This window comes from Schistocerca serialis, chromosome 7 (assembly GCF_023864345.2).
Source record: "Schistocerca serialis cubense isolate TAMUIC-IGC-003099 chromosome 7, iqSchSeri2.2, whole genome shotgun sequence".
Lineage (NCBI taxonomy): Eukaryota > Metazoa > Arthropoda > Insecta > Orthoptera > Acrididae > Schistocerca > Schistocerca serialis.
The window spans coordinates 184,475,280-184,547,368 of record NC_064644.1 but is presented as its reverse complement, the minus strand read 5'-3'; positions in this window follow the sequence as shown (position 1 = coordinate 184,547,368).

The window sequence follows — 72,089 nt, the reverse complement described above, 5'->3', positions numbered from 1 at the left end:
TTGCTCCACACCCAGTAGAGTCAATGACTTCCCTTTACCCTGTTCTGATGCATATCAAGGGGCATAAATTTAATTCCACATCTTGAGACAGAGTTTAATGATATCATTTACATCCTTGTTTCTTCCTTTTTTCTACCATGCTTTTAATTTAAATTATCTCCATTTGTCGTCTGAAAACTGTTAACATTAGATACTCCCTTCATACCACATAATTACGATACCCAGTGAAATCCAGTACGTAAATATGAATAATTTAAATGCATGATTAACAGATATATGTGTCTAGACAACAGACGAGTTTCAAGTTAAACAGCACTAAAACAAATTATCCTTGAGAGCATCCTTCATTCTTGCCGAGATCATAATCATCCGTTCCATTAGATAATCTAATTTTTTTCTTGGGTAGATGACTGTTCCTCCGTTCTTCATTCTCCCCCCCCCTCGCACCCTACCTTCCCCCTATGTCAGAAGAGCTTACCGACTTCGAACGTCGTCCCAAACAACAAAACTGAATCAGAAACATTTCAGCCACTGAACCATAACCAGGCAGACCTCATACACTGACTGATAGCAACCGTCGATCATTACAGAGCGTGGTTGAAAAAACATAAAATCAGCAATGGACCAACTCGTGTGCTCCAAAGCGCTACTTAAAAAGCATTAGTTACAATGGTGGAACAGCTATTTATAAGCCACACTTTTCTGTAGTAATTGCTAAGTGATGTTTCATGCGTTGTAAAGAGCAGCGTCATTCTACAGTAGTTAACTGGAAACATTTGATTTGGAGTGAGGAATCACGCTGTACGCTGTGCCAATTTGATGGAAGGGTTTGTGTTTGGCGAATGCCTGGAGAACGTTGCTTGCCATCATTTAAAGTGCCAGCAGGGAAATACGTACGGGGTGATCTTACGGAATCGCTGTGGTTGTGGTGTGATTACATTCTTGAGTTTAAGGAAACGCAAAATTCGGAAGGGTACGAATAGATTTTACAGCATTCCGTACTGCGTATATTAGAGGAACAGTTCCGAGACGATGATTCTATCAGCATGGCAATGCACCATGTCGCAAAGCAGCCTCTGTGAGAAAATGATTTGTGGTCCAGAATGAGAGCCGGCTGCTAGTGGCCGAGCGGCTCCAGGCGCTTCAGTCTGGAACCGCACGCCCGCTACGGTCTCAGATTCGAATCCTGCCTCGGGAATGGATGTGTGTGATGTCCTTAAGCTAGTTAGCTTTAAGTAGTTCTAAGTTCTAGGGGACTGATGACCTCAGATGTTAAGTCCCATAGTGCTCAGAGCCATTTGAACCACTTGAACCAGAATGAGATTTTCACTCTGCAGCGGCGTGTGCGCTGATGTGAAACTTCCTGGAAGATTAAAACTGTGTGCCGGATAGAGACTCGAAATCGGGACCTTTGCCTTTCGCGGGCAAGTGCTCTACCAACTGAGCTACCTAAGCACGACACACGCCCCCTCCTCACAACTTTACTTCTGCCAATTCCTCGTCTCCTACCTTCCAAACTTTACAGAAGCTCTCCTGCGAACCTTATAGAACTAGGACTCCTGAAAGAAAGGATAGTTTGGAAGGTAGGAGACGAGGTACTGGCAGAAATAACGCTGTGAGGACAGGGCGTGAGTCGTACTTGGGTAGCTCGGTTTGTAGAGCACTTGCCCGCGAAAGGCAAAGGTCCCGAGTTCGAGTCTCGGTCCAGCACACAGTTTTAATCGGCCAGGAAGTTTCATGATTTGTGGTCTTAAACATTACTGAAATGGATGGAACGATCCAGAGCCCCGAATTCAACCCTGTGAGACATCTATGAGTTAGAACGTCGTCTTCTCTCCAGACAACGTAACTACCTTCTCCGTTCTCGGTCTTGATGGTGAACAGGCCTCCATTCCTCCATACACATTCAGACAACTTCTAAACATTCTGCGTGGTTTCTGCGACTGTTTGTTCTATGTCGTGTCTCCCTGCCACTTACGCGCAAAGACGCTCTGAGCGTGTTTTTTAGGAAATTGACTAGTTTGAACCTGGGACCTGTTGCTGGTAAGGAGACACCAGACCACACATGAAATGTAGAATTCAGAAGAGTTCAGTGAGACTAGCGATGATATAAACAAATACTTAATTATTTCAGCGTCGGCTCCACTGCACTCCCTGTAAAAGAATCTTAATACTAACTAAATTTAGTGGAAGGGGTTCAAGGCTTTCCTATTTTTAGTTAGCTGGTAAAATAACGTCGAAAAAGCAGTTAAGTTTACCATTGGAAATGTTATTCTACTCACAAAACATCGTTTATAAATTGTACTATTGATAAAAGGAAATGTTTTAATACAAGATGGTAAAAACCAACTGCGTTCAACAAAAATGTGAACGAATATTCCCTGAATGGGTTTCCAAGTTCTACAATGGATCGAAGGATGACCTATGCCATATCACATTTATAATCTAGCTTTAAATTAAGTTTCACAAGAGAGAAAACTATGAAAATGGTCTACAGTGACCGTCAATTATCTTTAATTACTTATCTAACTTGTCCTAAATCACAGAGGCTGATGTGGCTTCTCAATAACTATATAACAGAAAAATCATCGCGTTTCAGATTTTTACTTCAAGTGGAAAATGTGAACACCATGAGCTTTAATTGACGATCGACACTAGTATTACGCAAAAAGGGGGTGTAACAGATGAGACTTCTGCAGTTCTGACTGAAGCTTTATGCGCTGTTATGCGGCATCGCGTGCGTTCATTACCTTATCGGTGTTCGTCAGGGGGCGGCAGCCGGCGCAGCTTCGTCCAGCTCGCCCTCTCGGAAGCAACTCTCTAGCAACTCTCTCCTAACTTCTCCGTACTGCAATTTACCGAAGTTGGTTTAAAAAAACTATCTGGCTGTGTTTTCATCTGACCAATCAGGGTCTCAATGTTAACCTTAAGCTCCGCCTACAGAAATTCTGTGTATCCAATGAGAAACATTATATTTTTCGTAGTGGGGCAATGTTTTTTAAGTGTGCAACGTAACAGAGAAGCAAAATAGTATCACGCTAAACTTGCAGCCGGTGTGGTCCTTTTAGCGTTATCGTAAGATCTATACTGTTCTTCTGGAGGGCTCTATCTTTTAACATGGACTAGGGGGTGGTCCTAACGTAACAGAACCGCGAAAAAGTCTCACGCTATAACTTGCGGGTGGTGAAGCCCTTTTTTTGTTATCGTAAGATCTATACTGTTCTTCTGGAGGGCTCTAGCTTTTAACATGGGCTGGGGGGTGGTCTTGACGTAACAGAGACGCGAAAAAGTCTCACGCTAAAAACTTGCGGGTGGTGTGGACGTAGCGCTTAGCTGGCGACGTGGGTGTCCGTCCCTTATCGTAGGGCCTTCTCGCTTAACACGGTTCTGCTCTCGGCTTCTGTTCTCGTTTCTCCCCTCGGAACTGCGTCTGTCTCACGGTGGGAAGGTATGACATGCATTTAGGCATTCTTGTGTTAGTCTGTGGTATTCCAGTTGCTCACTCGTTACTCGTATTACTTTGGTTAATTTAATGTCACGATTTATTCGGAGCTAAGTGACATACTACTGGATTTGCTTATCATGTCAGGGTTTTCATGGAAGGTGTTGGATTTTCCTGACACCTTACAAACTCATTGAAAGTGTCCGCAGTGGAGTTGAAACTGTCATAAAGACGATGGGGGATACATACCATTTTAATGTTTATTAGTAGTTGTCCGGATCCTCTTGATCAGATAACGTATATAACACATAGGATAACATCGGAACCTCCTTGAGGCTCTTCGTGAAATTTACTGTTTTGTTACAGAGAAATCGCAACGCAACGCAACAAAAATGTAGTGAATTCGAGGAACGCTTTCAGAGGATCGCTGCTTGGTCAAAGGACTGGCAGTTGACTGTAAATACTAAAAAAAATGGGAAGTGTTATGCATAAGCTGGAGGAAAGCCAAATAACTGAGGAGTTACACCAATTAAACATGCCTAAATATTCGTGCGGGACAGTTTAAAGTGTTAGTACCACATAAACTATTCGTAAGAAGGGCACATGCATGACTGTGATTCATTGGAAGAATTCACAGGCGCTGAAGTCCGTCCGCAAGAGAAGCAGTTCACGAACCCTCTTTCAATCGATATTTTAGTATATCTAGTCAGTCTGGGAGCTTCACCAGCCACGACTGATAGAGGAAATGGAATACACTCAAAAAAGAGTAATGTGTTGCGTCACTGATACGTTTCCTAAGCGCTAAAGCGTCACAGAGCGTGACAGACGCCGATCGTTGTGGCCGAGCGGTTCTAGGCGCTTCAGTCTGGAACCACGCGACCGCTACGGTCGCAGGTTCGAATCCTGCGTCGGGCATGGATATGTGTGATGTCTATAGGTTAGTTAGGTTTTAAGTAGTTCTAAGTTCTAGGGGAGTGATGACCTTATATGTTGAGTCCCATAGTGCTCAGAGCCATTTGAACCATTTGAACCAGTGACAGACTCTACAATTGATACGTTGCCGATCTGGATGGTGGTTTACTGTTAAAATCATGAGTACGTACGTTCCTAAAGAGTTAATCATTACAGCCCTCGTAAAATAATTGGAGATAGAGAGATTCTGTTTCACACGGAGACATACCTACATCTTCCATTTCGCGCACCATTCCTAACAGTGGTGCGCACAGTATCTCCACGAACCATAAAGTGGCTTGCTAAGTATAGATGCAGATGTATAAATACACGTAGATTCTCCTGAGAAGTATATACTTCGAAGAATACCAATTGGAGAGTATTCTCTTATCACTGTGATAAAAATGTGTGCAAGCTACCTGAGTAAACAATTTTGAACAAAGTATTCAATTTCGTTAATGTACTGTGTTGTACGTACTGAGACTGGCGGTCGTCACTTTGAACGGTAACAAAGACCATTAGTTGTTGCTATAATGCATAAGGGTTAAACTTGAATCTTTGGGCGTATGACATGAGCAACTAACCAGACAAAGTCTTTGACAACACACCGACGTTCCGACAAGTACACACCCTCCACTTTCAAGACACAAATTTAGCAAAGAAGCTCCGTGCAAGAGAATTTAAAACTTCAGTTTGCAGAGCATATCCGGAAGACAACACACACACCATAAACGCTAACATCGCTATACAACCAAAGATAACCGACGTCACAAGTTGTTGACAGTGATTACCAATAAGGAACGGGTGAGTAGAATTAACCCATCCCCTCTGGACAGAGGGAAAGAGTTAATGCCTTGCCACTCGTTGGTTGTTATTACTTGTTATCGATAACAAACTCTGTCCTTCCGCTCCTTTCACGAGTCGAAAACTCAGTCTCACCCGTTGGTTATTAACATTCATCATCGATAACTTTTGACGTCGGTCATCTTTAGTTGTGTGGTCGCGTTAATGTTAACATTGTGTGTACATACTGTCTTTTCGAATATGCTCTACAAACCGAGGTTTGAAATTGCCCTGCGCATCGCCTCCTTGCCGCACCTGTGCCTTGAAAACGGACAGGGTGTGCATCTATCGAAATATTGGCGTTCGTCAAAGACGTCCCCGACCGCATTCTCTGAAGTTGTCTAAATGTCTAAGTCGTTTATGCTAGTGAGAACACCATTCGTAGTAGAAATAGTAGTACTTTAATCACTTTATTGTGTGCCATCTAAGTCAAGCAGGCGTAGCTTTTCTGCTTCGCGTGTCAGTTTTATAGGTATTGCAGCCAATATTTCTAAGGTGTGCCAGTGTACGATCTTGGTGTTCTTTTGATGAATGCACGACGTGTTTATAAACAACTTACTTATCTCAAAGTCCCATAGTGCTTAGAGCTATTTGAACTTATCTCAAAGTACTTATTTACTTCTCTCAAAGTAAACCGTGCAAGATCCTCTACCAATTAAAATAATTAGCCTTAATGTTATCAGGTACCTCGTACAAGGGAATCTCAACTTTAGAACAAAAAAGGGATTGTTAGATGTGTTGCTTGTGGCCAGTGTAGTAAGACCAGGGATCTGCCGTTAGCATTACTCGCAGTACAATACAAGAAGGTTAACGACACTTTTTTCTGAGCATGTTCCAGCTATGGGATACCTGGTATCAGCACCATTTGTAGCCTACGGCACTAATTCCCGATCACTGCATATCGTCTTTAAAATAGCAACCTATTTGCAATTCCAACTGAATTCTAGTCCTTCGGAGCAAATGCCAGGCATCTGTTTAAGAGAATCTGCAGGCATTTTTTGCGTGTTAAAAAGGTATTTTCGGTGAAAATAGTAGTATTTTACAATCACTATATCGTGTGCCGTCTGAATCAAGCAGGTCGAGCTTCTTGACTTCATGTGTGTCAGTTTTATGGGTTTTGCAGCCAATATTTATAAGGTATGTCAGTGTTCTGTCGTAACGTCTTTAGAATGAACACAGAACATTTTGTAGTTTCCCACAGGCATATAAACCTAATATGCTGCGCTGCGTTCATCTTCAGGAGAGTGGAGGAAAGAAACTCCTAGTAGTGGGCGGGAGGTCTAGTTTCCCACATTTTACTGCAGGAGTGCCCGTACTAGGCGTATGTCATATTCTTAAAACAACATTTTCTTTAAAATAGTGTTCGTAGAGCAGTGGACGTTGTGACTTCCATTTTAATGGATGAATTAAGAGATGTAAGTTTCCTTGAGCAACGTTAACGTGGTTTCCCAGACGTAAAGAAGAATATAATTTACTAGTGCTCCTTCTGAAACGCAGGAATTTGCATCGTTTTAGCGAAGTACGGCCATCTCCCAGCCCACATTAAGCCTCGGAGGGCCCGTTGCGTCTAGGTATGGGTTAAATGGCGTGCATAATGAAATATTCACTGCAATTAATTCTTGCGGTCTTGGTCCGAGGATATACCGCTAGCCATTTACGACCGCGAGAGCTTTACTGGTGATAAACGGACGACCCCCACAATTATCAACGCCTCTCCCATGTCCTTCATTTTCCTTTCCTTACTCTTTTACCCAACACACACACACACACACACACACACACACACACACACACACACACACACACATTGCCTCCCTTAGGCTTCATAATGTACTTATAAAAGTGCATAGTTATTAAAATTAAGATTTCGCTACTTGAGAGGACTCCCTCCATGAAAAACTAGCAATAAATGGTTCAAATGGCTCTAAGCACTATGGGACTTAACATCTGAGATCATCTATACCCTAGACTGAGAACTACTTAAATCTAACTAACCTAACGTTGGTAGGTTTTGGGGTTTGATGGGGGCTAAACATCGAGGTCATCAGCCCCCTGTTTCAAACAGACATGCTTGTAAGAGTCCTATACAGAAAAGCGTAACCTCTGTACCCAGAGGGAGGGAACACCAAGGGGTACAGAGCTAAAATGAACACCGCAAAAACACAAAATGGAGGACACTTAAAAGGAGCAGAGCAAATAGTTGACTAGAGTAAAACAGACTACAGTGGTTGATGGGTCAGGTAAAAGGTCAACCACTCGACTACAAACGAAGAACCTCCAGCTCGAAAGCGTTGGTAGGGGTACCAACACAACTTGTTACCATAAAAGACACTATTTTGGTATCCAGGTCACAATTAAAAGTCGCTGGAGTGGGTGTAGCCTGAGAAATCATGCGAGAGCGCCCACACTAGAGCGAGTGATAAAACGCAGCTGCACGGATAAAACATAAAACGGAGTCAGCTATAGAGGCATCGTCACCTAGAATTAAAGGAAGTGCAGCTGGTAAATTAAAGGACTATCGCAAGGGGGCTAAAAGGTGGCAGTCCATCAGAAGATGGACCACTGTCAGCCCTGCATCACAGCGACACTTGGGCGGGTTCTCACGGCGAAGGAGATAGATGTGGGTCAACCACGTATGTCCAATTCGGAGACGGCAGAGAATAACTGAGTCCCTACGCGTGCTCCTCAAGGATGAGTTCCATATGGCCGTGGGCAACGTTATCATGCGGAGCTTATTTGGCGTGTTCAAGACAGACAATTCAGAGCTCCAGCCATCGCGGACCTTGCGATGTAGGGCTGACCGGAGGTTTCTTTCCACGAGACCAAGCTCCAGGGATTGCGAAGCAACTAACCTAAGGACATCACACACATCCATGCGCAAGGCAGGATACGAACCTGCGACCGTAGCAGCAGCGCGGCTCCGGACTGAAGCGCCTAGAAACGCTCGGTCACAGCGGCCGGCAAACTAGTAATAGCAGGACAGCAGAAAAAAAATGGTTCAAATGGCTCTGAGCTCTACGGAACTTAACTTCCGAGGTCATCAGTCCCCTAGAACTTAGAACTACTTAAACCTAACTAACCTAAGACATCACATACGTCCATGCCCGATGCAGGATACGAACCTGTGGCCGTGGCAGAAGCGCGACTCCGGGCTGAAGCACCTAGAACCGCTCGGTTACTCTGGCCGGCCAGGACAATAGAACTTCGTGTAAACATTTATAACCACATGCGAAGAGAAATATGGAATGAATTATTGAAAGAAACACTTATCAATTTCCACATGAGAGGGTAACATTTGTTCATTGCATACCTTGTTTACGTTGCAGGTTACTACCATATGCTTCCAGGACAGCCTAGAACTACACTAAATGTAGCATTTCTCAGTTGTTCTCAGCAATTTTTGAACGGTGGACCACGGAATGTTCAGCTGACTTAGCACAGTTCTTGCACTGCTTGAAGATCGCACATTGTGACCAGCAGTAATTTCTTCAACAATTTGTGGCGCTGTTGGCCGGCGGCCTCTTCCAGGAGCAATTCCAAAACCGCTAATTCATTCGAACATCCGAATCATGCTCTTCAAGACCGGTGTGGAAAGAGGACCTCTCTGTGTTCCCTTAATGCGTCGACACCCGCGAAGAGCAGCAGTACTGTTGCCGTTGTTCTAATAAAACAGCTTTACGAGTAAAGCACCGCTCACCTTGTGCAGAACCATGTTGACCGTCTGCAGCAGCAATGCACACTTTTGCTCGTGTTTCATGCCCACGTCACCGAACCAGTACCGGCACCTAACGGCAAATTCTGACACTAATACTACTAACAATGCAAATCCTGCAGTGCACAGCCTGATGGTCTTTCCTATCAAGTTGAGTACCCATACGGTAGATAGTATTCCGCTTACATTACCTCAAATAGCGAAAGTTTAATTATAAATAACCTGTAGTCTCATTCTGTACACAGAAGTGAAAGAAGATTAAGTTCTTCTTGGACTTTTGTTAGAATGCCATTTTACGAAAGGAATGAAATTGCCAGTTTATTTCCATATTTCCAGTTAGTGTGATGTGCTTTGTTTACTTGTATTATTGTTCTTCCCACTTCGTACATTAATGTCTAGACCTCATTTCATACTGTAAAAAATTAATGTCACTAGTAAGGTCAGAGATCTCATCGCTTTGAGGTTCTACCTAACTCATATCGATGCACTGAATCTATCTACGTTAGAATTTCGTTTATCTACTGTTATAAAGCAACGTAAGGAGTATAGCCTCCTTTTTGTCACTCTCTTGTCTTACGTGTTGCAGAATATAAACACGTCATTTTCTTGCGTTCTGTCAATAATTATAGAAGTAATTAATCTGAACTATGCTTTTATTTACTAGAAAGTCCCCACTAACGTTAGCTAACTATTTGCAAAGCCTCCTTCTTGTTTTTAATAAGGTTGGGAAGCGATTGGTTTGGGGACATGTCGATTGCACACCATTGCATGTAAATCTGCATTTTTCATAAGTCGAACATTGCAATCTAAATTTCTTATTACAAAGTCCGGTTATTGTTTTTATTTGTGTAATGCATATTATTCTATTGCGTTATACATCATATTATCACTGCCCGCCGTCCATAAGTTTTTCCGCCCATGACTACAAAGGAAAAATGATACCAGCAGGTAAGAGAGGCATATTGGCGCAGTAGACGTTTGGAAACTAATGAAACGTGATGACCTAATCATCAGATTCTTTGTTATACTCCTGCTCTGGTCACTGTGATGTATCCCTCTTTCGAAAATGCGCCTTCGGAATAATTAAGTATAAGCATTTCATTTCATCCATTCTTTTTAATGAGCTACATGAACATGCTCTGGACTCACTGTATGTATATGGAACTGGACGAAGTAACGCAAAAGAAAGCTGCGTCACAAAATTGTTAACGTCATTACCTCTAATTCTGCCTTTGGCGCAATCACAGGTAGTGTCAAATTCTGCTACGTTTTATGATTCGGTATGTTATTAAAATGTTACATTTTTACCTTAGAGAGCTGCAGTTCTAATATATTTAATTTTTACCTTCTTTGGGACTGATGATGTGTGGCTTATTATCTTTTCATACTTTTATGTTGACTATGCCACTGCCGCGGTAGTCTGCAAGTTGTCCACTACGTGTCCTGGACTGCCCACTAGTACACGTGGTCAGCCGCCAAAGACGCTAACACCCGCCTCTCGTGGTCGTGCGGTAGCGTTCTCGCTTCCCACGCCCGGGTTCCCGGGTTCGACTCCCGGCGGGGTCAGGGATTTTCTCTGCCTCGTGATGGCTGGGTGTTGTGTGCTGTCCTTAGGTTAGTTAGGTTTAAGTAGTTCTAAGTTCTAGGGGATTGATGACCATCGATGTTAAGTCCCATAGTGCTCAGAGCAATTTGATTTGAAAGACGCTAACAAAATGAGCTTGAGGAAGACCCTAAGAAAATGAGCTTCCAGTCGTACACCTGCTACTGTTTGGTTTCTTCAGAACTCCTGTTAATTTTTTTAAATATGGATGTTACAGTATTAATTAGAACGGTCAAGCAGATTGTAATATTGTCGAATATACACAGGGTGAACATTAATAATACCGACAAATTGCAGAGGAGGATTCCTGACTAGAAATGGAGGAAAAAGGTCCAATGGACGTGTCCGGAGCTGATCGTTGTCACGATAGGTGACGCTGACAAATAACAGTTCCTCCTACCAAGTGCCGTGTGTCCACTGTGTTTTACAGACTGTGTGGTTGTCGCAGGTACTGGTCCGATATTCATGTCGGAAAAAAGCCGAGATGGTGTATGTGCGCGACCAAGTAGATGGAAACGGTCGAAAGACAGCATGGTTATACCAAAACGATTTCCATCTCCGACACCAACTACGTTGCACAAAATTTTACGATCTTGGTATCACGAGGAAACCAAGGAGATGCCAGCACCAGACAATAAGGAGGGGGGGGGAGGCTTTAAGAAAAACCGAAACCGTTAAATAAACAAGTATTATTGCGATCTCGAATGTTGATTTTAACCTAAGTGTAGCACCAGATCGCTGCACTCCATAGACAAAGTTGTCGAAATTTATCAACATTTTAAGCCCTTTCTGGACGTTTGTGTGATCATGAGTACTTTCAGACAATCGTACGTGCAGGGAGGCAGCTGACTGTGCGTACACCAGATTTGCAGGACCGGGTTGTACAGGATATTGAGACGAACCTTAGTATACGTTCCAGGCAGGTGACCCACCAACACGGTGTGAGCCTAAGTACGATTATGCGTATCCTGCATGACAACCGCTACCATTCCTACCACCACCGTTCCCATGCAGGCCACTTCGAACATGCTATGCGATGTAGCGCTGTACTGTGTTCTGGGACAATTTTTTGACATTCCACACACACCGTCCATTGCCGGACGCATGTTCATAGGACCTTTTCTCCTCCATTTCCAGTTAGAAATCCGTAGCGGCATTTTGTAGGTTTTATTAATGTTTATCCTTTATTAGTATATTAGCAAAATATCAGCGATGACAAAAAGTGAAACTTCAACTGCCTTATATGAAAGTGCTCCGTAATCAGCAAATAAAAAAAAAAAATAATATATGGAAGTAAACACTACAACAGATGAACATGAAGTACCAGAAGAGAACTAGGACACATTTCTTAACAGAAAAAAGACGGAAAGTAAAACTTTAATACCGCGAAGGATGCTTCCAACCGAAATAAACTTTAATCTTCAGATCAGGTAGATGACAATAACCAATAAAGCCAAATAACGGCGAGGACTAAAGAACTGTAAAAAAATGGTTCAAATGGCTCTGAGCACTATGGGACTTAACATCTGTGGTCATCAGTCCCCTTGAACTTAGAACTACTTAAACCTAACTAACCTAAGGACATCACACACATCCATGCCCGAGGCAGGATTCGAACCTGCGACCGTAGCGGTCACGCGGTTCTAGACTGAAGCGCCTAGAACCGCAAGGCCACACCGGCCGGCTAAAGAACTGTAAATGTGTTTGAGGGTCCCCTAGATAAAGCAGCTATACGATTTCAGGAGGCAACTGCAGTTGATCCTAAAGGAGCTACATCGATCGCTATCTAGTATTTTTCCGTTTTTAGTGAGGTGGATACGAATTCATATGGGAAACATTGGTCCATTTCTTCACCCACTTTGCTCAGCTTCCACACGATTTGAAATTGTGACACACCAGTTACATGTAACAAATACTGTACTATACAGTTCTCAAGCGAAATTCAAGGATTTACCAGATTTCTGAATATATTTCGAGAGCACCAGCCTTCTGGCCAGGGCTTAAGCGTAATTGTTAAGGTGGCAGACTAGAAATCTGACTGTACTGAGATTAAGTCACGCTATTTTTCTTTATCTAATCGTCATACAAATTTGTGCTTCTGCAACGAATTTCGTTTCTTCGCATAGAAGTTATAATAATAGTAATAGTAATACCAACAGTAATAATAAAATAGTAATAATCAAAATAATACTAACAGCAGAATAATATCTTACCAAAAGTGGTGTTCGGCAGGACGAAGATCTGTCGCATATCCACTTTAATCTGCTTTTGCACAAAGTCATCTGAAAGTGGGAAAAGGAATTCAAAAGCCGAAACTACTGGAAATCCATACGACTTGGAAGTCCTAACTTATTTGTTACGTAGCTTTCACGGACGCTCTGACCATCCCAGCTTACGACGAAGCGACAGCTATCAGATAGCAACTTTCAAGCAATGCGCTGAAAGAGTTGGTCTTCAAATATCCTTCCCAGAAAACCAAGTACATCTGCTCTAAAGATCATACTCAAGAACTGATCAAAAAACATGGACAAATCGAGAGAGTTCTACATCTCTAATATTTAGGAACAATCTTTGAACCTTCAGGGTGAGAGAAAACAGCACAGACAATTCGTATGCAAAAACAGAGGAGCTTGCGGTAATACATGAAACTTTTATAACACACGAAAGTCAGGCACCATACCGTGTTAGGTGATCTGAAGCTTCGCACGCGGGGGAAACGCTAACACTCCACAGAAAAGAGCCGGCCGGTGTGGCCGTGCGGTTCTAGGCGCTTCAGTCTGGAACTGCGTGACCGCTACGGTCGCAGGTTCGAATCCTGCCTCGGGCATGGATGTGTGTGATGTCCTTAGGTTAGTTAGGTTTAAGTAGCTCTAAGTTCTAGGGGACTGATGACCGCAGCAGTTAAGTCCCATAGTGCTCAGAGCCATTTCAATCATAGAAAAGATCATCTGGAAGATATCATAAAAAAAGCAAAATACTCCATCCCACTGTCGAATCTGGTGGCAGACATCAGTAAAAGAAAATTGAAATTTTATGAGAATACCCACAGACCCTCAACAACGAGACTCGCTTATAAATTTGTGAAACATATAGAGAAAATTGAAACCATTCCCTCGATCTAGCAGCTGAAATGGAATTTCAGAAAGGCTGATTTAACTCCACAAGACATTTTCAGCAAAAACGCGTACGGATAAGAAATTATAAAATGAGAAATACTGCCAGGGAACGAAGTGACCACTAGACGGGGGACAAAATGGACTGAACAGAGAAAGAGAATCCAGGGTAAAAAAATCAGTGCTGCTTGGAAACTCCTAAGACTGAAACTTAGTTGCTTCACGTGATGAGACAGGCTCCAATCGCACCTGATACTAATAATAATAATAATAATAACAGTAATAAATTTCGTCTAAGGAGACTGATGAAACTGATGATAATCGTAACGATCGAAACCGGTTATTGAGCCGCATGAAATAATTTTGTGATCAAAAATTCATTTCACCACGATCTTCTACTGTTATAATGTGCACTCTATGTTAGCACTGTATCCCAGCTTGAAAAATCTACAATACATCTGCGATACACTCATGAATGTATTATAACGAAAGATTGGTTTTATCATGATTCCTTATAATTATAGTGTTGACTTTACATGAAATTATAACAGAGAAGGGATCCTGGTCTACATTTATTTTTAATGATGAACATAATTTGTGATACATACATAAATAAATGTTCAGTTCACCATGATTCCTTGTTACGTTTATACTATATCTAACCACGAATGCGTCACTATATTTATCCTATTTGTTATTCTCGCTTCCACAATAGAATATAAGTGATGACATGTACATTAGTATGTTCTATAGAAGTGATTAGCGTTTGAATCATTTCGGCTCGCGGCTCCATACACTGAATATGGAAGGATTTGTTCTTTCATTGTTCCCATTTTCACGGGGTACTGTGCAGATATTTTCTTCAAGATCAAGATCGATATCGCGGCGCAACACCATCTACCGGTAAAATGTGCCTCTATAAGCTTAAGTAATGGATCGCAGTGGCTTGAGCAGATCTGCAGGATGTCTCGCAGACGCACGCGCGAACCAAACCATCAAGTACGTTAGTTTGAAAGAGGGCGCTTTGTTGGCATGAAAGAATGTGTTGCATCCATCTGGCAAATTGCTACTCTTGTGGGACGAAGTGTTTCGGCAGTGCAACGGGTGTGTGCCGAATGGTTCACAGAGGCTGTAGAACGAGACTAGTTGCGTCAGGTCGCACCATCCATAACAGCCTCGAGAAGGTGGATACCTCATCCAAATGGCATTGCAGTATGGATCTGCGTCCTCCTCGGCTCTGGCACAACGGTGGACCAATGTAACACATCATACATTATCAGGGGTAATAGTCCGTCGCCGTTTATTATGGCATGCGTTCCGCTCGCCTTATACAATTCTCCGTCTACCTTTGACGAATTGCAGAAACATGTTAGACGACAATGGTATGCGACGACATCCCTGGGGACAGGAATGGCACCAGATACGTTCGGACAAATCCAGGTTCTGTGTGTTAAATGATGGCTGCAATTTAGTTCGCCGCAGACAGAAGAAGCGGCATTGCACTGCACTATCGTAACGAGCGATCCAGAGCTCGTGCAGAGGCACGGTAAGCGGTTGTCGCTATTCCTGCAACGCCTAGGGGGTGGGAGTAGAGGAACTCACGGTAGGAATCGCTTGGGAGACGGACTGCGTCCAATGGAATGTCCGGCTGTTGTGTGAGGAATGTGGCCATCGCCTCGGAGAAAGGGCAAGACTCATCTGGGGGCGGATCGCTCGGAGGTGACTCACACTGACCGATCGGGACTCACCCGTCGACATTCACCTGGCTGAGACCACAAAAATATGTTCCCAGTCAGAGGGCGTGAAGATTGATTAGTTTGAAGTCCTTCCTCGAAACAAGGGCACAGAGAACAGTATGTTGCCTGACCGGTACGTAAGGCTTGTGAGGAAGGGGAAATTTGGACCTGTCGGGAGGAATGAATGGGTAGGGATTATCTAGATGCGGGTAGGACCCGCCACGAAAAGACGCGGCGATCTTCTGCAGCACGGGTTACACGCTGCGCTCCTTAGAGAGCGGCAAGCGTGCATGCACCGCCGCAGCAAGTCGAAGTGTGTCGGTATGCGTCCCCACGTCTTGTGTCAGCAGCTCGTCCTCTCCTTCAGGAGGGAGATCTGACGTCTCCACTAGAGGTCTGCATTATCTCCTATTTTTACCGGCAAGTCCCGCTCGCCCCTCTGGCTCTCGGGAGTATGCGGCCGAGCGTCCTCTTCCGCCGGCTGTGGGCAGCCAATCGCCAGCGCTCGGCCGAGTGCGCCAAACGCTCGGCCGGTCGCCAGTAACCGGTGGACTCAGTGCCAGCGAGCGGCGCTTCGTCACACTCCTTGAGATCAGTGGCCACCGCTTCATATTAACCACTCACTTATTTCTTTTACAAATGTCTTTCGTTGTTTACTACCAGTTCTATGAACTAAATAATACAATTGTTTATGTTACATTTGATGTTTGTTAATATGTTGCAGACTACTGGAGTTTCGCCTTTGAGGTTATCATGTATTCCAGTAATTGTAACGTTAAAAACTGTAATGTCTGTTTTTAGCATTTTGTTCCGCTCGGTAGACAAACGGGACCACAATAGTCTAATCATGGACTATGTGTAGCCTATCTCCAAACTCGGCCACGTATACGTTGTACTAATATTGAATGCAGGTTCGGGAAGGGATGACGGAGTTAAAAGTAATACTCACGAAATTTTGTTGCATAAACGCTAATTTCTGAACAAATTATGACCTGTAAATAACGTTACAAGCGAATCATGACTATACAATTCGTTTTTCGTCATTGGTGCTCCCTGACACACAGGTGTCATTTGTGTTCCTGGAGCTATTACTACAGCTGGCGATTTGAACTTCTTCCTGTGAAGTCAATGAAAGTGGAATCATACATTTATAGTGTTGGAGGAATTTTTCCTTCCTTGTGATTACGTGGTATGTTGTGAATACTTACGTAATTGTGATGGATCAATAAGAGATCATACACCTTGTCTGATTCCAGGCACGATCTTTTGCTGGACAGCAGGTGACCGGCCTGGCTAAAATTTCTCTCGCTGGCAGCACTAGTGGCAGGAATACAGAGAACTCTTCTGGCTACTACCGACAGCCTTGGAAATAACCCCGCGTGCGTTTTCCACCACTGCAAAATTTGTCCTTCGGCACAGCTACAGTCGGATTTGGAGAGCTAAAGGTACCTGTCGAGTTCATTGGTAGTAACTGTGTGTCCATCTTCGTCGTCCTCATCCGAACTCCAGTCCATCCTGGACTTTTTCATGAAGAACTTGGTCCCTGTTTGCTTGAATGGACTGTAAACATGAATGAAAACATCCGTAAGATATTCCTGTCACCTTCAAATATGAATACACCGTAGTTAGAGTTACTGGTTAGTAAACGACTATATTTACAGTGACATTTTATATATATCACAAAAATTACATCAAAACGCATTGTGGAATGTTTAAGCTGCGAAACCTTTCTCAAATATCACATTGTAGACGTAATAAATGTTGATCTAACGAAAGATGGCAGATTAGACAAACAAACATTCGTTTACTAATTGGTTTCAGTGAATGAACCTTACCATTTACGGGCAGTTCCGAGTACAATCGTCGAACTTCAGCATACGCGGCTTGCTTTTCGTCTGCTGTGAGTTTCTTCAAATGAAGCCGTGATGGCCATTGAACCGTGGCAACGTAATGGATAGCCTCAATTTTGCACTTCTCTGTGATGAAGTATGCTGCTCTCCTTTTTATTTTCTCCATGAGCTGAAAAGGAAACCCAATACACATAACTGCACTCAGATAATTCAACAGTTGTATAAAGGATCGTAACCTATAGAAAGTTTCCTTACCTCGTTGTCACTGTCTATTGGTTCACAATGATGTAAAAGACTCTTGTACCACGGCAGCACACGTTGCAGCGTTATCTCTGCAGTTTCCAAATCCAAACTCGCTTCTTTAAAGGGGATTAGAAAAGCGACAACGTCTCGTACGCACCCTTCTTGGAAGGTTTCTAAGCGTGTCGATTGCCCCCGGGATTCTAGTAGATCTCGAAAATCGTCGATTTCACTTATGACGGAATTAACAGTATACTGTTCCACCGAGTTAAGCTTCCTGCTTCACAGAGTGCCGCAGACGCCCAGAGTGACCCGATCTCTTCAAATAGCATACTATAGCTCTTGCTGATAGTAGACACGACAGGATTTCAGGGGCTTCGTCTTCTAAAAACGTCTCTTGAAATGTGTGACGAAGCGCAGTCATCAAGCAGTAATCAAAGCAAGGCAAACGGTCGTAAGATTCAAGTGCCTTCTTCATATTAGCTCCTTGGTCGGTGACAAAGTAACATTTCGTTAGATCGTTCTTGTTAATTCCTAACTCAAGCATCCACTCTTCGATTTCGTGCCGTATGTTCTCTCCTGTCTTAGGTACATCCGGAAACTCGGTTGTTATCAAAACAAGCGTTTCTAGCTGCCACTCATCCTTCACATAATGCAACGTCACAGTCAAAAAATGTCTCTTCTTGTAGTTATCAGACCACAGATCAGCGTCTGAAGCGCACATTTTGTTCTTTAAGGTACATATTAGCTTGGGCACCATTGTCACCCGTATTTTGTCTGCCTTTTCTCTAATATGCCGCGATACAGTGGTAGGGTGCGGAAAAACATCTTCTATACTGACTTTTCCGTAAGTGGCGCCAACATTGATGAGCTCCTGCGAATAATTCTTGAAGCCAATCTTACTACAACTATTTAATGGTAGCAAATCTATTCCACTCATATCGACCAACCTATCAACAACTACTTTCTTTATGCTACATGGCACTGCAAGTGGCCGGTGGACTTCTGCTCCGCATTTACTTTTGCAGTGCCGAATCATATCTGTTGTGCTTGACTAGTATGAAAGTATAGTATCACATGTGGTACATTGCAAAAAACCAGCAGAAGCCTGCGTGACAGGATCCACTACAAGTGCAAACGATTTCCAAGCTTCACTTTTCGCCTCCTATTCCGACTTGTCTTTCTTCTTCAGGACTAATGAGCCGCTCCTAATTCTCTCCATAATACTTCTCTTCGTTTTATGAATGGAACGTTTACGACCTATACTTGGTTTATCCATAACGCTGTCTGCGCTGCTCAAAGTCAGGTCGTCAACTGCGTTTACACACGGTTTCTAATGCGATTCGGCACTGTAGAGCGCGGGGCGGTTGTACTGTCACCGGCCGAGATTGTGAGTACGCTCGAGCGCCCGGCAGTGCTCGACAGTCCAACCGATAACCGAGAGGTGGAGGACAACCGGCCCCATGGTGCATTAGACGGCCACAGCCGTATCGTAGCGTGGGCCTTTCCCAGCCGTCGAGCAGCGGCACGAAATGGGAAATGCTCGAGCGGTTGTTTTCATCGGAATGCAGAGCTCTAATCTCCACATCCATCATCGGGGACGAACCGCTCCCCCGCGCGTAGGCAGGGGGGCGTGGTTGGCCCCGTCTGGGTGGAGGCTTCCCACCAACCGGCTGCCTGGTAATGGAGACGGCGGGAAGGGCAGGCGTCTTCTTGACTGCCCGCAGCTCCCCGCGCAGCTGTTGCAGCTATCGGTGGACAGTTTCCTTGATGGCGGCCCTCTCGGCCGCAAGGGCAGCGTGGAAGGCAGCCAATGCGTCATCCGTGGCGGTTTCGCGGTTTCATGGCGGCGCGGCTTACCATCCACCCATCCACGCAAGACCATGGGGAGGGGGGGGGGGGGGTTCGGAGGGGCGGCCGTCTTGTTGCCAGGAACCGCTGCAGGGCGTGGGTCGGCCCTCTTACTTCTGTAGCCTTTTACGTAGCTCCAGATGCGCGATTTGTGGCGTGAGCACCGCCGCGATTCGCGCACTTGGCAACCACACCACGAGGCTTGGGGCATGTGCGAGTGTCGTGCGCCTCGTCACACTTCAAGAGCCCTTGCACGCTTTCGCAATGAGCCCCATCTTCCGCCTTCGTACAAGGCACACAATGCCATCACATGGCCTTATGGTGCGGGCTGCTATTGGGTTCAAACACAAACCACAGCTGGTGAGTGTTCAGGATTATGTGACCAGTGTGACATACGTGTACGACATCCTGCGACCCGTAACGATACCCTTTCTGCACAACAACCAAGACTCCATTTTTCAACAAGACAACGCACGACGGCATGTTGATGCACGAATACGTGCCTCCTTAGTGTCACAGGTTGCCAACCTATAGCCCTGGCTCGCCAGATCACCAGACTTGTCGCCAATCGAAAATGTGTGGGACATTCTTAAACGATGGGTACAGATCTGTGGCCCAGTGGAATCCACCACAGATGAACTTTGGAACCAGGTGAATGGAGAATGGTTTGTTATAACACAGAACACCATTCGCGCCTTATACACGCTGATGCCATCACGAATGGAATAAGTTATCAGGACCCATAGTGGACCCTGTGTCTGTTAGGCAATAGGACACATGCTGAAACGAGGTGACTGAAATGCTAATCATTTCTGCGGAACATACAAATGTACATGTCAAGCGAATATGAACTTCCTATCTCTAGTCGTTCAAGGTGTTCTGTACTTTCTCCTGAACAATACTGTATTTACTAAGGCCTCGCATACAGTTCCTATTTACGCTTCCAAACTTTAAATTATTCGGCTTCGGTTTCTTCTACCGTGAAAATTAATTACTTCTTATTTCTGTCCCACAAGTAAGTACATTCTTGCATTTGGTCGGCCGTTTCTGTTATTGACGTAATGCTATAATTTAAAATTGTGTGAAAAATAGAGATCTTGAACATGTAAAAGAAACTGAATTGTTTCTTATTATTGTTTGTTGTTATGGACTTCAGTCCAAAGAGTGGTTCATGCTGTATTCCACTCTATCCTGTGCAAGTCTCGTCGAGTAAATGCTGCAACCAGCATCCTTCTCAATTTGCTTTATTCATCTCTCCGTCTCCCTTTACGATTTTTATTCCCCCTCCCCCAAACTTCCTTCCAATACTAAACTCATGATTCCTTGATGTCTCTGAATGTATGAAATCTGAAGATCGGTCCTTTTAGTCATGTTGTTCCATATATTTCTTTTCTTCCCAATTCTTTTCAGTACTCCCTCATTTAATACATGAACCATCTAACATTCAGAATTATTACGTAGCAACACACTTGAATGGCTTCTGTTCCCTTCTTGTCTCAACTGCTTATCGTCCACTTCCAGACAAACATATTCAGAAAATACTTCCTAATACTGACACTTTTATTCGATGTTTCATAATTTTCAGAAACTCTTTCCTTGCCATTGAGAGTCCACATCTTAAATCTTCTCTACTTCGGCCATCATAAATTATCTTACTGTCCAAAAAGCAAAACGCGTTTACTACTTTTACCTACTCATTTCTTAAACTAATTCCCTCAGCATCATCTGATTTTAATCAACTACATTGCAATGTCCTTGTTTTTGCTTTTGTTGCTATTTATCTTATATCCTCTTTTCAAGACAGTGTCCATACCATCTTTTCAAGTTCTTTTCTGTCTCTGAAAGAATTCCTGTATCATCGGCAAATCCCAAGCTTTTCTTCTTCCTCCTAAATGTCAATTACCACTCAAAATTTTTCATTGATTTCTTTTAATGTTTGCTCCCTGTTAGGATTGAATAACATCGGAGATAGGCTACAATCCTGTCACACTCCCCTCTCAACCGATGCGTCCCTTTCTTCGATTCTTATAACTGCCGTGTGGTTTCTACACAAGTTGTTCATAATCTTTCGCTACCTGTGTTTTATCCTTGCTGTCTCCAGAATTTCAAACAATATCTTTCAGCCTGCATTGTCAAAAGATTTCCCGAAGTCTATTAATACTGTAAACTTAGGTATGTCAATCCTTATCCTATCTGCTAAGCTACGTAGCAGAGTCAGTACTTTCTCTCGTGTTCCTACATTTCTCCGGAATCCAAAACGATCTCTGAGATCACGTTCCTTCAGTTTTACCATTCAAATCTCAATAACTTGTGTCAGTATTTTGCAACAGCCATTTATTAACCAGATGCTAAAATAATATTCACACCTTACGGCTTCTGGCTTATTTCGAACTGGAATTATTACGTTCTTCTTGAGGTCTGAGGGTATTTCTTTTGTCTCACACATCTTGCACACCATATGGAATAGAATGTCTTGGCTGACTCCCCCGAGGACGTCAGCGGTTCTAAGAAAATGTCGTCTACTCTAGGAGCCTTGCTCGGCTTAGCTCTTCTCGCAGTAATGTATCCCCCAACTCATCTTCAACTAATTCGTGTTTCTCTAATACTGCCTGAATTTCCATTCTACGGTGGGTACATATGTTCATTCCACCTTTCAGCTTCTATGTTTTGCACAATTTTCCCATCTGGGCCCTTGATATTCAGGCAGATGCTTCTGTTTCATCCAAAGATCTGGTTCATTTTCCTATAGGCGGTATCTGTCTGTCCCCTAGTTATAAAAGGTTCTATAGACTTGCATTTCTCCTCCAGCCATTCCTGCTTAGCCATTTTGAATTTATTGTCAACAAAATTTTTAGACGACTGTATTTATTTTCACTTCATTTGGTACATTTTCAAGTTTTCTCTCTTCGTCGATAACAGTCAGTTATTTCTATCACATCCAAGGGTTTCTTCTAGGCCTTGTCATTTTACCTATTTAATACCTGGCTGCATACACCATTTCATCTGTCAAAGCTACCCATTCGTGTTCTGCTGTATTTTTCCCCATATTTCAGTAAATTCTTACGTAATTGAAGAAACTCTAGTTATTTCAACTTATCCACATCCCATCTCCTTAATTTCCTACTTTTCTGCAATTTCTCCAGTTTTAATCTATAGTTCACAATCAATAACTAATGGTCAGAGTCCACAGTTTAAAGTATGGTTCCGAAACCTCTGTCTTAGCATTATGTAATCAGTCTGAAACTTTGCAGTGTATCTCTTCTATGTGTATAATATTTTTTCATGTTTCTTAAGCCAAGATTAGCGATGATTAAATTATCATCTGTTCAAAATTTCATCAGATGCCTTCCTCTCTCATTCCTTTCTCCCAGTCCAAAATCTTCTACTATTTTTTATTTTCTTCTTTTCCGTGCTATTGAATTCTATTCCCACATGGCAATGAAATATTCTCCTCCCTTAATTATATGAATAATTTCTTTCATCTAATCATACATTCTTTTAATCTGTGGCGTCGTTAGATACGATGCCACAACGCAGGTGCACGCTCTCGTAAGTTGTCACTACGAGAAAAGACTAACTACACCGATAACAGCGCCCTCTGGCCGATGCTGTGGAGGTCAGCGAGTGCCGTCTTGATTTCCCCCCATTTCCTCAAGAGCAGACGGCCTGGAAACATCGCTTCGACTATCGAGTGGGTTAGCTTGCTATTGAGACTTTGATCCGACATGGACCATAGCTTCACACCTGCGTGCTCATCGTAGCCAAAGTTATGTAAGCCTTTATTTACTTGTGTTTTTGACTCTATTAAGAGTATTAAAGTTACATGCAGTACCGAAGCGCTTCACCTCTCCTCCTCCTATTCGCTTCCTTCACTTTCGGCCTATATTACAGAAGCAGTTCACAGGAGCCAGAGTACATTGCTCAGCTCGAGGCCCACCTCGCCCACACAACATTCCAGGTACAGAGCGTCTTGCCGTTTTTATTGCCAACGCCAGCGTTGTGTTGTACAGTGTGCTCCTAAAATTGTTTCCCACCACCCGCCCAGAAACTAAAACTTACGCCGAAGTGATAGAAGCTTTAAAATCCCACTTCCGTGACAGTGTGAATGTGGCAGCTGCACGCTACAAAAGTTTTCCTCTCCAGTGTGGTTCTCCTCAGTCAAATAAATCATGATTAGCTGACCTTCAGTGACTAACATCTGATTGTGACTTTAATTGCTCCTGTGGACTCTCCTATGCGGATATCATGATTCGGGAAGCTATAGCGCAGAATATGGCGGATCACCTCATCCACAAGCAAATCCTAAGATTTAAAAACCCGTCTTTGCAATTTTCCAACCAGGCACCCACTAAGAAACTGCAATCTTGTCCAATATGCTTTCGTGTCCACCCAAGGGTCAGTTGCCCCTCACATCATGCAAAATGCTATTTTTGCAACAAGAAAGGACATGTGCAAGCTGTGTGTAGTAAGAGACACCTTAATTCTCAGGCCGTTTCACATTCACGTAAATCGCGTGGGCTTCACCACAGCGGAAACCGCTGTGATCATCGTTCCAATCGATCATCAGCCAATGGACATTAATGGCATTTTTTCAAATCCATCTGCTTCACGTGCTTCTGCAGCTCATAGTGTGCATAAACAAGTTCTGTCAGGCGCTTCCTCTCGCATTCAGCTTGATGCGAATAAACTTTTTGTGACTTTGAACATTTGTGGACGTTCTGTTCGCATGCAGCTGGACACTGGCGCGTCTGTTTTTTTTTACTCAACAGATTGAGGTATGACTTGTTTGGTTCGCCCCCACTTAATCGTTCACATTCCACGCTGACAGCATTTACTGGACAGGAAATCTCAGTGCTAGTCGTGTGTAGTTTGCAAGCCACATATGGTGCCGTGGCGAAAACTGTGTCTTTTCATGTGCTCCACTCTAGTAGTGCTCCGAACATTTTTGTCATGGACGCATTTGAACTTTATGGCCTCGCAATTCAGGACAATGTACTTTGTGTCAACGCTTGTGACCATGCATACAGTGTGGCCACACTGTGCGATAATTTTGCTGAACTCTTTCCTGATGGCCTTGGTTGTGCCACAGGCTTTGCAGTGTATGTTTTAGTTAGACAATGCCATGCCTATTTTCTGGCGCGCAAGTCCGGTACTGCATGCACAAAGCGATGCCGTAGCTGCTGAACTTCCGAATTTGCAAGACAGTGGTGTCATTGAACCTGTTTCTGCTTCGCAATGGGCTTTGTCTATAGTGTTGTAAAAAAAACTAAATGGTCGTCTCTGTATTTGTGCTGACTTTAAGTCTACCGTCAATCCCCAGATGGCGGTATCTACGTTTCCCTTACCGCACCCTGAAGACATTTTTGATAAGCTTGGTGCGTGAAAATCCTTTTCCGCGATTGACTTGAAGGATGGATACTTTCAAACTCACCTCGATGAACAGTCGCGGCGTTATTTCGTGATAAATACCCACCTTGGACTGTTCAAGTTTCGCCGCCTTCCGTTCGGTTGTGCTTCGGCTCCTGCTATTTTTCAGTCTTATTTCCAGCAAATGTGTGTGAAATGTTATTGGACTTAACTGCTAAGGTCATCAGTCCCTAAGCTTACACACTACTTAACCCAAATTATCCTCAGGGCAAACACACACACCCATGCCCGAGGGAGGACTCGAACGTCCGCCGGGACCAGCCGCACAGTCCACGACTGCAGCGCCTTAGACTGTTATTTCCAGCAGTTGTGTGCCACTGTCCCTGGTTGTTTCAATTATCTGGACGGTATTGTGGTATCAGGTGCACCCCTGATGAACATCTGCAGAGTTTGCATCCCTTTTTTACCGTACTTTTACAGACAGGACTCGAGTCTAACAGACAAGTGCAAATTTTTTCAAACTGAGATTCAGTATTTAGGACATACGGTTAACGGACAGGATATCCACCCCTCACCATGACATCTCCATGAATTATGGACTTGCCAGCACCTAGGAACTTGAAGGAACTACAGTCTGTGTTAAGCAAAATTACAAATTATCTTCGGTTTATACCAAATGCAGCGCACATTGTAGCGAATTTCCATTGCCTTCGGCGTATGAGCGTTCCTTTTGTTTGGTCATCGGAATGTGACACTGCTTTCCACAAGCTCAAATCAGCTTTGTTGACTGATCGCTGTTTGATTCCTTCCGATCCCTCCACACCCGTCGTTTTGGCTGTCGATGCGTCTTCTCACAGTATTGGAACGGTTCTCTCGCACCGCATTACTTCTGTCGATCGCCCGATCACTTTTGCGTCTAAATTGCTCACATCTGCCCAGTAAAATATTCTAAAATCGAGAAAGAGGCTTGAGCTATTGTAAATTGAGTGACCAAGTTTCATGATTTTCTGTACGGTCGCAAGTTCTATTTGGTCACCGACCATAAGCCTTTGACATCGTTGTTTCACCCGTCAAAGCCAGTTCCAACCCGTACTGCACAAATGTTGCAACGTTGGTCTTTGTTTTTGTCTAACTGCAGTTACGAAATTTTGTTCTGCCTATGGCCCAGCATGGCAATGCCGATGCTTTGTCTTGCCTACCTATCGGTTTTGACAAAGTGTTTGATTCTACTGAATTGTCATGCGTGTTCATTGATTCGCAAGATAAGGATTTCACTGATGGTTTTTCGGTGGATTTTCGTTGCATTCCTTCCGTGACAGCCGTCGATGCTTCTTTGCAGATTATTTTGCAGTAAACTTGAACTCAATGGCCTCAATCTGCTACGCAGATGAGTGATCCCCTTGTTCGACGTTACTTTGCACAGCGTCACAACTTGTCTATACACCACGGTTTTATTTTGTTTCGAACTGCCAATGATCAGTTTCGTGTGGTTGTACTTCGTTCTTTGCAGTCGGAAATCCTCCACGTACTGCATGCTGGTCATTGGGGTATAGTTCGAACGAAGCAATTAGTGCGTTGTCACTGCAATTGGGTCGGTATTGATAACCAAATTGAGAGTTTACTTGCTAATTGTCGCTCTTGCGCGTAACACCAATGTGCTCCCCGCCAGCACTTTTTTACGTGGCCAAAACCTGCTGCGTCTTGGCAGTGCGTTCATATTGATTTTGCGGGTCCTTTCTGGGACACCCGCTGGTTGATAGTCATTGATGCTTACAGAGAGTTTACTTTGCTATACCTATTCTTCTACCACATCTGGCAGTACTATTCAGACCTTGAAGTCTATTTATTGCATTGGGGGCCTTCATGAAGTCAGTCTCCGACAATCGCCCCAAATTTGTGTCCTCAGGGTTTGAAAGGTTCTGTACTGCTAATGGCATTCGCCATCTGATCTCATCCCCGTTCAATCCCCATTCGAAAGCTTTCTCCATACGTTTAAGTTGCAGATGAACAAGTCGCACACCACGCACTCTCGCGAGGACGCGCTATCGACTTTCCTTGCTTCATATTGCTCCTAACCGCGGGGCGCCTGTTCCCCAGCGGAACTTCTACATGGCCGCGCACATCGGACGCTATTGCAGCTTTGCCGGCCGGAGTGGCCGTGCGGTTCTAGGCGCTACAGTCTGGAGCCGAGCGACCGCTCCGGTCGCAGGTTCGAATCCTGCCTCGGGCATGGATGTGTGTGATGTCTTTAGGTTAGTTAGGTTTAATTAATTCTAAGTTCTAGGCGACTGATGACCTCAGAAGTTAAGTCGCATACTGCTCAGAGCCATTTGAACCATTTTTTATTGCAGCTTTCTAACATTCTGCGTGGTGTCTGTTTGTTCTATATCGTGTCTCCCTACCACTTTCGCGCAACGATGCTCTGAGCGTGTCTTTTAGGGAATTGACTAGTTGGAACCTGGAACCTGTTGCTGGTAAGGAGACGCCAGACCACACATGACATGTAGAATTCAGAAGAGTTCAGTGAGACTAGCGATGATACAACCAAATACTTAATGATTTCAGCGTCGGCTCCACTGCACTCCGTGTAAAAGAATCTTAATACTAACTAAATTTAGTGGAAGGGGTTCAAGGCTTTCCTATTTTTAGTTAGCTGGTAAAATAACGTCGAAAAAGCAGTTAAGTTTACCATTGGAAATTTTACTCTACGCACAAAACATTGTTTATAAATTGCACAATTGATAAAAGGAAATGTTTTAATACAGGATAATAAAAACCAACTGCGTTCAACAAAAATGTGAACGAATATTCCCTGAATGGGTTTCCAAGTTCTACAATGGATCGAAGGATGACCTATGCCATATCACATCTATAATCTAGGTTTAAATTAAGTTTCACAAAAGAGAAAACTATCAAAATAGTCTACAGTCACCCTCAATTATCTTTAATTACTTATCTAACTTGTCGTAAATTACAGTGGCTGATGTGGCTTCTCAGTAATTATGTAACAAAAAAATCATCGCAATTTCAGATATTAACTTACGTAGCAAATGTGAATACCATGAGCTTTAATTGACGATCGACACTAGTATTACGCAAAAAGGGGTTGTAACAGATGAGACTTCTGCGGTTCTGAGTAAAGCCTTATGTGCTGTTATGCGGCATCGCGTGCGTTCATTACCTTGTCGGTGTTCGTCAGGGGGCGGCGGACACCACAGCTCCGCTCACCTCGCCGTCTCGGAAGCAACTCCTTAACTTCTCCTTACTACAATTTACCGAAGTTGGTTTAAAAAAACTATCTGGCTGTGTTTTCATCTGACCAATCAGGGTCTCAATGTTAACCTTAAGCTCCACCTACAAAAATTCTGTCTATCCAATGAGAAACGTTATACTTTTCGTGGTGGGGCAATGTTTTTAAAGTTTGCAACGTAACAGAGACGCGAAAAAAGTCTCACACTAAAACCTGCAGCTGGTGTGGTCCTTTAGTGTTATCGTAAGATCTATACTGTTCTTCTGGAGGGCTCTAGCTTTTAACACGGGCTGGGGGGGTCGTTCTGACGTAACAGAGACGCAAAGAAGTCTCATGCTAAAACTTGCGGCTGGGTTGTGGTCCTAGCGGTTAGCTGGCGACGTGAGTGTCCGTCCCTTATCGTAGGGCCTTCCAGATTAACACGGTTCTGCTCTCGAATTCTGTTCTCGTTTCTCCCCTCGGAACTGCGTGTGCCTCACGGTGGGAAGGTATGACATGCATTTAGGCATTCTTCTGTTAGTCTGTGGTATTCCATTTGCTCACTCGTTACTCGTATTACTTTGGTTAATTTAATGTCACGATTTATTCGGAGCTAAGTGACATACTACTGGATTTGCTTATCATGTCACGGTTTTAATGGAAGGTGTTGGATTTGCCTGACACCTTACAGATTTTGCAACCACCACTGCGGGCTCCCGCTGCTTCACCTCGTTCTCGCTTGGCGCGGCATGATTTGGTTTTCTATCGTGTTTTCTCTGGCAGGAAGCGCTGGGAGCTGGAGCACATTCTTCGTCAGCTTGGCGGTGTCTTGCTTATAATTTCTGGTCCTGTGGCACTGTCAAGCAACACCAGGAACAGATCCATTTGTGGCGTCCTCGGTTTTCTGCCACAGGTTCTTTTCTGGCAGAATTGGATACCTCGTGGCTTCCGCCTTCACCGACGGCGCCTCCGCCGCTCGTGCCTACGGCGCAGTCGCCCCTGCCTGCGCCGCCAGTCTGGTCTGCTGCGCCGGGTGGGCGCCTCTCGTCGCCGCCACGGCCCCACGCCTACCTGACATCGCCGTCGTGTTTCTCCGCTGTGTTTTAGCCGCAGGACGTTGAGGCTGACGTTACGTCGCCGCCGCCTTCGCCCATGGAGGTTGTTACTCCGCCTCTTCGTCTGGTCATACCCAGTGGCGGTGCGCGTCCCTGGCAGGTTTTGCAAGGTGCGTTTTCCTCGCCCCCTCGCGAGCACTTCGGGGATGCTGGTGGGCAGCATGTCCCAGCAGTTCAGCTGTACGCCCCCTCAATTGCGCCGCCCCTGGGCCCTCTCCCCACTGTCGGAAGCCTTATTCCACGACGGTGCGCCGTTTCAGTGGCCTAGCTTGCTATTGACACTTTGATCGGAAATGGACTACGGCTTCACACCAACGTGCTCATCCTAGCCAAAGTTATTTAAAGGGGGTAGGACGTCAACGGGCTGACTTGGGGCAGGAGAGGCACCACAGGCCATTTTAATTTCCACTGTCTATGCTTTTTCAAAAAATTCATAAAACTTTGTCAGCATGACCAGGAAGGATTCAGAATTCACACTCATTGCAGTGGAAGTTGGAAAACATAACGAAATAATCTTTTTACACGTGAAATTTCATCATTTTTTCACTTACTAATGGCAGTATTTGTTGGTATAGGTACTTTTCTTCGTAAGTAAGAGATTCTTCGATGAATTGTGCACAGCATACAAACCATACTTAAAGGTGTATGAAACTCCAGAATTTTCCAAATCTATTATAAACTGTGGTAAAAACTGAGGTAATTAACTATAAAATTTGTGTTTTTCCTAAAGATGAAGTTTAAAATATAACAGTTCATTCGTTTTTCATTAATTAAAAAACCACTCGTATTAATGTGTCAAAAAAAATGTTCAGATGTGTGTGAAATCTTACGGGACTTAACTGCTAAGGTCGTCAATCCCTAAGCTTACACACTACTTAACCTAAATTATCCTAAGGACAAACACACACACCGATGCCCGAGGGAGGACTCGATCCTCCGCCAGGACCAGCCGCACTGTTTGATTGCAGCGCCCCAGACCGCTCGGCTAATCCCGCGCGGCAATGTGTCAAAAAGAAGTCCAGATTTTTTACGGCCTGAATCTAATTTCTCTATTCGCAAACGGAATATCCTCTCCGTGTTACATATGTCCTGACGATACTGAAATAAGATTCGTAGTACGTTACTTTGATTTCCTCTGTACGAACTTCTCGTAATAGTGGTACGTCACCTGCCAAGGATCCGTATTTGTGAATGTTACTTATCTGTCCCATGTCGCAACACTGTTTCTCGTGCACAACATTGACTGATGTCTACTTCATCTTTAAAAGTCACTGGTAGGTTCAAATTGTGTGCTGAACCGGCACCCGAAATTGGGATCTTTGCTTTTCGTGGGCAAGTGCTCTACCAACTGAGCTACCCGCGCGCGATTGGCGACCCGCCCTCATAGCTTTACTTTCGCTAGAACCTGATCTCCTAACATCCGAAGTGGCGGAAGCAAGGCCCAGAGGGCAGGTTCTGAGTCATGCTTCGGTAGCTCAGTGGGTAGAGCACTTGCCAACGAAAGACAAAGGTTCGTCGGCTTCTGGCTCTTGTAGCGAGTAGTGAGTCTGGTTTTTCGGGCTGTATCACGACGTTCTTCCACGGGGAAGTCCCTATTGTCACAGCCCACAGACTAATTTACAGCCACACCAGTGTTTCCTCAAATCCCTTCGATACTAATTCGTCTTTAAACATCTGTTCCTCGCTCGTAGTTTCCATAATTTCCTACTTCTTTCCCACAGTTGTTGACGACTTATAAGACGCTATCAAAAAGTTTCCATTCGAAGGATGTACAGTCTAGTATCGGCATGTAAATCGGGTAAAATCGCCGGGAGCATTTAGGAACCATCCCACCGGTGCACCACCGTGTCCTGCTGCTTGAAGAAGTCCCTAACTGTATATCCTCGTCCGACAGAAATTGTCGATGGTTGAATGCCTTTTTTAAGGGGCCGAAGACGGGATAATCGCATCGGGAGAGGACTACAGGTCGAGTGCTCGAGCGTCTTACATTTGTCCGTTGTGGATGAGACTGGCATCTCAGGTTGAGGAGCGTCTTGTGTCGAACCGCGACCAGAGCAGAACTTGGCACCCCATTGCACACGGTGGTTTGTGACAGACATACTGGCCCATGGACATTCTTCGTTCTCCAATAGGTATCCATCCATGTTTGTTCTTCACAGTCAAAAAAGAATAACAAGACATTGATCTTGTTTGGACGCATTTGGTAATGACGTCGCCATATTGCGTTTTTGTGTTTACAGCATGCGCGTCAGCAAGACACGAATGCCACACCAACCCCCTACCCACACGTTGGCTCCTTATATGACCTCATCGGAGTCGCGCTGCGCTTTGGCCCTAAAACGGTAAACATTTTGATCGCCCATTACTGCCATGTCCTCTTCATGGATGTCTTGATGACTTCCTTCAGCTTGTTCCGTTATACTCGATTTCATTTTTGTTTCTGCATGTTCGTTAGAATTATCTTGACATCGTTTCTTCTAGAAACTCCAGTTGATCTCTTGATTACATGTCATACGCACATAATTATCCATAAGTTACGTACTTAATGGCTTGTAACCAATGTCACTAGGCAATTGTACAGGCCATCTGTCATCACAAGAAACTCTCAAATATTCCGTTGAGTTGCAGAATGGACGACTACTGGGCTGACTTTCATGTTACATACGCTCTATAGCTACAAATTTTTAGACGGGATATCTATCTGGAAACGCTCTCCTGCTACCCTGATTTTGTTCACTTTACAATTCATACATTTATGTCGCCATGTATCCATCCTAACGTAGAAAAAAGCGATATAAACCTTCAGGCTATGTCGTATGTAATCAGATGAAACGTCAAAGGTCAAAATGTAAATTCTGAGATTTCATAAACCAAAACCAGAATTGCAACTATGCTCACTGAACTATAGTGGTGCTTAAATTCCGAAGTAACGTTCGTGCTTTGCTCTATTCTTTCTCAAACTTCAGCACAGACACACTCCAACAATACGCTTTTTCCAACGTTATCCACTTGAACACAGAAAAATTCCTCTCAATTAAATTTTACTTCATGTACCAGGCAGTTCCAAAAGGAGACCGGACGTGGGCGTACACTATTCCTCACAAATCTAAACTTCAACCTCACTTTTCGACAAGAACGGATTTTTAATGACAAAGCTACAGCACGGAAGGAACCAGCAAGTACGCTCGCTGCAATCACAGCCGCTCCGTGAGACAGAATGCAACCCACCACAGCACACCACCGCGGCCATGGAGAAGAAATAAAAACGTTGAGGTTCGCCGATGACATTGTAATTCGGTCAGAGACAGCAAAGGACTTGGAAGAGCAGTTGAACGGAATGGACAGTGCCTTGAAAGGAGGGTATAAGATGAGCATCAACAAAATCAAAACGAGGATAATGGAATGTAGTCGAATTAGTTCGGTTGATGGTGAGGGAATTAGATTAGGAAATGATACACTTAAAATAGTAAGAGTTTTGCTATTTGGGGAGCAAAATAACTGAAGATGGTCGAAGTAGAGAGGATATAAAATGTAGACTGGCAATGGCAAGGAAAGTGTTTCTGAAGAAGAGAAATTTGTTAACATCGAATATAGATTTAAGTGTCAGGTAGTCGTTTCTGAGAGTATTTGTATGGAGTGTAGCCATGTATGGAAGTGAAACATGGACGTTAAATAGTTCGGACAAGAAGAGAATAGAAGCTTTCTAAATGTGGTGCTACAGAAGAATGCTGAAGATTAGGTGGGTAGATCACGTAACTAATGAGGAGTTATTGAATAGAATGGGGAGAAGAAGAGTTTGTGGCACAACTTGACTAGAAGAAGGGATCGGTTGGTAGGACATGTTCTGAGGCATCAAGGGATCTCCAATTTAGTATTGGAGGGCCGCGTGGAGGGCACAAATCGTAGAGGGAGACCAAGAAATGAATACAGTAAGCAGATTCAGATGGGTGTAGGTTGCAGTAGGTACTGGGAGATGAAGCTTGCACAGGATAGAGTAGCATGGAGAGCTGCATCTAACCAGGCTCAGGACTGAAGACAACAACAATAATCTATTTGGTAGATTCGTGGCGAGGAATAACTGAGATATGATAAATAATCGTAATGAAGTGACTTTTATTTTCGAATTCATTCATGCGTATATCGCAGTAGTGTCTTATCGAGCTACATCTGCTTTGAATAACGTGCGCTAATGGTGATATCCACCAGAACGTGTTGACAAAAGAGGGTTGATTTTATCACGATTTGTTATACTTATAATTTAAACTTTATATGCGGTATCAATAAGCATTTATACTGTTGTATAAATGCTATGGCGGTATGTGCATGAATCCATACATATAAATTTATATCTGTATTTGTGTGTGCGTGTATGTTCCACATCTCCTCCTAAACCACTGAAGGGATCTCAACCAAACTAGGTAAACACATCTCTTACTGTCAGATGACAAACGATGTCGGGGTGAAGACCACCTGCCTTACATAATTCAGGAGGTATGACATCATAATCAGTGAGATGTTTTAACACTGACGCGTCATGTATAACGTTTAAATGCTTTAATTCTGCCCTGTAACTGCATTCGCAATAAATTTCGCAGACAGTATCCACATATGCCGCAAAGCTCGCTTACGAAAGTAGATCATGTTACCAAACATAGTTCGAGGGATTTGACGCGATTAACACAGACAAGCGTGAAAAACTGCCGCATTGTGCATGATATTAAAATTTATTACTTCTCTCCTAGTAACTGAATTCTCAAAACATTATTCAGACAGTACTCACTCGTGCCGCGAAATGTACCCACGCTAGTACGTTGTCGTACGATACATAGCTCAAGAGATATGACGTCATAAACACTGAGATGCGTGAAAAATTGACGCACCATGCACAAAGTTGTAGTACACTTATACTTTATTAGTCAGACGCTCGTACAGTTGAGTCAAATTAAAGAAATCTGACGACTGGCATTTGTTTTGACAGCTTTCAACAGCGAAGCGCAAACGGCTGTAGGCGAGAACTGTAGCTGTCTACAGAGCTATGAAGAGGCGTTGCCATAGAGACTTTTACAAAATCGGTTTGTAGACACGCGAAGTAGCTGCTCCTTGCGTACACCAACCGTCTTGGATCATGTTTCTTAAATTGGATGCTGTAAATTTACATTTGTACATTATGCATATTTATTTGTATGAGTGTTTCATAATTTCCTGGAAGTCTTGACGAATAGATGGGAATGAATTTTTTCGATACTTCCCTACAATCAAAATTCGTTTTTTGTTTTCGTTGCCCATAGAAAATTGTCAGAATAATTACCCGAACAATGTCCGGCTTATCTGCTAGCTTACTGATAAAGAAATGTTTATTTCACGATTATCCCTCGTTGCACTTAGTGCACATCGCCTCGAATGTGTCACAATGATGTGGCTGATAATTATTGTTGTTGTCCCTTTCAGAAAAACACATGATTCGTGGTCGTAATACAAGTGTGTGGTGTCACGAACCCTGTACAGGCAGAGATCTAGTCGTCCGCCCTAAGGTGCGTTTACATTTGTGCCATTCCCCGTGCGCACTTGGCGTAAGTAGCCGTTGCACGAAGAGTCAAGGAGGCGTGTGCACAGGTGCAAAGTCGCAAATGCCTCTGAAGAAAGGAAGGAAGATTGGGTTTAACCTCCCACTGCAATTGAGATCATTAGAGACGGAGCACAAACTGGGATTTTGTCAAGAACGGGGAAGGAAATCAACCGTGCCTTTTCAAAGGAATCATCCCGGCATTTGTCTGGAGCGAATCAGGGAAATCACGGAAAGCCTAAGTCTGGATGGCCGGACGCGGGTTTGAACCGTCGTCCTCCCGAATGGGAGTCCAGTGTGCTAACCACTGCGTCACCTCGCTGGGTACATGCCTCTGAATTGCGCACATCGGGGATTCTCCCCATACCACAGGGGGAGACACGTGCATGTGGAGCGAGCGCAGCCGCACGGAACTAACAGCAAGCCCCCCAGGGGGTCCACAAATCTTTTGTGGATACGTGTGTGGCGAGCACGGAGCCACGAGCTATTGCAGCCTTCCTTCTTTCCAGGGATGCGTTTCCTTCCCCTTCCGCTCCTTTCCTCTTCTTGCTCCTTCCCCCTCGCCCTCTCCTCTCCCTCTCTTGGTGTCCTTGCTTATGTTGGCCCCCGCTATCCTCCTGGTTATGTTGATTTTGCAATTTAGTTTTGTTGCGTAATCACCTTTTGGCACTACCTGGTCCCCCTCTGGCGTATGGCCTCCATTACTAAATTTCTCTTCCGTAGTGTGAGCCATTTGGGGAAGAGCATCTTACCTAGTGTCTCCGACGTGTGCCCTCCTAGTTCATTCCACCTTTTCTTTCACGTCGTTGTCTGATGCTATGGTGCATAGCCAGCACGGTAGCCGACCCGTGTGGTGGGGTCGCTATGTACCCTTTTGATTGAGCCCCCTGAACTCACAGGGATCACACTTCTGATACCTGAGCAGTGACCTCCTCATGCAAGCCTTGGAGTGGTTGTTCGTCATCCTGGAGCATCGGAACTCCCAGCGATGGCCACCGTGTGAGACGGCCCTTGCTGTGGCTGGGTGGCGCCCGTGAGGAGAGCCCCTGATCGGAGTGGGTGGTATTAGGTCGGACGCTATGCAAATGAAACGCATACGGGTCCAGAACTCTGGCCGTTCTTCTGCGGCTGTCTCTCTGCGTGGAACTGATTCTTCTAGTGCTGCTTCTCCTGCGCATTCGGCCTTCCCTTCCATGGCTATCCCCTGGGAAGATGGTCAGACTTGTCAGCTAGAGGCAAAGACTTTGCCCTGGCTATCTGGTTTGCACCAGGACTAATGGGGATACTTTCACCAGTACCAAACCTTTATTCCTTGTGGAACACACTGAAGACAAGTCTTGTGAAGTGGACTCCCCGAGCAAGATGCGGTCGGGTTCGTTGTTGATCAAAACTGCTTCAGCTGCCCAGTCTGCGGCCTTTCGTGCCTGTACCCATCTTGGCACAATTCCTGTGTCCATTACCCCCCACCAGTCTCTAAATATGGTTCAAGTTGTGATTTCTCACAGGGACCTCATCCTTCAAACTGATGATGAACTTCGCGACAATCTCGGACCGCGGGGTGTTCACTTTGTTCGGCGTGTTCAGAAGGGTCATAAGGACAATCGCATTGATACTGGTGCCTTTACCCTGGCCTTTGAAGGGGATACCCTCCCTGAGAGAGTAAAGATTTTGGTTCATCGATGTGATGTGCAGCCGTACATCCCACCTCCTATGAGGTGTTTTGAGTGCTTGCGTTTTGGACACGTCTTCCCACTGTTCGCAGGCCCCTCTCTGTGGTGACTGTGGACGTCCACTCCATGAGGGAAGTCCCTGTGTTCCCCCTCCTGTGTGTGTTAATTGTCCTGGCAATCATTCTCCACGTGCACCACATTTCCCAGTATATAAGAAGGAAAAGAAGATACAGGAGTATAAGTCCCTTGATCGTTACCCTACACAGAGGCTCGTAAGAAGTATACACGTCTTCACCCTATGGCCATGACGTCTAGTTATGCTTTACTTACATCTTCACCCCTTCCTCCCAGTTCCTTACCCCAGTCCCGGACCCTTCACCCCCCCCCCCCTCCCTCCCCTGCAGCTCCCACACCTTCTCCTCTTGGCGCTACTCCCCCTCCCCAGCCGGAGAAGTGTCCCACTCCTTTGGCGTCTGCTGGTCAAAGGCGCCCTTCCCACGACGCCCCTTCCCGGCAGCTTCCAGGCCAAAGGTCTGCTGCCACGCGACGACCGCGAGATCCGCGGTCTGTCGGCCCCCAGATCGCCCGATCTCTTTCTGTTCCCAATCTTGCTGCAGCTGGCTCCTTTATGTTACACAGCCCTCCTCGATCTCAAACAGAAAAGAAGAAGAAACATATGTCCCGGGACAAAGAGCCTCTGGTGTCGCCAGAGGTCCCATCCCCGGCTTCACAACCAGATTCTGACCTGTCGTTCATGGATATCGCCCCCTCCTTGCCGGTGACGGGTGGTGACCCGGCGGTATGACTGGCTTTAGCCTGTTCAAACCCCATTTAAATCATCGTTCTGTGGTCATCCAATGAAATTGTAGTGGATACTACCGTCACCTTCCGGAATTGAATTCCCTTATTTCGTCTCACTCTGCAGCTTGTGTGGTTCTACAGGAATCTCATTTTACTGATGATCACTCGCCGACCCTCTGTGGGTTCCGTGTTTTCTGTCGAAATCGGGTCGGACCCCTGCGGGATTCTGGTGGCATTTGTACATTGGCCCGTACAGACATTGCTCGCACGTGGATTCCTCTTCAAACTACATTGGAAGCGGTTGCTGTTACGGTCCACCTGGACTCTGAGGTCACGGTTTTCAATCTTTATCTCCCTCCTGACAAAACTCTTACACCTGCTGCCTTAACTGCCCTTCTTCAGCAACTTCCTCCTCCCTTCCTCCTTCTCGGGGATTTTAATGCTCATCATCTCTTGTGGAGCAGTGCATTTCCATCTAGACGAGGTCTTGTCTTAGATCAGTGTATTACAGACCACGACTTGTGCCTTCTCAATGATGGCTCCCCTACTCATTTCAGTGCCGGTCATGGCACCTTTTCTGCTATTGATCTTTCTCTTTCTTCTCCCTCTCTCCTCCCTTCATCACACTGGTCGCCACACGACGACCTTCGTAATAGTGACCATTTCCCGTTGATTCTCTCTCTCCCTTCCCGCTCCCCGATGGACAGGTTACCCGTTGGTCTTTCCAAGGCGCCGATTGGCCTCCACACACTGCACTGGTCGTGTTTTCTCCCTCTTTGTCGGGTTGTATTGATGACGTCCTATGTGACGTGTCTGACGCCATTGTTCGCGCTGCTAGCCTTGCTGTCCCGCCCTCATCTGGATCATTTCGTCGCCGGCAAGTCCCGTGGCGGAGTACTGCCATTGCCATTGCCATCCGTGATCGCCGTCAAACTTTGCAACACCTTAAGAGGTACCCTTGCGTTGCCAGCCTTATTACCTTCAAACGCCTTCGCGCTAAAGCCCGTTATTTAATCAAACAGAGCAAACGGATATGTTGGGAACGATTTGTTTCTTTCCTCGGTTCTACTGTCCCTATGTCATGGGTATGGGCTGCACTTCGCTCTCTCCAAGTTTGCCATCGGCATTCCACCCGCCCAGGCCTTCACCTCCCAGATGGCCTTTGTACAGACCCATTGATTCTTGCGGAACATCTTGTGACCCATTTTGCAACGGCATCAGCATGAGCCTCCTATCTGGCTGCTTTCCTTCACCGGAAACAGTGGGCCGAAGCTTCCACCTTATGTTTTACCTCTTGTCAGTCAGAATCTTACAACGAACCTTTTACTGAATGGGAATTTCTTTCCGCACTTTTTATGACACGGCCCCTGGCCCAGACTCCATTCATAACCAACTGCTTCAACATCTCAGTGTTCCACAACGGCAACATCTTCTCCGGGTGTTTAACCGTATCTGGCTCCAGGGTGACTTCCCTTCTCAGTGGGGGGTAGCATCGTGGTTCCTGTCCTTAAGCCTGGTCAGAACCCCCTATTTGTTGACCGCTATCGGCCAATTAGTCTGACCAATGTTGTTTGCAAGTTACTTGAACGGATAGCAGCCCGTCGGCTCAATTGGGTGCTCGAATCTCGGGATCTATTGTCCCCTTACCAGTCTGGCTTCCGAGAGGGACGGTCTCCGATCGATCATTTACTTCGCTTGGAATCCGCAGTTCAGCAGGCTTTTTCCCAGCGCCGCATTTTCGTTGCAGTATTTTTTGACCTTCGCAAGGCCTATGACACGGCCTGGTGCCATCACATCTTACTTACACTTCATCAGTGGGGTCTTCGGGCCCGCTCCCGATTCTTATACCCCATTTCCTGTTCCATTGGTCATTCAGTGTTCGGGTTGGTACTGTTTTTAGACCTCCACAGACCCAGGAGACGGGCATCCCACAGGGTTCTGTCTTGAGTGTATTTCTATTCCTCATTGCTATCGATGGACTTGCGCCTCTGTCGGTCCTTTGGTTGCCCCTACCCTGTATGTGGATGATTTCTGCATTTGGGCTAGTTTCTCTTCGATGGCCTCTGCAGAGCGGCAGCTCCAGGGAGTTATATGGCGTGCCTGTGCATGGACCCACTCACACGGGTTTCAATTCCCTCCTTTAAAATCGTGGGTGGTCCACTTCAGTCGCTGTACTACGATCCACCCTGATCCAGAGCTCTATATCGATGCACAACGATTGCCTGTGGTCCCACAGTTTCGTTTCCTGGGTCTTCTTTTCGACAACAAGCTCACTTGGCTGCCCCATATCAGACTTCTGCAGGTAGGATGTTTCCGTAAACTTAATGTCCTTCGCTTCCTTGCCCACTACTCTTGGAGTGCGGACCGCTCCCTCCTTCTCCGTCTTTATCGTGCTTTAGTTCTGTCTCGCTTGGACTATGGTTGTCAAGTTTATGGTTCAGCTGCTCCTTCCACACTGCACGTGCTGGATCCAGTCCACCATCGTGGTATCCGTTTGGCCACCGGTGCGTTCCCTACTAGCCCTGTTGATAGTCTCCAGGTTGAAGCTGGGATTTCCCCCCCCCCCCCCCCCCCCCCCCCCCACTGTTGGGCTCCACCTTGCGTCTCTTTGCCATGATTTTCAGCTTCCTTCTTTGTCCTGTCTTCCTCGCTCCCTCCCCTCCGCCCCCCCTCCCCCTTGGTTAGTTCCTCGGCCTCGAATTCGGATGGACCACCACCGAGGTCCGAAAGATTCCATCCCACCGATGGTGTACCGTTCCTTTCTCCGCCGAATTTTATGGGAGTTTCGGGATGCTGTTGTTTTTTACACTGATGGCTCTAAATCTGCTGATCATGTGGGATATGCCTTCACGTCCTCTGTTGGAATGGAAAATCATCTGCTGCCACCTACATATGGGGTGTTTACTGCGGATTTGATGGCAATTTCCCAAGCCCTTTCCTTTATTAAACAGTCCCAACACAACCGCGTTTTGTTATGTACGGACTCAATGAGTGGCCTTCTGGCTATTGACCGGTGTTTTTCGCACCATCCCTTGGTCTCTGCCATCCATGACCATCTCGCTGATATTCACCATGCTGCTTGTTCCGTTGACTTCCTTTGGGTCCCTGGCCATGTGGGTATCCTGGGTAACGAGCTTGCTGGTCGTTTGGCTTGGGGAGCAGTCACTTACCCCCCCCCCCCCCCGTTTTCTGTAACCCCTCCACCAGCGGATTTACGGCTTCCCATCAAATCCCACTTCGCACAATCATGGGCCAACTCTTGGGAGGCTACTTCCCTGTCTAATAAACTTCATGCGATTAAGGTGACAGCAGGCCCGTGGCGTTCTTCCTTTCGCCTCTCCCGAAAGGACTCGACCACACTGTGCCGTCTCCGAATTGGCCATACCAGGCTGACCCATGGTTTTTTTTTTGCGTGATGAGCCACCCCCACCTTGTGGTTTTGGAGCCTTCCAGTCAGTAGCCCACATTTTGGTTGAATGCCCCCTTCTTTTGGCTCTGCGTGCTAAGTACAGACTCCCCCACACTTTACCTTTGATGTTGGCTGACGATTCCCGGATGGTCAACCTGGTTGTCGGTTTCGTCCGGGAAAGTGGTTTTTATTCTCAGTTTTAAGGTCTTTCATCTCTCTCTGGTGTTGGGGCAGGGCGGTGAGTGTTGGGGTATCTCCCACTGTGTTTGGAGATTCCCGACTCCCCTCCCTGGCCGAGATATCCTCTTTTCTTCCCCCTTTTTTTTTCCAAGGATTGGTTAGTCTCCTTTTCCCATACGCACTTCTACAGTCTAGCTGTTGCAACTTTTAAGTCACGGGTGGTGGGAAATTTTCTGCCTCTAGCATAGCGTTTGATTCGCTCTCTTACTGACTTAACTCATTTTGTTTTTACAGTTTGCTCAAGTTGTTTCAGTTCACTTAACTGTTCTGGCTTCACGATTTCATTAATGCTAACAAGGCAAACTCCCCATCGTACCCCCTCAGATTTAGTGGTAAGTGGTCCAGCGAATCGACTGTCAAAAACTGAACACTGACCAATCATGTGATAAGAATATATTATCATCGGAAGTAAATCAGATGAACAGTGAAACCAGGCGAGATGCCGCATAGACCTCTCACAGAAATGAAAACAACCATTATACGGGTGTGAACTACGTTACAACAGAGGAATTCAAGAACCAATGGAACCCAAGAGTCATAACATGTAGTAATTGTGTGGAGCAAATAGGAGGTACGTACGTCTGGAGGTGCCTTCCTTACACCTCGCTGTTGAAAACGGACGTTACACCACGACACAGACACAGATTTGAATACAGTGAACAGACACGTCGTTAGCACACTGGACTCGCATTCGAGAGGCCGGCGGTTCAAACCTTCGGCCGGCCATCCTGATTTAGGTTTTCCGCGTCTTTCCTAAATCGCTTCAGGCAAATTCCGAGATGGTTCTTTTGAAAGGGCACGGTTGACTTCCTCTCCCACCCTTCCCTAATACGATGGTAACGATGACTTCGCTGTTTGATAGCCTCCCCCCCCCCCCTCCCCAAAATCAACTCACCAACCAACAGACACGTCAATACAAAGTTGTTAAGGCTTTCGTGGCCACTTGTTGACAAACTGCATATTGGTTTCTTTCTAGGGTTCCTCGGCCGACGTTCGCCTGATGATTTTACCGTTTTCTGGGAAGTTTTTCATGTTAATAAAGGTAAGCATATTCTCGCGTGTGTAAGGTTGAAGGAACCAGAATATATAAATTCAATTCAAGCTAAATTTATTCGTGCTTATGGCAGTGGTACAGTGTTTGATGTTCAAAGTATTAAACGTCCTGAGCAGTGGATTCGCTACGTAACTAAAGATGGCTATGCCTTAACAAACATTTTACCGTAAAATCGTCAGACGAACGTCGGTCGAAGTACCCGAGACAGAAGCCAATAGCCAGTTTGTGAGACACGTCAACGACCCGACGGAGAGTTCATAATTTTGTGAGAAAAAAATACGGGGCACGAGAGAGTTTCGAAGACACATCGCCTCCTTCGCAGTCCAACACCGTGACCACATAACCACTAAGCCATGTCTCCCCAAAGTAGCTCCACGTTGCACGTCTCAAGCTTGGACCGTTCTTTTTCTTCGCAGTTCAGTATATCTTCTTTCTGTTTTCACGCTTGATCTATGTTCAGTTTTTAACGGCCTGTCCACTGGGGCCATCGTACCACTAAATCTGAGAGGGGTGCGGTGGGGAATTTCCCTTGTAAGACACTCTCAACGACCGCTACACTACATCCGTCAATATGTTTCTCTTTCTCACTTACCCATTTTGAAAAATTACTATTAAATGTGTTCATCTGCTCGTCAAATTGTAGTTTAAAACCGTGGATTTAGTCGGTAGTAAAATGTTCAACTTTTGACTGTAGCGCTTGAACTGTATCACTAAGGGTGGAATTTTCTGTAGTAAGCTGATCTACATTATTTGACAAAGCCTCGCAAACATCAGACAAATTTGGTACATTATTAGCCAATGCCTGCTGTTGTTTCTTTAGACTGTCATTTTCCTCTATTAACTGACTTACATTCTTCGTGAGAACATCCTAGTGTATATGACGGTTTTTCATTTCATCTAAAAGCTTTTTAAGCATATATGGCAAACTAAATTCATCGGAATAATGTGTTTCCGTGTTCACCTGCTGAACGTCGCACACTTGCACTCCCTATTTCATGATCACTAGTATTTAGTTGAGGTTCCATGCGTATATCATATGAAATTGCAATGCATTCAGGTTGTGTAATATTTGCTGATATGGCAGCATTCACATGTTCCATATCAGTATCTGTTACGTGTTCATCATCTTCTCCACTCAGAACTATGTTGTTCCGATTTGCACTAGCCATGTTTGCCTTTTTACCAATTTTACCATTATATTAGTAATTGAATATTTTGCAACAAAATGTTTCTTTGAAACGAATGCTGATAGACAAGAGCGGAAGACGTTAACGCCCTCGTACGCTGTTCATAACATATATATCTTCCATGTTAATAATTACGACGTGCCAATATGAGCGAAAAGCAGATGGATCGGCCAAGTCCAGCTAAACTGCGCCTTCTTTGATTCGCTACTGTGAATTGTACTGTATTGTAAGGAAAAATATGTAATTATCTATAAAAGGAAAGTAAAGTACTTCCGGTTCAAATAAATAAACAAGCATAGGAAAGCAGCCTAGCACTCATTATCGTCAAGCATTTTCTTTTACAAACTTTTCTTGCTATTTCATTTATCCTTTCCTTGATAACTTCCATTTAATATGGTTATATCCTTCATATTTGTGTTGGTCACTTGATCATGCAACAAACACAATCATGAGTTTGTACAATACAAATTTCATAGTAAATGTACGGGCACTGCCACCAGTGTACGTTACCTGTTAATAAAATAAAGGAATTATCTTTTTCCGATCAACCTGCATCTGGAAGTTTTACCTTTTCGGTAGTGGTTGTTTCCAGATAGCTACTCTTAAACAACGCATGCTCTTGATGTGGTCAGTCGTAATTTAAAATGTGGTTGACGAACATAACAAATCGTGACATGATAAACGTTCATTGCTCTAATAATCGTAATATGTGTTCGAACTTCGTCACTAAAGTTTCAGGTTTACAACGAAAATAGAATTTTAAAGATATTAACACATCTCGCCAATGGCGGATCGGAAGCAACATCAGCCCTAATCTGAAAAACATTCTGAAAGTGACACGTCAATAGAGCAGAATATAGGAGAGAACGACCTGATTCGTAACGTAATGAGTGCAGTAAAAACTGTCTTCAAAAATTATTATTAATCAAGGAGTCACAGCAGTAAAAGAACGAGATGCTGACACATGGCTTATCAGATACGGAAGAGGAAGCACTTGTCTTGCTGCCTCCCAAACCATGTGATGGTCCAGCGTTCTTTTATTTGAGATACAAATTAAAACTTACATATCCACTTTGCAATCTGTTTAAATTATAACGTAAGAAAAAAGCTTTTTTTAAAAGAGGTCTCTTACTCTGACTTGCTGTGAAAATGTCTACAGTTTTCATTGCAAGACTGAGTAAAATTTGTTTTCACGAGTACGCTGATGGGTAGTCTTGATTATTTCGTACACCACAAATGCTTGATGTAAATGTTAATAAAAACCACCAAAGCTGTATTTCACATACGTTCATTGCGCTGTAAACGCCTTCATTCTAAGTGAACGTTATCAAGTTCAGCAACAGCCTTCATTGCTGTAAATGTGGTTCTCGGAAGAGATGTCAAATATCGTTCTGAAATTTCCACAATATTTTGTCTTCAGGAACGCCGAGCACACTGGTCTGACCGAAGCCTCCTATTTATGCCAGCTGTGAAGAAACTGCACAGTCGTGAACGAGCCAAATTCGGTGACCAATAGAGCAGATCTACCGATCTGTAGCGAGAGAGACAGCTACGCCTCTTGTCGGACGATAAACCAACAGCTCCGACTCACGGGCAGAGCCTGTCAATCATAACGTGCGCTGCCATCGACCGCCCCAGCACCTTCTGTCAGCAGCCGCCAACCGATATACGTGCATGCGCTGGCGTGTGCCCGTCCTCCCCTTGGTGAACCGAATATCTACACTGAAGCGCCAAAGAAACCGGTATAGGAATGCGTATTCAAATACAGTGATATGTGAATCTTGTCACTGAAAATTCGCAATTTTTCACAAACGCAACATTTATTGATGTAAGTACACAAGGTTGATGACTGAACAACAAACGAAATGTTAACAATAACGATGCCAGTAAAAGTTTCCTAATGTAGGCAAACAAAAGTTTACTACTATTTTTCCACAAAGGTTCGCGGTAACCCACACCCACACTAGTAACAGTCCAATTCAGAGACGAAGACGTAATCTTCTACGGTCGCAGTACACGAGGTCGGCATCAGGTGTGAACTGAACTTCGGGGCTGGCTCTAGCCCCTAAATAGCTATCTCTAGACGATCAGGTTTTGGCGTAGTGATACTTCCTGCAGACCGTGGCTCTGGCTCCCTCTGCAGGAAGTAGTGCTCGGAATGTCTGTTTCCATTATCTTGCGTGTGAATAGCCGGTGTTTATCATGGTGCTTTTGGTACGTCTAAGGCATAGACAACCTCCTCCTCTGTGGTGTAATATGGGTTGCCGGCCCTCAGGGGCTACCTTGGCTCCGGTATAACAGTGAATAGGCAGAATACGGCGCTGCGGTCGGCAATGCCTGTATCAGACAAGTGTCTGATGCAGTTCTCAGATCGGTTACTGCTGCTACAATGGCAGGTTATCAAGATTTAAGTGAGTTTGAAGTGGTGTTATGTTCGGTGCACGAGCGATGGGACACAGCATCTAAATGGTTCAAATGGCTCTGAGCGCTATGGGACTTAACGTCTGAGGTTATCAGTCCCCTAGAACTTAGAACTACTTAAACCTATCAAACCTAGGGGCATCACGTACATCCATGTCCAAGGCACGATTCGAACTTGTGACCGTAGCAGTCGTGCGGTTCCAGACGGAAGCGCCTAGAACGGCTCGGCCACAGCGGCCGGCGGACACAGCATCTCCGAGGTAACGAAGAAGTGGGGATTTCCACGTAAGGCCATTTCACGAGTGTATCGTTGAATAGCAGAAATCTGGTAAACATCAAATCTTCGACATCGCTGCGGCCGGAAGGAAATCCTGCAAAAACTGGATCAACGACGACGAAGAGAATCGTTCAATGTGACAGATGTACAACCCTTGCACAAATTGTTGCAAATTTCAACGCTGGACCATCAAAAAGTGCCAGCATGCGAACCATTCGACGAAACATCATCGATAATGGGTTTTGTGTACCCTTGATAACTGCACGACATAAAGCTTTACGCCTGGCCTGTGCCCATCAATACCGACATTGGTTTGTTGATGACTGGAAACATGTTGCCTGATCGGACGAGTCTCATTTCAAATTGTATCGAGCGGATGGACTTGTGCGGGTATGGAGACAACTTCATGAATCCATAGACCCTGCATGTCGGCAGAGGACTATTCAAGCTGGTGGAGGCTCTGTAATGGAGTGAGGCACGTGCAGTTGGAGTGAAATGGGACACATCCTGTCTGATCGCCTGAAACTTTTCATGCCCATTGTGCAATCCGACGGCCTTGGATTCTGAGTTTAGATATTTCCGCTGGCCACTGAACTCCCCAGACATGAACATTACTGGGCATATCTAGGATGCCTTGCAAAGTGCTATTCAGAAGACATCTCCACACCCTCTTACGGATTTATGCACAACCCTGCTGCATTCATGGTTTCAGTTCCCTCCGACACTACTTCAGACATTAGTCGAGTCCATGCCACGTCATGTTGCGGCACATCTGCTTGCTCGCTGGGTTCAAATGGCCCTGATCACTATGCGACTTAACGTCTGAGGCCATCAGTCGCCTAGAACTTAGAACTAATTAAACCTAACTAACCTAAGGATATCACACACATCCGTGCCCGAGGCAGGATTCGAACCTGCGACCGTAGCGGTCACGCGGTTCCAGACTGAAGCGCCTAGAACCGCACGGCCACACCGGCTGCTCGCTGGGGTCCTACACAATATTAGACAGGTGTACCAGTTCCTTTGGCCCTTCAGTGTATTTCACATCCGCAGCGTTACCTCTTCGTAGCTATTTCTCACAGAGTGGTGTGGCACCTGCGCTTTTATGCCAATTTTTGGGAAATAACAATCAAGTCCCTTTGTGTCGCCTGAAGATTTTCAATAAACCAAAAGCGTTCGCAGAATAACACACTTAAATGAAAAACATCTCTCCTGGTCATCGCAACTGAATTCGAAACGGAACTCAAGACTATTCTACCTCAGCCAATGAGATTCCAGACCCTGAACAGCGGTGAGATATCAACCTGACTGCCGCCCGTCATACGGGCCGACAAACAGGATTGATGGTCTGGGGAGCCATTTAGTTTCACAGCAGGACCCAATTTGTTGTCATCCGCGACACCCTCACTACAATATTCAACACCTTGTTTTGTTGTCCTTCATGGCAAGCCACCCTGGTCTTACATTTCAGCAAGATAACGCCGTTACGCACACGACGCAAGTTCCTATTGCTTGTCTTCGTGTTTGGCAAACCGTACCTTGGCCAGCAAGCTTCCGAATCTCTCCCCAGTTGAGAACGTTTGGAGCATTACGAGCAGGGTCCTACAAACATTTTAGGATTTTGACGATCTAATGCGCTAGTAGAACTTACGTGTGATCATTTAGGGAGACAGTACTGCGTGAACAACACACTCATTTCGTATGGCAATTTTTGTGCGTTACTGTGAGTCAGTGCAGCTCTGGTGGAATCCCCGTATTTAAGGAAAGTAACATAGTGAAAGCGATAACGGCCACATTATCGTTGGTGACACACAAGAGGTTAAGAGATTCTGACAACAATCCAAATTATCATCTCGATCAACGTTGTTGGGACGATACGCGGACATTTGATGCCACTTAACTTAATCATATGTTCGTTTTCCCTAATTTGAAGGGAAATTAAAGCCTATCTTCTCTTCCTGCGTTTAGATACGCTGTATTTTCGTCGTCAATGTCTGCTTTAGAGAAGTGCTGTACGTAGCCCGTAAGTAACATCACATTTTTACCTAGGGATATTGGTACACATATCTCAGTTACTTACTGCTGTCTAAAACCTGTACGGCATATATCTTTTTCTCTCACTGTCATTCTTTTCTTTAACTACTAATAATACTCATCGATTTTGCATAATTCATGCTGCTATCTGTTGCAATGGAGTCTGAGTGAGGATCAAAATTTTTATTTTGTTTCTGTATTTACTTTGTTTTACAAACTACCGCAGTTCCTTGGATATGGGTGGTCATTTGTACAACAGCTTTTATCCGACTTTGAAAAATGACATTTATATTGTTTAGATGTTAGTGATTTCAGCAACTGAACTCCACTGTTAACTTATAGACCTAATCAGCCATGCTGCGGCTTGCGTTCGTACTGTTGTATGTTTCCATCCTCTGTTGGAGGCCAGACTGTATCTTTTAGTTGACATGTTTGCGGTTGTTTGATTTCTTCTTATGTTCACTGGCGCCACTTGCTTTCGCAAGCGTTGCCTGTCCGCTAGTGGCAGCAGCGGCGTCATTAAATGGCTCTGAGCACTGTGGGACTTAACACCTGAGGTCATCAGTCCCCTAAACTTAGAACTACTTGAACTAACTAACCTAAAGACATCACACACATCCATGCCCGAGGCAGGATTCGAACCTGGGACCGTAGCAGCTGTGCGGTTCTGGACTGAAGCGCCTAGAACCGCTCGGCCACCCGGATGGCGCGGCGTCATCGATATGTCGTAACTGTGGCCCTATCTTTGGGGTGACGTCGTTGTCCTTCCGGGTCGTGTGAGTGAGCAGTTCGGTTGGGGACTCCGGAGGAGCCAAGAGGGGAGTTCGAGAACACGTCAGGACAGCTGGCGGCACGCATGCACTGCCGGATGGAAGGGCTGTAGTCGCGTGTGCACACGACCTAGTCGTCAACCGCATCTGACAAGCTTAAGTTGAGTGGATTTTAATCCTAGGAGTGAAACCTCCACCATTGTGAGATCTCACTAATTCTCCAGTGACTTGTGTTCGTGTTGCTGCTCGCAGTGTTGCCGCGACGAAGAGCAGCGAGTGGAGTGCTTGTGGAAGGCGGATCTAATTAGCTTTCCTCGACTTCTTGTTACTAATTGCTGCATTCTATGTGTTACTATTTGTTAAGTTCAACCAGCGGTATTTTTCCTGCGTGTTGGCCGCTAACGCCCCAGTGACCTGGCCTGGACGTTAGTGTATGTAACGGCAGTGTACTTTTCCTCGCCTTGCCACTCCTGTCCGGTAAGACGTGTAGTTTTGACAGTTTCCTTTATTTGTAGGTCGGTTGGTGTTTCTTCCAGTCTGGTAGAAGTGGTTCATTTCTCCTTTCGAACACTCTAAACACAGCATTCTGAGGACGTAGTGCTGACCGCCGGTTCCAGCTTTGGCGTGGTGTTCCATCGTTGCATTGGTTATCGGACGTTAGGTAGCTTCTGCAGATTATCATTAGTCATTCGTTAGACTGCCACTGGTCTGAGTTAGCATGTTGTGAAGTAAATGCAACTCTTGGCTGCCGTTCTCATCGGTCGCGAAAGTGGTTTTGGCCTGACCTACTCAGAGGTCGATTCCTGGAGCATCGTTTGCGACTAGCCCTTGTGTTTTATTACTGTGTTATTATTTTATTACCAAGTTACCAACATTTGTCTCACCTGTTTGGTAGTCAGTTGCTTGTCCTTTTGAATTAGCCTTGTTATTAATTTACTGTTTATTGCATGTTTCTAAATTTTTTACATATAATTGCCGTTCTCGGCGTTACACCAAGTTTACTATCATTTTGTCTCACCCATTTGTTGATAAGTTGCCTGTCTTTTAAATTAACTTTTGCTATTGCCTTGCTGTTTGACAGTATGTTTGTTAATTTTTTCTAACAATTGCCATTCTTGGCCTGCAGCCGTGAAACTATTTTTAATTTATTGCTATTAAGGCCTTCAGCCGTGAGTGTCGTTACTTGTCTTAAAATTTAAATTTGGCAATTGTATTTTTGCAGTGATCTTTAAGACCTTGGTCACTTGTCTTTTATATTTTAATAACTGTAACTGTAAGTTGCAGCAAATTTAATCAATTCTTAATTTATTGTCATTAAGGGCTTCACCATGAAACAATTCTTAAATAATTGCCATTATTTTAATTTGTTGTTGATTTTAAATAAATTGTGTGTGATTAAAAGAAAAGCCAACCAATAGTAACTGATTACGGCGCTATCCACAATCATAACCGAATCCTGGCTTCCTTGAGCACCAGGTCTCACCTAACATGGAAATAAGACGGGTGGGCCTGGTGCTTCCAGGACTCCAGCACAAATCGTCCCTTGAGCCGACAGCGCTGCCTCTCGTGACGTCAGGTGTCCGTCGAAGTCCCCGCCTACGCTAGCTGCCATGCCCGGTGTGAGGACGGCTGGGAGACGCGGCACCGTGATCATACCGCAGATTGACAGTGGAGTTCCTCGAGTGGACTGGCACCCTTATTCATAGTCTCTCTGTACCGTGATTGTTAATGACAACCAGGGTCAGACTAATGGATTTCTGGAACACAATTGGTCTTGCTGTACAAAAATTAAGTAAACACCAGTGTTACTCAGATAACATGTACTTGAAATTATTTCTGAGCTTTGTTTAAGCAACCACATATTCCTCGGTATCCACTTCTGGCATACTCAACAAAAAATTAAATATTAAATATCTCAACAAAAGAACGGTAAAAAGCATAATACGGAAACGAAACAATAAAAACAGCAAAAACTAGTGTTACAACATTTTGAAGATTCAGATTCTACACACTAAAATACATCCTAATGTATGCATCACAGCCCAGATGCAAAATGGCTGTTTTGTAGTGTCATTGTTCACTGTTATAGAGACATTACCAATAAATCCTATATAAAACATAGTAGTACCCAAATACACTGAAATGGGAGCCTTATATTCCGAAAAAGCATGTGTATTTCAATGCTGGACAAAATTTTATAAGAGCGTGAATGGATAGGATAGAAAACATTAAAAATATTGGAAAACTACAGTCTACAACACAATGACGTAATTGTAGCCCTCGTACTGGGCCCCTGAGATTTCATCCTTCCGCGCTGCCCCTTTTGAGCAGGTTTGTCTTCTGGAGAACGTATATGACTGCCTTCGGTGTCCGTGCACTTATCGAAGCAGCCAGATCATCCTTTCATGATGGAACAAAATTCGCGACTACTTTCGGTAGCTTGTAGGACCTGGGTGAATTTTCAGTTCTGGAGGGATGTACAATATGCGTTCACATTTACGACCATCTCTCTCTGGTACCAAATTTTGGAAAAAAACTGAATGCATTTATTATGGCAATTGCAAATTCTTCTCGATCATCCACTGAACAATGACAAATTTTCCATTCTCCATTTATTTGCCAGAGTGGCAAAAGCACCTTTTTTATACTCCATAGTCCGATACACTCAGTAATTGAAGGTTCCTTTAAGTTTATTTCAGATTAACAAATGCCTGCCGGCCGTTGTGGCCGAGCGGTTCTAGGCGTTTCAGTCCGGAACCGCGCTACCGCTACGGTCGCAGGTTCGAATCCTGCCTCGGGCATGCATTTGTGTGATGTCCTTAGGTTAGTTGGGTTTAAGTAGTTCTAACTTCTAGGGGACTGATGACCTCAGATGTTAAGTCTCATAGTGGTCAGAGCCATCTGAACCATTTTTGAACAAATGCCTACTTCCTGACAATATCCAACGGCTTCAATAGTCCATTGTTTGGTATGGGGATTTTCTGGTATCCGACAATGATGCGAGTACTGGTACTCCATTGTTTGATATGGGGCTTTTCTCCGATATTAGTAGGCTTTTATTAACGAGTTTTCTTTGTAATATTGATTACTTAAAAGCAGATGATTCACTATCTTTATTCATGTACTAGATGAGACACTACATGTTTCGAAAGCTCCAACATCTGTTAAGTGAACTTACAAAATGGTTCAAATGGCTCTGAGCACTATGGGACTTAACATCTGCGGTCATCAGTCCCCTAGAACTTAGAACTACTTAAACCTAACTAACCTAAGGACATCACACACATCCATGCCCGAGGCAGGATTCGAACCTGCGACCATAGCGGTCTCGCGGTTCCAGACTGAAGCTCCTTTAACCGCACGGCCACACCGGCCGGCAGTGAACTTACAGTCCGCAGCGCAAAAAGTAAGTAAAACGACGGAAAATTTACTTTTGTAAGTATAGTAAAGTACGTTTGTTAAGAGAAAAAGGCCAAACATATGTCACATCTGTCTCGCTCGACTGTTCGGTCACGATTGATCGTCAGCTAGCTGAATAAGCTGGCTGCTCAACATGGCGGCCGACTATAGGGATATAGCCCAAACTGCTGACGCCGCCTGTAAGTATTTTTGTGTTTCATTTGCTACATTGTAAACCAAGTAAAGCTGTGCTCAACTCGAAGGTTGGTTTCAGCAGAGCAGTGTTTTATTAGGCATGACGAAGTATCCTTGACTTCCTTTCACCTCTGAATACGCTTATACCTATGGACAGGCTTATACAGCCAAGTAGAGGGTTGATCTACATTTCAGTACATACTCTGAAATACGGTGCAGCTTGACTTGGCAGTACTGACGTTGTTATAGCCCAAAGAAGCGATAAATAACAGAGAAAATAGAAGCACCGATCACTAAGCCTTTTGTTTTGTAGTCTGGAACATGCCACTGAGCCACAAAGGCATATTTCCGGACAAACTATTGAGGAGTTCGTAATTTTTTCCGTCGTTCCCTAGTTGCTTCAAAATTCTTGAGGTATGTCACATCTTTGCAACTAAATAAATGGCAGTTTGTTTTTTCGCCATTAGCGTTTCGTCGCAAATCGCTCATCTGGAGTATAGCGATCGATAAACACATCTTCAGGACCACAAACATGGACCAACAACACTGGATATCACCACTGAAGTTGCTTTTTAAATAAATAAATCGAAAAGCGTGTGGAAAAAGAAAAACTACCTTTCATTTAGCTACAAAGGTGGAACATATCTCCAGGAACATTAGTAAGTTATTTATCAAAAAGAAACTGCACTGAGCCAAGGGAACAAATACTAATTCTGCACAAGAAGTAAACAAACAAAATAGGTGGATATTCCTTATTCGTTCTTTAATTTACAGATATTATATTGGCGAATAAATGTACTTACACGAAAAATTATCCATATAGAAATTCGTTCCTATAACACCCCATCTCTTTTCATAGCTGCACCTTACGCTTCCTTTTTTTTCCTGTTCATATTATCAACTGTAACGAGACTTTCTAGTTCATTTGCTCGGTTTATCCACGAAAGCCTACAGTGTAGCTGAATTGAAGCTTTTTTGTTAATTAAAAACAAAATTTACAGTTATAGTCTGTTATCAGACTCTTCTTAATAAATCCTTTCGATTTGTTGTGTTCAAAATTTTTCTAAATGTCAGTGTGATTTTAGCAGCTGACTAAAATTCAGCATTATTTCATCAGATATAATTTCACGGAAATTTACAGTTCTACAATTGAAAGAATGGCCTTCAATGACAAGCAATTATCGGTAATCACTTTAATTTTCGTTATACCATGGTAACGCTTGGTGAATCTCAGTCATAAAACACACACCTTGTCCAAAGAAAATATGGAAAATCGACAACTAAAAGGAAATTCTAAGTGCATTCGAACGCTTTCTCGGCCCATTAGCACCGCTACGTTGAGTCGAAGCTGTGTAGAATCTATGTTCACTGTAGCCTGTCACTCGGTGAGTGAGAGTCGCGTGATGCCGAGCGAAGAAACTGCAGTAGGCGTGCTTACAGTGCGTGTTCACAGCGAATTGTGTTGACGAGCGCCACTCACATAGATTCACCACGAGAATGGAAATGAAGTCCCATTCTTCTTAACAAAGCGTATGGGAACGATGCGTGAGACCCGCACCACCGTACTAGGCAAGGTCCCTATGGGGATGGTTTGCCGAAGCGTTCTTCCGACCGTAATTGGAATAAAGACGACACAACAACACCCAGTCATCTCGGGGGAAGTGAAAATCCCCGACCCTGCCGAGAATCGAAACCGGAACCCGCGCTCGGGAAGTGAGAACGCTACCGCGAGACCACGAGTGGCGGACACCACGGGTATGCTGTGCTCTAATTTGCGCTCCCCCCCCCCCCCCCCCCCCCTTCGGTAGTTGAGTGGTCAGCGCGACAGAATGTCAATCTTAAGGGTCCGGGCCTGCTGGTAGGGGCCGAGCTGTTCTAGGCGCTTCAGTCTGGAACCGCGCAACCGCTACGGTCGCAGGTTCGAATCCTGCCTCGGGCATGGATGTGTGTGATGTCCTTAGGTTTGTTAGGTTTAAGTAGTTCTAAGTTCTAGGGGACTGATGACCTCAGATGTTAAGTCCCATAGTGCTCATAGAAATTTGAACCATTTTTTTAAGGGTCCGGTTTCGATTCCCGGTTGGTTCGGAAATTTTCTCCGCTCAGGGGCTGGGTGTTGTGTTGTTGTAATCATCATCATTTCATCCCCATATACGCGCAAGACGCGGAAGTGGCGTCAAATCGAAAGACTTGCACCCGACGAACGGTATACCTGACGGGAGGCCCTAGTCACACGACATTTTATTTACGCTCCCAGTGCTCGCTAACGACTTTCTTTGGGATGGGAAGTCACAGAGTTTCTTTACTAAAGTGGACGCGCATAAAATACGTAGTTGCGTTAGCACTGTTAGTGATAGTCGAAGAAGAGCGGAGAAAAGCAGGAAGAAGACTCTGGACTCATTTATGGCTTGAACAGCCAATTGATAGTAATAACACTACATAATACTGTTCAACTGTCTGAGGTACACGCTAGTGGAGTTACTCGTTAACTCAATGGAATTCTCATCCTATTTTTGGTTTTATGTCGAATATAGTTAAGGTGTAGTGTCTAATGGCAGGCTGCGCACGTATGTATGGTAGCAGTCGATGTTGCATTGACTACAAACACTCTGAGATAAACATTTCATCACACAGATTTCAAGATCGAGTTTAGTTTAATAATTTTACTGGAATAGATGGGGAGATTTTTTCGAACCTGCTCGCCACAATTGAAAAATCTATTTACCGACAAAATACAACCATGAGCCAGTTGATTAACCCAGAGGTAGGTTGATATATGTTACAGAAACTTACATAATAGCAAAAACGTCCAATGTGTAACTTGTGTGTATTTTCAGACATTAAATGGCAGCCACACAAAATTTCTGGCCACAGGGGAAATATATCATTCGTTAGACTTTGCAGCAAGCATTGTATCAAATACATTATCTATAATAAATAACATCGACTTTTGAGATAATATTTCTATTAAATGAATAAGAGAGACATTGAATCTCTTAGAAAACAAAAGGTTTAAAAAAATTGGAACTAGGAGAGCGCGAAATTGCTACAATTGCTCATCACTAATACAGAGCTAATGACGCTATCAATTGCGCTACAACATCGACATGCATACAGTGCCTATAGAGTGCATCTACAAATGCCCTTATTTGATTTTTAATATCCAAACTGTACTAAAAAGGCGAACTTTTGATAGCTCATCATAGTGTTGTAGCACTGAAACTCTGTACTTTCGCAGCACACAAGTTTAAACCCTAAAAACATTAACTACAGGAAACCTTTACCTACCAATGTGTAGTTTCCTATTATAACAAATCGTAGGTAAAAAGGCGCGTTTTAGAGAGACCCTCAATTTTCTGATTCTTTGAAACAGCTTATATTCATACCACGTACTCTGTGAGGAAGAAAACCCGGCAAATACGATGTTCTGCTGGTGACGTAAAGCTACGTCGCACCTCATTGGCCACGTTCCTCCCCACGCGGCAAAAACTCTGGCATTCCAGATTCTTTGTTTCACGCCCCGCAGTGTAACGGAACGTGGAATTCCTCCGGAGCTCACGAGAAATACGGGCCTCGCAACGAACTTGTGACACACTAGACAGCTTGTCAGCCACACTTCGTGAACACTCGGCTTCGTGTAGGGCACACAGGAAATCGCTATGTAATTGAAAAGGTACCCTCTAAAGGCCTTAACATTAATGTCTAGTATCGAGAATTTGAATGCATTTAAAAGCGCTGTCAAGAATTATTAAAGTCGTCTGAAATAGTTATTCGCACCCCGCCTGATCAATTGCTGGCACTCGTTAGACCTTGTAATTTTACCCTCCCACACATCACAATTAAATTTCTCTTAATCTCCTCATTATTTTCAAAAGCTTCGGGAGGCGTAAGATATACAAAAGAAAAACTTATCTTCATTTTCTATTCGTGTTATTGTTGGCTCCAATTACTACCTCTAGGGGTACATTCTTCCAGCTGACATTTTGACTTAAATCTGTGGGTTCCTGATGACTAAATAACTGATGAAATATTATCAGTTGCTATGATTTTATTTTATTTTACCCCAGTCTTCTATATCACACTGACTTCACAATCTCCATACCATCAGTTACTTGTTGTAGACAAGATTAAAACTGTACGTGCATTTCATCAGAGGTATCCCCACCACTACTACTACCATTCTGCGGTACTCACTATATTCCAAAGAGTTTACAAAAGAAAAGAGTTTACAAATGTCTCTTATTTTATAAATGAGCCCTGAAATAAATTTATAATTCGCGTTGGATTGTGCAATGAATAATATCAGTTTTAAGTATACCAGACATTTGGTAATTTCAAATTTTTTTAAGAGAAGAATAATTTTAACTGTACATACAGAGTGTAACAAGTTAATTTCTTTTTTTACATTTTAACCTGAAATCGTCTACAAAATCATAAGAAATTCTTTCACTTAAATAGCTGAGTTAATGTTCACCTATACAAGAATCGATAGTATAAATGGTATCGGTTATTTCTATAATAAAAGGTAATGTTGGAAAAGGGTGTCCCACTACAACCTGCAGTGACATGGGCTGAGACGTGCTCGTCACGGCCTGTCTTCCTGGTGGGCCTCGAATTCCACGCTATGACATCACCAGCTCTTCGTCCACGTGCGTTTTCACATCCTGTGAGAGGACGGCTTTTCTCGGTGATGGCGCTACGTGAGGGTGCATCAGAAGGTGTGTCTCGAGCTGACCGAGGACTGGTTGCGTCGTCAAGTGGTTTACTGTCAACTTCGATATGCGTTCTGCCGGGTGTGGTACCAATATTGTACTCTAATACGGTTTTGTTTCAGGAAGATCTACAGGTTTGATAAGTATTCTAAACTTTACTCACCTGGTGGCAATATAATACATAGCGCGAAAAATTCGTTATGATCTAACGTATCTTGAAACACGCATGGTGCGATTATCAATGTTCTTACTTCAAACCAACAGTGTTCTGGGAATTTTTGCAGCCTCAGTTAGTGTTTCTCGCGAGAGGTAGTGGAACGTTGTGGTATTTACAACTTACACTTAGGAAAAACGGCAGCTGGCAAACGTTGTTGTCCATACCAGTCCGGTAACTTTTGCTATGTGTGTGGAAAACTCGACTGAAAATCTTGAAGAAAACCAATAATTGAATGAATCAATAAAGCATAGAAACTGTAGCCGGGCTCCGTGGCCGAGCGGTTCAAGGCGCTTCAGTCCGGAACAGCGCTGCTGCTACGGTCGCAGTTTCGAATCCTGTCTCGGGCATTGCTGTGTGTGATGTCCTTAGGTTAGTTAGGTTTAAGTAGTTCTAAGTCTAGGGAACTGATGACCTCAGATGTCAAGTCTCATAGTGCTTACAGCCCTTTGAACCATAGAAACTGTGTTTCAAAAGTCCTGTTGGTTATCAAGATAAAAATTTTGTACTTCACATTTCCTTCATTTACTTTGCTACCATTTTAAGCGAATGGCTGAAGGGAAAACGCTGAGCCACGCCATTAGCTGTTACAGTGGTGTGTTCTTAGTCTAAAGACAATTTTTAGGCTGTTCCTTCTACCTCACAAATATCGCAGAGTATTCAAGAAAAATAAACAAAAAATTTTCAAATACATCTTCTTTCTATTTCTAATCTTTGATGCCAAACTCAAAAGTATCGAATTAGCTATTTGGTTCTCTTCCAGTGTAATTGCGAAGGGCTTTTCGCGCAACAAAAGAGATGATAACTTTCTTTCCATTGTGAATGATATGTTAGACAGCTACAACAACACAAGGTGTAGAATGCTGCTTAAAATTCATTTTTTTTACATTCCCACCCCAATTTTTTTCAGGTAATTTGGGAGCCATAAGCGACGAGCAGGCTGAACGCATTCGAGACACCTGTACGATGGATTACCGTTATGAATGTCAATGGAACCCTTCCGTGATGAATGATTACTGCTGGGGCCGTGTTAGGGAGAATGATGAAACGGAAAACGAAAGAAGAATATCGATATGTATATTAAAGTTCAAAATACTTCGTTAATTCAGAACTATTGAAATCATATCCATACATACATATTAAATACTATTGAGTTCTATTTTTCTGATCATCTATTTCTTGTTTGTTTGAATTCTTTCAATGTGCGCCAGTATTGTTTCGCTGTATATTTAGGAAACGTGACGTAATAGGGGAAAAACTAATCAGACAAGTGAATTCAGCATCCCACATTAGGTAAATACACCCATTTACAAAACAGATACAGAAAATGAGTTTAATTAGGTGACTGGTGTAATTTTGCAAAAAGATTTACTAAAATAGAATCAGTTACAATTGTCACAAATGAGTGTGTCTTTCGATGAATTTACGATCAACTTCAAGACGATACATTATTAATATTTATATGAGTACTTGGCATACGAGGGGCGTTTGAAAAGTCCTTCCAAAGTCCGAGAGATGACACCACCTGCGCGTATCGAGGTTATGTTTAGTTAGTAGCATCTTTGGAAAGAACGCACACCAAGTTTCAGCCATATTGGTCTATTTATTTCTGTTTGGCATTCATGTAAATCAAGTAAGTCGAGTGACTGTCGAAAAATCGACAAAAAAGAATTTCGTGTAGTGATTAAACATTACTTTATGAAAGGCAAAACGCCTCAGGAGACTAACGAAAAGCTTGATAAACATTACGGTGACTCTGCACCTTCGATTAGAACAGTTTATAAGTGGTTTCAAAATTTTCGGAGTGGCCATATAGGTAAAAGTGATGCTGAATGTTCTCGACGCCCTGTTGAGGTTACGACTCCATAAATCATTGATAAAATCCTTGATCTGGTGATGGGTGACAGACGACTTGAGGTGCGTGAGATTGCTAGTGCTGTGGGCATCTCGAATGAACGGGTGCATAATTTTTTGCGTAAACCTTAGAACATGAGAAAGCTATCCGCAAGATGGGTTCCACGATTGCTCACGCTTGATCAAAATCGGAATCGTGTGAAATGTTGCAAGGATTATTTGCAGCTGTTCAGGAAGAATGCGTAGGACTTTAAGCGTCGTTTCGTCACTGTGGATGAGATATGGATACGTTACTATACTCCTGAGACCAAGCAACAATCTAAACAATGGGTTACCAAGGGAGAATCTACACCAGAAAAGGCGAAGACCATTCCTCCGGCCGGAAAGATTATAGCGACTGTCTTTTGGGATTGGCAAGGGATAATCCTCATCGACTATCTGGAAAAGGGTAAAACTATTACAGGTTCCTGTTATTCATCGTTATTGAGCCGTTTGAAAACCGAGCTGTAAGTAAAACGCCGGCGATTGGACAGCAAAGTAGTCCTTTTCCATCACGACAGTGCACCAGCACACACCTCAGCACTTGTGGTCGCAAAATTAATGGAGATAGGATTCCAACTCGTTTCACATCCTCCCTATTCTCCAGACTTGGCTCCCTCAGACTGTTATTCGTTCCCCAATTTGAAGAAATGGCTGGCGAAGAAAAGATTTTATTCAAACGAGGAGGTGATTGCAGCAACTAATAGCTATTTTGCGGACTTGGACAATTCCTGTTGTTCGGAAGGGATCAACAAATCAGAACAGCGTTGGACGAAGTGTATGAGTCTAAATGGAGACCATGTCGAAAAATAAGAAACGTTTACCCCAAACACGTAAGTAGCTTTAATTTTTGTATGGACTTTTCAAACTCCTCTCGAAGATTAAAAGTTTTGAAAATTTAAAATGGAAGATTGTCTGGTTAAGTGCAGCATTGCTCATTACTGTGACGCCAGTTACGAATAATTTTGAAATCTTTTATTCCAACTTATTCCCAAATTCTACGGCAGAAAAATATATGAATTAGAGCTATTCTTTTCTAAATGGGGCTTCTGGCTTCCCAAATATTCTTTTATACCAACAATGTTGCTATGAAAGGTATATTTATTGAGAATAAAGTCACTCTACGTGCGATAATTACTAGTAGTACTATGCCCAGCCATCGTTATAATTTAGAGGCACGTGTGCAGGGCATAAACCTACACACAAGAAGGTAATTATGCTACACGAGCAATCGGGCTTTCTGAGATTGCTTTCTAGCAAGGGTACGTAGAATGTGTGTATCAGCGTTCGACGACTGCTGCCATTTACTTCACGACAGTACCCCGACAATGGAAAGTCCTCGCTGCCCTTAGATCATGGCTCACTGAATCCTAAATTCCTACAGGCAATTCAACACAAATTGTCGAGTTTCGTGTAGTTCCCTATGCTTTGCTTCACTGGTCTACCCTATAGATTACTTTCAATACTAGACAGTGATAGGGGATGCAGGGAAGCAACAAATATCACAAAAGCTATTTCGCTCGAGGGAGGACTTTCTGGAACGACAAACATTCCCTCATAACGAGAAATGGGTTTGTTTACTCGATCCGACTGGAAGTGCGTCGGAAAGAACGTCCCCTTTGTATAAGACCGCGGGAAAGGTCGCCGGAACTGGGGGGACAAACATTACTGCAGCGGGCCAGTAGCATGGAGTCCGGCCGGATACGGCTGCAGCTCTCGTTAAACATTTACGCCGTCCGTCCGCTTGAAAGACTGCTATCAGAGCGCGACACGGAAGCCGGTGAAAGGTCTTCGTCTGTAAATTCCACCCTTCCATTCTTTATACTGACTTTCCTCATAGCTGTGATTGCTTCTGTTTACTACAGAATCATTTATTTTCACCAAAATAATCGTTAAGAACTTTACTTCTTCAACATATTACGTAATTCTTTCGTCGCCGTACCATTTTTCCTATTGTAGGTCCGTTTTGTTTATTGTTTTGGAACGGTTCTAAACTTCTATGTGTGGTATCTTGGATCACGCATTTCAATACCGGTACGCAGGTAGACAAATTCATGACTTTCTCTGATATCGTACTTATGTTTTACACATTCCACATCGTTTAGTCCTCTCGGAGTTCAAGTTTAGGGCACCTCTACAGGGTTTAAGATTTTTTTCTAGAATAGCCAGTGAGTAACAGAAACGAGAATTTGTGTAACACGTTTGATTATTTATTACTTCTGAACAAAACACGTACGAAGACAATTAGATGTAAATTCATGAGGAAGAATGAAATGGAAACTCACGAAAAATTTGACCTTAAATCTCATATTCAGTTTCCCCTCCTTTCCCACTCTTTACCCATCTCACTACCCCTCCTCTCTTCCCCTCCACACCAGTTCCCACCAAATACTTTTACTTTCCCCTCTCCTTTCCTACGTTGTGCCCATTTTTTGAAAATGGAATAATCAGATAATTTCTAAGTTGCAACTTCCTGGCAGATTAAAACTGTGTGCCGGACCGAGACTCTAACTCAGGACCTTTGCCTTTCGCGAGCAAGTGCTCTACCATCTGAGCTACCCAAGCACGACTCATACCCCGTCCTCACAGCTTTACTTATGCCAGTACCTCGTTTCCTACCTTCCAAAGTTTACAGAAGCTGTCCTGCGAACCAAGTAAAATAGTGACCTCGAACAAAATACGTATAGTATATTTGATTAAGAAGTTATCTGATTGAGATTTATGGAAGAAAGGGGCATGGATTGAAGGGAAGTTGCAAAATACGACTGAATGAGCTGATATGTCAGTACATCTCTGAGTTTATTGGCTATGGCTGGGCTATTTTTTTACCATGAAAACGAAGAAGCAAATTAGAAAGCTTCCTATTGTAAGGTCAGTGAGATACGATTCAGTGCTGCTGGCAATTTCTTATTTGTCGGCGTTGCAGGTCGTAGAAGGCATATACTTCGCTTGTCTGCACCCAGCCAAGTCCTTACAAATGCATTCCCTGAAAGTTCCAATGGTATATAATCTAGAGAATTGTATACATACACGAAGGAAATAAAATACTCTGTCTGCATTACAAGTTAAGACAGATAACATAGATGTACAACACATAAAACTTTGATATTTATAGCTCACAATATATTAAATTTACGTTTTCATAAGGCATCAATTTTATCATTTATATATCTGTAACTAGTATGTTAAATTACATGGTTGTTGTCGTTGTGGTCTTCAGTCCTGAGACTGGTTTGATGCAGCTCTCCATGCTACTCTATCATGTGCAAGCTTCTTCATCTCCCAGTACCTACTGCAACCTACATCCTTCTGAATCTGTTTAGTGTATTCATTTCTTCGTCTCCCTCTACGATTTTTACCCTCCACGCTGCCCTCCAGTACTAAATTGTTGATCCCTTGATGCCTTAGAACATGTCCTACCAACCGATCCCTTCTTCTAGTCAAGTTGTGCCACAAACTCCTCTTCTCCCCAATCCTATTCACTACCTCCTCTTTAGTTATATGATCTACCCATCTAATCTTCAGCATTCTTCTGTAGCACCACATTTCGAAAGCTTCTATTCGCTTCTTGTCCAAACTAGTTATCGTCCATGTTTCACTTCCATACATGGCTACGCTCCATACAAATACTTTCAGAAACGACTTCCTGACACTTAAATCTATACTCGATGTTAACAAATTTCTCTTCTTCAGAAACGCTTTCCTTACCATTGCCAGTCTACATTTTATATCCTCTCTACTTCGACCATCATCAGTTATTTTGCTCCCCAAATACCAAAACTCCTTTACTACTTTAAGTGTCTCATTTCCTAATCTAATTCCCTCAGCATCACCCGACCTAATTCGACTACATTCCATTATCCTCGTTTTGCTTTTGTTGATGTTCATCTTATATCCTCCTTTCAAGACACTGTTCATTCGGTTCAACTGCTCTTCCAACTCCTTTGCTGTCTCTGACAGAATTACAATGTCATCGGCGAACCTCAAAGTTTTTATTTCTTCTCCATGGGTTTTAATACCTACTCCGAATTTTTCTTTTGTTTCCATTACTGCTGCCTCAATATACAGATCGAATAGCATCAGGGAGAGGCTACAACCCTGTCTCACTCCCTTCCCAACCACTGCTTCCCTTTCATGTCCCTCGACTCTTATAACTGCCATCTGGTTTCTGTACAAATTGTAAATAGCCTTTCGCTCCCTGTATTTTACCCCTGCCACCTTCAAGTGGAAAATGGGCAAGTGTTCAACACAAGAGAGAGCCTCGAGTCCGGCCAGCGGCATTACCGGCAAACTGTGATGAACCGAGTGCGTCTGCAGAGGGGAGTTGACTATAATGGGTATTGTGAGGGAGCGGGAAACAGGATTTTCTTGGATGCAGTGGCCCATGTGTCTGTGGTGAACAGGCACCTCTTGGGTGAAAGTGACTAAAGTCGACACACTATACGCTGCTAAGGTTGTCGGAAGGCAATTATGTGAAGTCTTTAGGTTCAATGGAGTTACGTTTTCATGTTAGGGCCCTTCAATTTGAGGAATGTGTGAAAGTAATGGCTCATGTAAGCGAAGATTACTCTGTGATACTAGGATTAGGATTCTGTATGGAAATCAGGTCAAAATTTCCTTCAGTGAAATATAGTGAACCTTAGCGGGATAACATCACAACTCTTGGAAGCTGCCGTTAGTAAAGCACTGTCACAAGATGTATCAGTCTCGAGGGACAAACCAGTGAAACTGCATCCAAATACGCTTAGGCTTGATTTGCAGGTTATTGTGCCAGAGAGCACTAGAAGACCGTTTAGGGTCAATATGGAACCAGAAGTGCCTGTTATGTGTGACAGAACCAAAAGATGAACTATGTACTGGTTGCATCACTTTGTTTTGTTGGGAGAAGTACTGTATGCGGATAGGAGAGATGATAGGAAGGTGGTACTCTTGGATGTGGACAATTTTTGCACTCTTTAGTTGAGTCTCACCAATGCATTCTTAGCAGCAAATCTGGACATCCTAGAGGAGGATGACTGGAGCACTCGTGTGTCAATCATGTTCAGTCACAGAACGCTGCGAAAACTGTATTTCGTAAAAAGGTGTGACAATTACAGAGGACACACAAGTCAGAAATGGAAAATTTATTACTGGAGTTCGAGGACTTGTTTTATTCTCAAGGTCCACTTCCAGCAACGCTTGTGACGTGACGCGACACGAAATTCCAACGGGATATGAGGCACCAGTGTATCATAAACAATGTCATATACCTCGCTCATAAGTCAACAGTTAGCCAATGGGATAATAGAGGAGAGCACTAGTTGATGAGGGGCTGCCATCGTGGTGATGCTAAAGAAGTCAACAGATGGTTCCAGGAAGTATTGATTCTACCTTGACTATCACTATTGTGACATCAACCAAAGATCTCTGTGCCTCACCAAAATCGGCAAAGCGAGTGGATACCAGAAACATTATCGGGGGCTCGCTGTAACCCGCAATAATAAATGGGAGGCACTCCAGAAATCTGCCTCGTGATGACTGGGTGTCGTGTGCTGTCCTTAGGTTAGTTAGGTTTAAGTAGTTGTAAGTTCTAGGGGACTGATGACCATAGATGTTAAGTCCCATGGTGCTCAGAGCCATTTGAACCATTTTGAACCACTCCAGAAGACTACGCCTCCCTCTCAGCGTAGCGGCGTCCTCAAGCTGAGATCAGTATGATATCGAACATGCAAGCACTCAGCCCAGTTCGTTCCCTAACGTGAAGGAGTCAAAATGAGGGTGTAGGACCAACAAGTTTCTGATGAACTTGTACTTTAATAAATGTTGCACATTGTATCTTAACAGAACAGTTTTCTAATTAAGGCATCAAATGATACTTTCCTAGTCAATGAGAGTTCTAAATTATCCAATATTCATGTGGCAAAGTAATGTGTTGAAGTTCTTCTTCTGCTTATTTATATAGTAAACTGAACTAATATTTCAAGTATTCTAGTTTGATGAGCCATCTGCCAGAGAAATCAAAGAACCCACAGTTATGGACAGGTAATTTTAGTTCGTCTGGTCTTAACAGTACAATGGTATCTAATGCACACCCTATACCCAATTTTACGGAGACCATTGATAACTTGGGACAGTGCCGGTACTTCTCTAGCATGAACTTAAACTGTGGGTACCACCAGGTAGAGCCAGTCTCAGAAGACCGACCGAAAAAAGTGCACTCATTTCTTTGGGGCCGATATCAAAACCGAACGATATCATTCGGATTAATTAAGAAAGTGCCAACAATATTTCAGTGTTGGTTGGACATGTACTGTAGAGGTTAAAGCCTTGGCAATTTTGGTGTACCTCAATGTCTTAATTGTGTTTTCTATTCAAATGGAGCAACCTATGAAACGGCTGAGAGAGGTTTTTAACAGGTTTTCTGCTGCACATCTGACGGTGAGCACAGAAAAATGTCTGTTTGCCTTGGAGGAAGTAGCTTGCTTGGGGTATACAAATAGCAATGGAGGATAAAGACTGATACAAATGCTACAGAACTGTCCAGTTGCTAAGTTAGATGAAGAGCTGCAGTCGTTTTCATGGCTCCCAAACAATTATGAAGGATGGGCATCAAGTTCTAATGCGTGGAGGAATGCCAAGCTGCATTCGAGAGATTGAAGGAAGCTTTGATGTTGAGCTAGGTTTTGATTTTGCCAGACTATCAGAAGAAAACTTTTCTGCCATACAGTGCATCGAGTATGATGTTATGAGGTTTATTAAAACTAGGTGGTGAATCGTGAACAACATCCTGTGGCCTATGCTTCAAGACAGTTTAACAAGGAAGAGAAAAACAATTCAATCACAGCGAAAGAAATCCTCAGCTTGATATACGAAATTACTTACTTTTGGTGCTACTTATGTCAGAAAGAATTGAAGATACTAACAGATCACGCAGGTCTAAAATTGTTATTAGAGTTGAAGGACCCTTCTAGCATTCTGACGAGACGGGCATTAAGGCTCAGTGAGTTTAATAATGAAGTGGTGCATAATACAGGAAAGAAGCGTGGAAATGCGTATGAGCAGGAAGGTAGTGGCAGTACAGACACTGGGATTCAGCCACTCTGAGTGGTAACTGGTGCAAACTTCTGATGCTGACTTCAAGCTATACATGACACAGCTACAGTTCGTTATGTGTGATGGCCTGTTCTATAAATCATTACGGTTAGGGCCGTGTGTGGTAGTACCAGTTAATCTCGAGAGAGAGATAATGAAAGATCCACATGATCACGTGATATGAGGGCAGGGGCCTGCAGGGCAGTGATCCGGAAGGTAGCAGATGGTGTGGACCAATATGTAAGGAGTTATGCACGATTTGTGAGACCCACCTAACAGGACTGCAGTGGGAAATTTATTTTGTTTTAAGGATCATTAGACACTTCCCTTGTTACGTGAGAAAGCTTGCCAGTCTCAGTCAGCAAGTTGCATGATGGTGCAGGCAATGGTCAACAACTGTTTGCTCAATGATACAATGATCACTGATCAAGGGACATATTTCATGTCGAATTTGATGACACATCTGTGTCAATTGCCACGGGTTCGAGTTCGCTGCACCGAAAGGCTAGTGGTAGAACAGAATGGGAGCACCATGCTATTCATATTATGTTGAGTTAATATGTGAAATCTCACATCAATTACTGGGGTATGTATCTGTCATTTATCATGACAGCTCACAGCTCGAAAGTCAACACTAGTGGGGTTCTATCCCTTTCGAGAATGAGATACGAGAATAAGATGCCATCACCATTTGATGTGGTTAGGGCGAAATTGGCATTGAAGGAAAGTCACTTCGCAATTTCGCCAGAACGTCAAGAGGGGTATCAGGGCGCACTCACATAACACATACGAAGGCCTTGAAATTGTAAGAGCAGTAGTGAACAACAGAGACATTGACACATTGTAAGGTTAGGCAGTGAGTAATGTCGTCAGGCCTATACACTATGTGATCAAAAGTATGCGGACACCTGGCTGAAAATTACTTGTAGGTTCGTGGCACCCTCCTTCGGTAATTCTGGAATTCAATATGATGTTGACCTACCCTTAGCCTTGACGACAGTTCCCAGTCTCGCAGGCGTACATTCAATCAGGTGCTGGAAGGTTTCTTGGGAAATGGCAGCCCATTATTCATGGAGTGCTGCACTGAGGAGAGGTATCGATGTCGGTCGGTGAAGCCTGGCACAAAGTCGGCGTTCCAAAACATCCCAAGGGATTTCTATAGGATTCAGGTCAGGACTCTGTGGATGGCGGTCCATTACAGGGATGTTACTGTCGTGTAACCACTCCGCCACAGGCCGTGCATTATGAACAGGTGCTCGATCGTGTTGGAAGATGCAGTCACCATCCCCGAAGTGCTCTTCAACACTGGGGAGCAAGAAGTGGCTTAAACCATCAATGCAGGCCTGTGCTGTGATAGGGCCACGCAAAACAACAGGGGTGCAAGCCCGCTCCATGAAAAACACGAGCACACCATAACACCACCCCCTCAGAATTTTACGGTTTGCACTACACACGCTGACACATGACGACCACCGGGCATTCGCCAAACCTACACCCTGCCATCGGTTCGCCACATTGTGTACTGTGATTCGTCACTTCACACAACGTTTTTCCACTGTTCAATCGTCCAAAGTTTACGCTACTTACACCAAGCGAGGCGTCGTTTGGCATTTACCGGCGTGATGTGTGGCTTATGAGTAGCCGCTCACCTCCCGCCTAACAGTCATAGTACTTGCAGTGTATCCTGATGCACTTTGGAATTCCTGTGTGATGGTCTGGATAGATGTCTGCCTATTACACATTACTACCCTCTTCTATTGTCGGCGGTCTCTGTCAGTCAACAGAAGAGGTCGGTCTGTACGCTTTTGTACTGCACGTGTCCCTTCACGTTTCCACTTCATCATAACATCGGAAACAGTGGACCTAGGGATGTTTAGGAAAGTGGAAATCTCGCTTACAGACATACGACACAAGTGACACCCAATCACCTGACCACGTTCGAAGTCCGTGAGTTCCGTGGAGCGCCCCATTCTTCTCTCTCGCCATGTCTAATGACTACTGAGGTCGCTGATATGGTGTACCTGGCAATAGGTGGCAGCACAATGCAGCAAATATAAAAACGTATGTTTCTGGGTGTGTTCGGATGATTTTGATCACGTAGTGTATGTCCCAAGGCATAATACAAGGAAGTTCTTACAAGGTGCAGGGTTCATACTAGGTGATACTAGACCTTCAGACAGCATCGTGCTCTAGTTAACTACAATAACAACGATAGTATATTTGGACGCCTTCGACCATTTGAAGGCACTCTCGATTCATTCGCTCAGGTATCGGATGCCACACGTGAGAATAAAGTGGGAAGGAGAAGGCAGAAGTGGAAGCACAAGATGACCCATTTGAGAGATAATATATGCAGCCGAGGTGAAGGATGTGATGATAAATGTTGCATATATATGTTTTATATGTATGGCTGTGTCATTGTGGAGTTAGGGGACATCAGAGGCTTATCTTTGATTACCGAGAGATAATATTTTGTACTGAGATTGTCTAAGAAGTAAGCTTTGTGTATCGTAGTATTTTAATGTTGAGATTGAGAGTTTACGGCTGCTAAGGACACACCTTTTAGATGTGGGGGAGGGGGGGGGGAGTGCTTGTAGTCCTTGTTCACAGAATTCTGTTCACCAGGAATAGGGATGAAAGGAATTCCAGTCGTGGCAATGCTTTACTTCTTCATCGAGGGTGGACTGGGAGGAAATGAGCAGTCAGCATATGGATAGTGGGGCGCTGTTTACCGACAAAAAGATGGGGTGATAATTAGCCATTAATGGGCGCTGAGTCTAGTCATTAAAGCATCGGTGATGATAAATGAGGTCAAGAGGTTGGAGGGTATGTTTGCCAGACTGAAATGGAAATCAAAAGGCAGGGATGTCCGTGGAGAAGTTTTAGGAAAATACGATCAACTATGTAAGTCTTAAGAACAGTTATGAAAAAGATTCAGGAAATGGGGAGATGTAGTGCTGCTTACCTAATGATGAAGGAATTCGGGTCAGTTGATGCTGGGAGGAGAATCTTGAAAACTGTGTTTCGAACTGCAGATGAAGTCTACACTGGGGATCTGAACGGGCCATAGAAAAGGTGAAGGAAATATAAAAAGGCAGTAAGGGAGGATAGATTGGCATACTGCACAGCTATCGCGCTTGGAACATGAGGCATTGGGTAACACCGGAACGTTACGAAAATCGACAAATGAAATTTTGAAGTACGCCAATGGATCTCGGAGTTACAATGTCCTGAATGTATGTGTCACAGTCGCTAGGCTATTGTAATCACTAGCGGACAGCGTTTGGGGTGCATGTATGGTAAGGATGAGCTTACAGGAAGCCATCCACGATGCTGTATACGAACAACTGAGGGCAGCACCGCTAACAACCGAAGCACATAATACTGTGTCCAGTCACTTTACTGTTACCATCTGCCAGAAGTCTGTACAACCACCTTTTGAAGCGAGGACCGTTGTGAGACACGCAGGAAGAGTCAATGAGGCGCTAGAAGGTACCGATACGGAAGTAGGTCTGTGCCGGCTCCAGTGCTGTGGCCAACTGCACTAGGTTTCTCGGTTGAGTACCTACGGCGCTAACAGCCCGATGGAGATGCTCTCACAGACTCTGGATGGGGTTTACATCCGGGGAGCCTGGTGGTCAGAGGAATGTGGTAAACTTGTACTCGTGGTCTTCGAATGGCCGTCGTACAGTGCGAGCTGTGTGACACGTTGCGTTGTCATGCTGGTAGGTGCCAGCACACCGAGGAAATAGAGGCTGCATATAGGGATGGGCATGGTCCTGAAGGATACGTGTGTCGATCCATCGTGCCTTTCAGAATAACGAGATCACCAGGGAATGCAAAGAAAACACTTCCCAGACCATGATGCTCCCTCTTCCAGCCAGAACCATTCCGACGATTGCTGCAGGATGTTTGGTTTCAGACGTCTCACGCCATTCAAGCCAATAACCTTTTGTCCGGTGGAGAAAAAAACGTGATTCATCTGAAAGGACAACCTCTCGCCACTCAGCGGACGTCCAGCTGCGGTACCGGTGAGCAAATTCCGGCCTTCGTCGCCTATTAATAACAGTCAGCATGTCCGGCCCCGGTAGCTGAGTGGTCAGCGCGACAGACTGTCAATCCTAAGGGCCCGGGTTCGATTCCCGCCTGTGTCGGAGATTTTCTCCGCTCAGAGACTCGGTGTTGTGGTGTCCTAATCATCATCATTTCATCCCCATCGACGCGCGAGTCGCCGAAGTGGCGTCAAATCGAAAGACTTGCACCAGGTGAGCGGTCTACCCGACGGGAGACCCTCGTCACGCACCAGTCAGCTTGTATGCATCAACGGCGGAGGTCCGTACACAGGAATGTTCGGCGAATGGTCGTTGAGGAGGCACTGTTGTTAGCTGCTAGCTCATCTAGGTCAGTTGCTCAAGAGTTACGCGTCTGTTTACCAATTCACATCTCCGCAGGCGTCGTTCATCTGTGTCTTCTGTGGTACACCACAGTTGCCTTAGCGCCAGTTTTGTATAGCGACATTTTGCCATGCACGGCTAACCACGGCTGTAGGCCAACTGTTTACAGATGTAGCCGTTTCGGAAATGTTTCCACCCTTAGACCCAAAGTCAATAACCATGGCCTCTTTGGATGGATTATGACAACAACTGCACTGTTTCCCGCGTCTCTCGACATGCTTTATATACTTCCCACTTCCAGTGCCGCCACCTGCGATCTTGTTTCCCGCGTCTCTCGACATGCTTTATATACTTCCCACTTCCAGTACCGCCACCTGCGATCTGTGGGTAGTTATTGCACGCTGACGTGGAACATAGCCGATGGTCAAATTACTGTGACTGGACTGTATGTAAGGCTATTGAGTAGGCCTCATGGCTTTGAAAGTGAGATGAGGTATTAAATGCTACACGGAGAATTGTCAAGATGACTTTGAGTTTGTTACTACAAAGTTCAATTAATAGAGCGCGATGGACTATTAATACGACGGTAGATGTAAAATACCTGCGCGAGGGATAAATAATCTGTGGAATTTAAGCATCTCCGTGCGAACTCGATAACAAAGTTACACAGACTGTATTAAGCTATGGACATTGGAAGAGAGATGTTCTATGGATGGAGAGGAGAGTGTTGGAAGCAGCCATTAAGGCAGAAGTCTATATTTTATGGTATTGAAGAAAATAAATATATATAAGAGCACAAAAGAAGTGTCAGGTGTGTAGATTTCATAATCCTTAATCATTTCAAAAGAAATATTCGGTGATTATAAAGACGCAAGTCGTTCGTAAGTGTTGTGTGGTTTGATGGTGCAAACCTACACTTTTACACGGTTTTGGGATATGTCGAGAATATTTCTCCGAAGACCAAAATATTTTCACGAACTTAAGTTGGGCGCCACATTCCCTACACATGACACAGCATAGCACTTGACTGTACCGACCGATTTCCGTAAAGCTACAAATCATCTTTACCGATTTCAGGTGGAGAAGTTCCAGCAAGTAGACAACGAGATCTGCTGCTGCGAAACGAAATTGTACATTGTTATCCAGGCATGTTGAGTTTTATTGCAGAGCAGTCCAGGTTGGAGACCTTGGGTCCGAGTCTTCCTTACGAGAGGGATAATGAATGCTACCGCTGTTGATTGGTGATTCTCTGGAAGTATAACAGTGCAGCATTGCAGGCGCCGCAGGCAGTCGACGGGCACAAAATGTCGGCATACCGATTGCAGCAACAGAGATGTTTTTGTATTGCGAGACAGACCAGGCCTAACACCGCGAACATGCCAGGGCAGCGGTAAAGCAGGCGTCTTACAGAACGAACTAGCAGTATCCCGTCTGACATGTTGCGGAAATGTTGTCGGGGAAGTGACTGGGACTGGCGCATCAGCACAAAAATGAGCCACAACAGTCATTACAGCGGTGATTTTTTAGCAGAGGTATTCACAGCCCTGCAGACTGGCTGTGACGAGTCTTACACTGTGCACTACCGTACCGTGAGGCAGTAAGCACCCTACATGAGACCGGCCAACTGCCACCACGGCACCATCTACACAGTCCACAGTCCATTTTACGTCATCACCGCACGTGTTCTGATGTCAACGTGCAATAAGCACTCAATAGCAATGAAGAGTAGATAAAGC